General features: G+C 37.4%; 1 long non-coding RNA gene across 1 annotated transcript; it reads right to left on the bottom strand.

The window, feature by feature from the left end:
• Positions 1-20,838: 20,838 nt before the first annotated feature.
• Positions 20,839-52,063, bottom strand: LOC149235711 (uncharacterized). The gene is made up of 3 exons (XR_016246186.1): positions 51,652-52,063; positions 20,993-21,073; positions 20,839-20,897 (listed from the first exon to the last, which is right to left on the bottom strand). It is a non-coding gene; the product is annotated as an uncharacterized LOC149235711 (long non-coding RNA).
• Between the last annotated feature and the right edge of the window lie 20,026 nt (positions 52,064-72,089).

Here is a 72,089-nt window from a genome sequence, read left to right as displayed (position 1 = left end):
TACGTGGAGCAACCCGAAGGATTTGAGATTTATGATCAAAAATCTCATGTATGCAGGTTGAAGAAAGCTTTCTATGGGCTGAAGCAAGCGCCCCGAGCATGGTATGAGAGGATCGATAGCTACTCAATGAAGCTGGGATTCACTAGGAGTGAAGCCGATCCTAACCTTTACTTTAAGGTTGAAGATGACAAGCCTCTCATACTGGTATTGTATGTGGATGACCTCTTTCTAACAGGTGTAGACCCTCTCATTCACAAATGTAAGAGGGAGCTGGCCTCTGAATTTGAAATGAAAGACCTAGGACTGATGCACTACTTCCTAGGACTTGAAGTATGGTAGAAGTCAAGGGAAATTTTCCTATCTCAAGGGAAATATGTGGTAAAGATATTGGAAAGATTTGGTATGATGGACTGCAAGCCTGTGACTACCTCGAGGATCTTAACTTTTAGAAGTTATATGGTAGTGATGTCGGACCAGATTTGGGAAATGCCTCTGAGTTTCATAAACTCATTCGCATTGATGTCCTTGGTGAACCTCCGTCCGAACATATTTTTTGCAGTTAGCATTGTGAGCTCATATTTGGTTCAGCCTCACTGGATTGATGCCAGGAATCTTCTGAGATGTCTACAGGACACAATCTCTCATGGATTAAGATAAACTGCCGAAGATGTGAGACTACTTGGATATACTGATGTTGATTGGGCAGGCAGTGTGGTGGACCGTAAGAGCACTTCTAGTTGCTATTTCACCTTGGGATCTGCTTCGATAGCCTGGATGAGCAGGAAGCAGAGGTCGGTGGCTTTGAGCACCGCCGAAGCAGGATATATTGTTGCTAGCATAACCTCGTGTGAGGTAGTCTGGTTGCGAAAGCTCTTCAGTGAGCTGTTTGGATTTACATTGGATACCACTGTGATTCTCTATAACAACCAGATGTGGGATTCGATTATTAAGGAATCCCGTATTCGTCGATTGCTCCAGCAGATAGACATCATCTTGGATATGGTAAGCTGATGAGCAAGGAGGCTCCATCACATTAAGATGATGTACAGGTTGATACACCTTGTCAAAGCCCCGAGGAAAGATCTAATCTGTGATTTTCCAAAACGACTTGGAGTCGGTAAGAAACCCTTGTACAAGGGTCCTGCATGTTGCATACATTGAGCTCTGGGAGCTCTGAGGGCTTGCGGTAATTACTGGAGCAACATTTGACCACATGGTGACTCACCCTCCCCTGGTGGTGCACACTAGAACAAGATGATTCGCTCTCTTGTGGGACAAGATGATTCGCTCTCTTGTGGAACAGGATGATTCACTCTCCTGTGTAGCAGGATGATTAGTTCTCCTGTGAAGCCTGGATTGATGTGTTCTCCATGGCGATTGTAGCAGGATTGATGTGTTCTCCTGTGAGGCCTGGATTGATGTGTTCTCCATGGTGGCCTGGATTGATGTGTTCTCCATGGCAATTGTAGCAGGATTGATGTGTTCTCCTATGAGGCATGGATTGATGTGTTCTCCATGGCAATTGTCGCAGGATTGATGTGTTCTCCTGTGAGGATAGGATTGATTAGTTCTCCTGTCGAGGCATCCTACCCATGCAGTCTGGGACTCATGGGAAGTACCTCTTATCTGATCAATGAGCAGGGAAATGAAGTTAGGGACCATAGTAGTACCGATGGATGCATCGTTGTAACTACCGTACTCCCTACGCTAGGATGACCTCCATTGATCTGGGATCAATGATACTGGTCGGGGACCAGTGGTAGGATTTGTACCATACTATGACGCTGACTTCGGGTCGGTTGAGACTGGTCTGGGATCAGTGGTACATACTCTGAGATTGACTTTGAGTCAGTGGAGGATGATACTGGTCTGGGACTAGTGGTAGGAGTTGTACCATACTATGACGCTGACTTTGGGTCGGTCGAGACTGGTCTGGGATCAGTGGTACATACTCTGAGACTGACTTTGAGTCAGTATGATACATCCTCGATCATTTCTTCTTCTTCATAATTCGGACAAAAGCAGAGTAGAAAAGAACAATGCAAGAGCAGAGCAAAATAGAACTAAACAGTACAAATCAGTGCAGGGCAGAACAAGACAAAGCAGAACAGGCAAAATAGATCAGAGCAGGGCGAGGGTCAGGCTGGCAGTGCATTTGATGGATGAATAGTAACGACCGATAGACAGATTGCAGATGAAGTTCTCCATGGTTGAGAGGGAGTGTTAAAATTGGCAACCAGGGAAAAACTTCATGTGGGTCATCTTATTCATGGCTAATAATATTTTTATTAGATTCCTCTCGTCGAGAGGTGTAGGATTGATATAAATATCATCCAATTCCGATAAGTATTCATGGAGATATGAATTTATTTTGATTATGGAATTATTATCAAGCCGACCTACAACTCATGTAGGCTCAGAAGCCCAACAGTCGCATCTATTCACCCACCAACGTTGTGTATAAATATAAGAAGACTTTTCCTCATTTGGACTCACTCATCTCATCACATCTCTCTCTCTCTACTGCGCAGATATGAGTCTCTTCTCTACTGCGCTGAAATGGGTCTCTCTCTCTCACACGTGTGAAGTTGGAAGTTGTTGAATTTGAAGCTACAACTGCAGAAGTAAATATTGACTTGCGTGGCCTAGAATATCTCCTCTTTGGAACTGCGTTGTAGGTTCATCTAAACCTCCTTTGAAAGCCGCAACTTTTGGTGGTGGAATGAAGTCAATCCGACGAACGGTTTGCAAGATATCGACTGCCCTAGTTTGAAGCCGGAAACTGCTGAAACTGAAGCTGCAACTGCAGAAGTAAAGATTGACTTGAGTGGCCTAGAAGATCTCATCTTTGGAACTGTGTTGTAGGTTCATCTGAACCTCCTTTGAAAGCCGCAACTTTTGGTGGTGGAATGAAGTAAATCCGACTGTCGGTTTGTGAGATATGGTCTGCCCTAGTTTGATAATGAAGCCGCTAATGTTGATGCTACTGATCTAAGGTTTGCTACTGCTGATATGAATCAGATTTATTGTACTATTTCTCTCTGCTGAATTATTGAAGATAAAAGAAGATTTGATCAAAGGGTCTCCCCACACATTGTGGAGTTTGTCCCTGGCTAGCGCCACATCTTGTGTCTCTTGTCTTGGCTTGTTTTCGGTCGATCGTTTAATGTTCTATCTGCACTTTACTTTATGTACATGTGATTGCTAATCGGTGGAATATAATAAGAAAAAGAAGTAAATTGTTATAAGCATAGAACATACCATAACTTAACACCCATCCTACTTCCCAGCTGAAGACAACCTCCATGATAAATCTGACTATCATGGATGGAAAATGTCTCTTGATTTGACCTTGGAAGAAAAAGAAGTGATGGACTCTGTGCAGGGTAAAATCCCTGAACCTCCTTCAAATGCAACGGTTGTTGTGAAGACCAAGTACAATAGGGTTGAAGTCAAAGCAAAGAATATTATCAGGGATTCCATTGACAAGCATCTGGTGGCCTACATCTCCGAATTGAAGACCTCCATGGAGATCTACGACAGGTTGGTCGACATGTTCAAAGTTAGTAATGCTAATCAAATTCTATTTCTCAAGAATAAGTTGAAGGATATTAAGAAGGGAAAAGACGAGGATATTCAATGCTATTTCTTGAGGATCACTGAGATCGAGAATGATCTACTCTCAATTGGAGAGGTCATTCCTGACAGGGAACTTACTCTCACCACCCTTGGAGGACTCCCACCTGAGTGGTATGTATTAGAACCACTATCCTCAACAATGATCGAATTATAGGGTTTGAAGAATTGATGTTGAGATGCATTCAGGAAGAAACAAGAATTGTAATGCCCCACTTAAATCTTATCTTACAAATTGTGTTAATATTTACATTATCTGAAAATATTGAGAAATATTGGTCTAAAATAAATTTATGATTTCCATTATTCAAATTCCCCACTTACCTTTTCAATTTGAATATTATGTAGGATATGGTCTCCTTCCATTAATTCAAAATATATTTATTCATTTCACATTCCCCAATGTACCCTCACATTTACTAAGGAGAAGACATGGTCCTCTCCATGTAATTACACTTCACATTCCCCAATGTACCCTCACATTTACTTGGGAGAAGACATAGTCCTCTCCATCTTATCATCAATATATATTTATTCATTTCACATTCCCCAATGTACCCTCACATTTACTAAGGAGAAGACATGGTCCTCTCCATCTTATCATCAATATATATTTATTCATTTCACATTCCCCAATGTACCCTCACATTTACTAAGGAGAAGACATGGTCCTCTCCATGTAATTACACTTCACATTTCCAAATGTACTTTTCAGATTACTTGGGAGAAGACATGATCCTTTCCCATTAAATTCTCAATTTTATATTCATGTCACAATTCCAAATGTACTCCTAGCTTAGAAGAGAAGTCAACCAAGGATGGGTGAGAGTTAATGACATTAATGAGAGGTGGTTGAGGAAAGAGGGTATAAAAGGGAAGGGGGAAGGAAGAAAGGGGGAGTTGGAGTCTTGCTTAGGATTGTGGGGGTTGGTTGTGATTGTTTGGCCTTGTTATGATTTTGGGAGACCTTGGAAACCTGTGGAGGTTTCTTGGGTTTGAGAGGAGGAAAGTATCATTATCTAGTTTTGCACATTCTTCTTGAGGACACACTATATCTGGTTGGACTTGGGCACGGAGGGCTAGGGAACCTGTGGAGGTTTCCTGGGCTAGGAATTTATTTCCTAGTTGGCTGGGAGGTAAATCCGGTTGGGTCGGTCAGAAGGAGCGTTCAGCTGGAGCTATAAGACAAAGGTATCATCATCAACCACCAGAACAGGTATTTTTCCATGGACTACTCTTGTTAAGTTGATATCAATGGAATGCTCACCTTAAGTTATGTTGCTTATGATAAAATGATAAGATGTTAAATGTTTAAAGCTATGTAAGAAGGTTAGTAAGCTCATTTTATTACTTTTAAATCAGCAGGAAAATAGATCTTTTAGTGTATAATAGAATGAGGCTCTAATAATAGGAGTTAGGCCCTTACAAGAATGGTGGAGCAAGAAATGCCTTCTAATAGAAGCAATGCCATTACATTCTCTCATGCCAAAAGGAGAAATAATGCAGGGTCTAAAGGTCATTTCCATGGAAATCCTGGATGTAAGGGAGGAAGGAAGGGCATGTGCTTTGTGTGCAATAAGTTTGGCCACTATGCAAGGGAGTGTCCAAATAGAAGGGACACATCGCATGATGATGATCACAATCATTCCAAGGGCAACTTCAACAACAACGATCAAAGGAATGGCGGATCCAATGGAAAACAAAAAAAGAATGCGAGACATCAAGGAAATGGTCGACCCTCCAAGAAATCAAGGAACTCTGGGTATGAAGAATCAAATGTTGTTAGCAATAAGCAAAAAGAGTATTATCTTATATCGGCCCTCTCCACTACCTCTCCTCCGTACACTTTGGGAAATTGGTTGATTGATAGTGGTGCCTCAAGGGACTTCACCAGATACAGGGAAGCCCTCTCTAATATGATAGAAAAGGAGACAACCTTGGAGATCATCCTTGGAGACGATTCCACCTATCCCGTGAAGGGAGTAGGGAATGTTACCCTTCAATTGAATCAAGGTAACACTATTCATTTGCAAGAAGTACTATATGTCCCTGATCTCAAGAAAAACCTGGTGTCCATTTAAGCGATGGAGGACAAAGGATTCAAGGTGGCATTTATCGATGGAAAAGTACGTGTTTGGAAAAGAAATTTTAAAGATGTTTTTACTCTTAGGTTCAAGGTTGACACTTTGTATCAAGTTGGAGGAAGTCCATTGGGAGCCATATCTTGTGACACATCTCTACAATCCGAACTATGGCACCGGAGGTTTTCCCGTCTTCATTATAAGGCCCTACCCGATGTGAGATAGATGGTGACAGGTATGCCCGAGTTCAAAGTAGAGCATGGAAGTGTATGTCTGGGATGTGCCGAAAGAAAACTTACAAGGGAACCATTCCCCTCAAGTAATAGCAAAACCACCGATATATTGCAATTGATCCACTCCGACATATCTGGTATGATGCTCGTAAACTCTTTGGGAGGATACTTATATTATCTCACCTTTACGGATGATTATTCTCACAAGACCTCGATCTACTTCTTGAAGAAGAAGTATGAAGTGTTCACCTAGTTCCGACACTTCAAAGCCTTGATCGAAAACCAATTCAAGAAGAAAATCAAGATATTAAGGACTGATAATGGGACCGCATACGAATCCAATGAATTCAAAGATTATTTCAGAGAAGCTGGCATTAAGAGGGAGACTACAACCCCATACACTCCTGAGCATAATGGTGTGGCTGAAAGGAAGAAGCTCTATTGTAAAAGTAGTTTGTGCCATGCTTCATGATCAAGGCCTTCCAAAGTTCCTATGGGCTGAAGCTACAAATATTGTCATGTATGTTCAAAACTAATGCCCTCATCAAGCATTGGACTCCAAGACTCCTAAAGAAATGTTCAATGTTGAGATAGGCCATGATGTCACCTTCGACAAAGATATGGCCCTCAGTAAGATCAACAACCTTACTATCTTAAGGAAGGATAAAGAAGCTGACACTGAAAATCAGGGTGAAAAAGAGGATGAAACGATGCCTGATGTTGATGAACTTATGGATCATATTGATCCACTCCCTCATGAGCCTTCCTCCTCCAAGAGGAGACCCTCATGGCTTAGGGAGACTCTCGAAGATGCTGAGAGGCACATTGCACCAAGGGAGACTTTCCATGAAAGCAAGAAGTCGAACAGGTACCAAGGATATTTGACTGCCATGAGCATTATCATTCAAAATGAGCCTTCATCATTCGAAAAATTCGTGAAGCAACAACTATGGAAGGATGCTATGAATGAAGAATACGAGTCAATTACGAAGAATGATGTATGGGATGTGATCCCTAGACCCCAGGACAAATCAGTTGTCACTTCTAAGTGGCTCTACAAAATCAAGCATGGAGCTGATGGAAGTGCAGAAAAGTTCAAGGCTCACTTTGTTGCTCGAGGCTTCTCTCAAAAGGAAGGTGTAGATTACAATGAGATATTTGCAACTTTTGCCCAATACACCACCATTCGCTCGATCATAGCCCTTGCTACCTCGCAAGGATGGAACCTACATTAGATGGATGTCAGGACCACCTTCTTGCATGGTTCAATCAAAGAGGAAGTCCATGTGGAACAACCCGAGGGGTTTGAAGTTCATGATTGGGAATCTCGTGTATGCAAGTTGAAGAAGCCTCTCAATGGATTGAAGCAAGCACCTCGGGCTTGGTATGAGAGGATCGATAGCTATATGATGAAGCTGGGATTCACCAGAAGTGAAGTTGATCTGAACCTTTACTTTAAGGTCGAAAATGATAAACCTCTCATTCTGGTACTTTATGTGGACGGCCTCTTTCTAACAGGTGCAGAACCTCTCATTCACAAATATAAGAGGGAGTCAGCTTCTGAATTTAAAATGAAGGACCTAGGACCGGTGCATTATTTCCTAGGGTTGGAGGTTTGGAAAAAGCCAAGTGAAATTTTCCTCTCAAGAAAAAGATGTTGTGAAGATATTGGAAAGATTTGGGATGCCTGTGACTACCCCGATGGAACTTAACTTTAAGATGTTATGCAGTAGTGTTGTTGGCCTTGAATTTGGAAATGCTTATGAGTATCGTCAACTCATCGGAGCACTGATGTCCTTGGTGAACTCCCGTCCGGACATATGTTTTGCAGTTAACATGTTGAGCCAATATATGGTTGAGCCTCATCATATACATTGGATTGGTGCCAAGAATCTTCTGAGATATCTTCGGGGCACAATCACTCATGGACTGAGATACACTGCCGGAGATGTGAGGTTGCATGGTTATTCTGATGTTGATTGGGCTGGCAGTGTGGTGGATCACAAGAGCACTTCTGGATGTTGTTTTTCTTTGGGTTCTGCTTCGATATCCTGGATGAGCAGGAAGCAGAAATCGGTTGCCTTGAGCACCGCCGAGGTCGAATACATAACTGCTAGTATGGCCTCCTGTGAAGTTGTCTGGTTGAGGAAGCTCTTCAGTGAGTTGTTTGGACATGTGTTGGATACCACCGTGATCCTCTGCGACAACCAGAGTGGGATTCGATTATCAAAGAATCTTGTGTTTCATGATCGCTCCAAGCGTATAGATATCAAGTACCACTTCATCTGGGATATGGTACAACGAGGAACAATAAAGGTCCATCACATTAGGACTGATGAGCAGGTCGCCAATATTCTGACAAAGCCCCTGGGGAAGGTCAAGTTCTTGTCTTTCCAAGAACGACTTGGAGTAGTGGAGAGACCCTCTTATGAGGTTTCTGTATGAGATGGACATTGAGCTTTGGGAGCTCTGGGGTCTTGAGATACTTCTTGGAGCGATGAGCCACCATAGGGTGAGTGGTTCAACCTTCCCCTAGTGGCTTGTTGTGTACAGGGTGAGTGGTTCAGCCTTCCCCTGCGATAACCCTTGGCGACATGTAGGCAAGATGAGTCGTTCATCCTTCTCTTGCTGAGACATCCTACCCATGTAGTCTGGGACTCATGGGAAGTACATCTCATTTGGCCAATGAATAGGGAAATGAGGATAGGGACTATAGTACTACCGATGGACGCATCGTGTACTACCGTACTCCCTATGCTAAGATGACCAGTGTTGATCTGGGATCAATTGGAACTGACTTCCAGTCAGTAAGAGTGGTATGAGACACTCTCTTTTGATTGGAACTGACTTCGGGTCAGTATAAGTGATATGACACACTCTCCTTTGATTGGAATTGACTTTGGATCAATAGAGAATGATATGATACATTCTCGACCACTTCTTCTCCATAGTTCAACAGAGCAGAGCTGCGCAAAGCAGTGCATTGATGGCAGAGATAGTACAGATTAGCAGATGGAGTTCTCCCTAGTTGAGAGGGAGTGTTAAAATTGGCAACTAGGGCCAAACTCCACATGGTTCATCTTGTTTGTGACCACTGACATTTTTCTTAGATTCCTCTCTCCGAGAGGTTTAGGATTGATCTAAAGATCATCTGGTTCTAACATGGACAAATGCATTTATGAATTTATTTTGATTATGGTCAAATTGTCAAAGTCGGCTAGCAAACTTATCTAAGCTCAGAAGTCCAACAATCACATCTATTCATCCTCAACGTTGCATATAAATAGAACGTGACTTAGCCTCAATTGGACACACTCATCTTCACACTTCTCTCTCTCTCTCCTCATTGATTGGGTACGGATTTTTGGGTCTCTTTCTCCACATGTCTGAAATTTCAGGAGAGCGAAATTTCAGGAGGCCGAAATTTCAGAAGAGCAAATTTCAAGACAAGTTGACCAGCGTTGACTACAGCTAGGGTTGACCGCAGGTGGGCTGTTTGACCAGACTTTGACTAGGCTAAATTTCGCTGTTTTGAGGGTTGTTTTATATTGTTGTTTGGAGGCCGAAATTCACTGAAGTTGACCAATTTGTTGAGGGTAAAATCTTCCCTATCGACCAGCGTTGACTTTTCTGGTTAGGGCTTTTTTTGTTGCGGTTATAAATTATTAGATTTGTAAATTGTATTATCTCTCTCTGCTGAACTATTGAAGACTAAAAGAAGATTTGATCGAGGGTTTCCCCACATTTGGGTTTGTCCCTAGCCGGTGCCACATCTTGTGTCCTCTTGTCTTGGCTTGTCTTCTATTGTGTATGTTTATGTTCTATCTGCATTTTACTATCATGTTGATATGATTGCTAATCTAAATATTGATACTGGACTAACAAGAAATTGAAATAAAATTGCTCTAAAGCATAAAGCATACCATTGTTGCCTAAAATTAACAGGGATGGATATATTTTCCCTAGCTGAGAGGGAGAGATAGACACATCATTCTTGTCTTCACTGCGTGAAGAAAGAATGGAGGATTGAGTAAGCATCTAGCATCCAATACTCTTTGAGGATGAGGTAGGGAATCCAAGATAAGAGTAGTCAAACGAAATTCCTTGAGGATGTGATATTCCTAGATAGGAATTGCCATGGAAGGACATATCATGTGAACACCCAGGTGGGGTATGTGCCTTCAGAGACAATGATGATGGTGTTTATTAGTGATTGGTCTCGCCAGCATTATGCTCTGATCTTTGGGAGAGATAGAGTTGTTAGTCAAGGTCTTGTTATGTGACAACATTTGTTGGTATGATGCAAACAGATGACTTACCAATCCAACTCTTCTTATGAGAATTCTTCAGATTGAGAATGTTCAAGTACCTTGTATGTAGTATGAATACCTCCCTAGTTAAGAGAGAGTGTTGATAATGTAACTAGGTTCGGTCTTCATAATGACATATGTAATCATGATTTTATGTATCTAGTGTAAGGAGAAAAAAAAAATTTATTATTGTTGTTCATGAGGAATGGGTTTCATGCGCAAGGGAAATTTATTTTTAGGTCAAACATCAATTGAGTGCTTCTAGGGCTTGTCATTTAGTCTACAAGTCAATTGATTCATTGTCATGTATTGAAGACCCATTGGGGCATGTTCATATTGTAAAGAAAAAGTATTTGAGTCAAAGTTGAGTCAAAAGACCCTCCAAGCCTCGTCGTGGTGCAAAGATCAAGTCGATCTACACAAATGGACAAGTTGGCCTAAAAGGATCAATTCGACCTAGTAGAAGACCTATATATAAGGGAGACTTTGACCTCACTTAAGGCACTCACTTCACACACATAAGTTCGATCAAAAGGAAAGAAGAAGTGCAAGGAAAGGAAGGACAAGAAGAAGAAAAAGAAGAGATAGATCTTCATACTGTTTTTGGGCTATTACTCTCCACACATGCGAAGGAATTAGGGCACCTATTGCAGCAGTAAAGGTCGAGTTGCAAAAGTCAAGATAGGGCATCAAGAAGTACACCTTGCAAGTCAAGTTCTCTAGGATAGAGAATCAACTCAAGCGAAGAGGAAAGGAAGAAACTATCATAATCTCCACGCATGCCAAAGCTAGTGTTTCTGCAGAAAATTCTACTGGAGGTCGGAGTTACAAAAGATTCTGTTGGGAGGTCGAAGTTGCAGAAGATTTTGTTTGGGGTCGAAGTTGCAAAAGAATTTGTTGGAGGACAAAATTGCAGAAGTTGTTGAGGAATTGTTGGAAGAAAAGCTCATCAAGAAGAAAATATTTGACTTGGTCTTGGTGTTGGCATTATGGCACAGGTTTGGAGCTATGGCACAAGTGTTGTCCTTGATGGCAACTCTCTTTGGTGACAGATCTCAGTACAGGCTTTCAGAATGAAGGAAAAGACATATACGCAGGTTCATCTAGACTAAACCGCGTATACACGCGGGTTAGACGTTACAAAGGCGCGTGTGCGTATACACACACTTTCACGCAAGGAAAAGCGCGTATATGTTGGAGAACTTACTTTTGGTCCGTGGTAGTTAGTCCTTGGTATTTGAACCTATGGTTTTGGACCATGGTATCTCGTCAGAAGTGTTGATCCCAAGTATTGGGTCCATGGTATTGTTTTATTATGGTTTTGGACCGTGGTATTGTGAAAGGCCTAAGACTATAAAAGGGGAAGGAGATCATTTGGCAAAGGACCATATGAATTAATTGAATATCTAATAAGTGCTAGATCTGAAATTGGTGATTGAGGTTATGGTGCAGATCTGGATCTAAATGAAGGAGGAACCTTAGCGCAAAGAGAATGATAAGTTCTATTGATGGGTCATAATCTTTAGCCTTGAATGGTAGTATCTTTGTATGATTTTGATATGTTATATGTGGCGCATGCTTGATCTATAAATCTGATAATCTGGGTCTGAATATTTGAAAGAGTGAATTATCCTTTATAGATCTGTACGCAGGTTCAGTAAAGCGAAGGCGCGTATACACGCTGGTTCAGTGAATAAAAATAGCGTATACGCAGGTTTCTCTAAACACAGAAGCGTATGCACGCAGGTTTCAGGTTATTGAAGTAGCGTATATCTTTTGAGTTGTGATCTAGCTGCTTTTGTTTATTGCTGCAGTGTTCTGGGTTCAGAATTTGGTGTGTGGTTACTATTACTGTGTTTTGGGTACAGCTGTCAGAGAAGTATCTACTTGATTCAGTTCTAATTGGTGAAAAGGAGATTGTTTGATGCAGAAATTCTTGATGATTGATTGATGTTCATGGATCCAGTCTGAAAATTTATGAAACGTGGTCCCTGGAAGAAAGAGAAGGTTGTAGCCTTCTGTAGGCCAGCACCTACATACTAGTATCTTGGCTAGTGCAAGAGCTAAGGGGGTTGTAGCTCCCTTCCAGGAGAAGCTGGAGAACGAGAGAGGGTTGTAGCTCTCTGCAGGTTGCAGCCTGCGTACTGGTAAAGGACTGCACCAGTACATTGTAAAAAGAAGTTTCTAATTAAAAGAAGATAGAGACGAATTGCAGCGGGCGGTTTTCACCCACATTGGGTTTCCACCTTATATCTTGTGTTCTTGTGTGTGTGATTGTCTTCAGATCTGTTTTACTGTTTCTGGTTACTGTTTATTTGATCCTAATACACAGATTAATGATCAACATCAGTAAGATAAATTAAATTATAAGTTTACATTGCATACGCAGGTTTCCTTCTCTGTAGTTGCGTATATACGCGGTTTTATCTAACTGAAGTAGCGTATATGGTCTAGGTTTGAAAAAAAAAAGTGACTTGATAATACTGATTCACCCCCCCTCTCAGTATTATTTCCAACAATTGGTATCAGAGCAGGTCCTTCTGAAGAAGCTTGATCGCTTGAAGGAAGATCCATCATCATGAGAAACTACGAGAGAGAAGCATCAATCAAGCCACCAATTTTTGATGGGACCAACTTCGTCTATTGGAAGGTAAGAGTTACAGCCTATCTTCAATCTCTTGGTACTGAAGTCTGGGATATCATAGATACAGGGTACACTTTTCCTTCAGCAACTCCTACAGATCCGGCTGGTAAGAAGCAATATGAAACAAATGCAAAGGCTGTCAATACTCTCTTAGGATGTCTATCTCAATCAGAATTCGTCAAGGTTATGCAGTATAAATCCGCAAAAGAAATATGGGACAAGATTGTTCTGAGCTATGAAGGAGATGACCAGGTAAAGCGAGCAAAACTTCAAACCCTCAGAATTCAGTATGAAAATCTCAGAATGCACAATGATGAAAGTGTAGCTAACTATTTCCTTCGTGTAGATGATATTGTTAATTGTATGAAAAACTTGGGTGAAGAAATAAAAGAGGCTGTTGTGGTTGAAAAAGTTCTAAGATCTTTGTCCCCTAGGTTTGAATCTAAAGTTTCTGCAATAGAAGAAAAATAGAATCTACGAAACCTTACCATGTCACAGCTGCACGGAATTCTGACTGCTTATGAAATGAGGAAAGGAAGACCATCAGACAGAAGAGAATCTGCTTTCAAAGCTTCAGGCGAAGGAGATTACTATGAGTCAGGACATGTATCAGAAGAAGAGGAGGAATCAAATTTTGTCAAGAACCTTCAACGGGGTGCTGGAAGATTCAGAGGTAAGTTACCTTTCAAATGCTTTGCTTGTGGAAGAGTCGATCACTATGCTGCCAAATGTCCTCATAAGGATAAGATTGACAAGGGGAAGGAACCTGTTAGATGGAACAAGAAACAGAATGTAAATAAGAAAAGCTATTACACTCATGAAGATAGTGATAGACTTTCAAATAGTGACGAAGATGAACAAGGTAACAAATATAAACTTTTAATGGCTTTTGAAGATGATGATTTTGTGGATGCTATAGATGAAGAAAGTCTTTATGAAGAGATTTCTAGACTCAAAATTGATTTAGAAGAGAAGAATGTGATCATAGATACTCTACAATTCCAACTTGCTGAAAAGGAAAAACATCATGAAAAGTTAGAATGTGAAATTATGGGACTAAGAAAAGAGATTGAGAAAACAAAAGCTCTTAATCTTAGATTTGTTAAAGGATCTGACACGTTAGATGAGATTATCAAAGTGTAGCGCTCTCCACTAATCAAGAGAGGTCTGGGATATAATGAAGAAACAACTCAAGCGCAGAAACCATCTACCTCCAAGAGTTATCTTGATGCTGCAAGGAGAAGTGAACAAAGACCCAATGGAAATCACCAAGTAAATCAGGGACAATTTACCTCAAGAATGAACAAAGACTACCAGGTAAATCGAGGGCAATCTACTTTAAGGACAAACAGAAGCTACAACCAGCCACAGGTAAAACCTTCTCAATTTGCCTCAAGAATGGATGTCAATAGGAACTACAATCATTTGGCTGGTAGATTTGATAATCACATGAGTTTCTTCAATGGCCAATGTTTTTCATGTCATAACTTTGGTCACAAAGCAGCTCAATGTGTTGCCTATAAGACAATCATGACTAGAGAAGCTCATAAACAAAGGAGTATGACTGGGATCATGAAAAAGACCTACAACAACTTCTTTGCTCTTGAAAATGAAATAAAATGTTCTATTTGTAACAATTTCGGTCATGAAGATTATGAATGCAGGAGCAGGTTTCGGCGGACAACTCAGAAGGAGCAAGCCTCAAGTGCCAAATCATGGAGAATCAAAGAACCACAACCAGAAAGATGTGGTATAGCCTTATATGCAGAAGGACAAGAAAATCAATGGTACATCGACAGTGGATGTTCGAAACATATGACAGGTGATAAAGAAAAACTTCAGTCATATAGTGCCTTGGAGAATGAGAAGAAGATTTCGTTTGGAAATGACACCCCTGCTCTCATAAAAGGTAAAGGTTCTGTTCAGTGGAAAGAAAGGGTCAAAGCTGGAAATGTCATGTATGTTGATGGCTTAAAGCATAATCTATTAAGTGTCAGCCAGATGTGTGATCAAGGAACTGAGGTAATATTTCGATCAAATGGATGTAGTGTTCGTGACCTTGATACAGGAAAAACAGTGATCAAAGGCGTAAGGACTCCAAATAATTTATACATATTCAAAGAAGGACAGCATCAATGCTATCTGAGCAAGAATGATGAACACTTGCTATGGCACAGAAGATTGGGGCATCTTAGTTTCTCACAGATAAGGAAAGCATGCAAATACCAGGCAGTTCGTGGTCTTCCAAACATCAGAATCCCAAACAATACAATATGCAAATCATGTCAGTTTGGTAAGCAAACCAAAACTAACTTCCCTGAAAAGGAAGGATCAGCCAGCAAGCCGCTTGAACTTGTCCATACTGATGTATGTGGACCAACTAGGAAAAGGTCACCTCGAGGAGAATAATACTTTATATTATTCATTGATGACTATTCCAGGATGTGTTAGATAGGACTTATGAAGCACAAAGACGAAGCCTTTGAAAAATTCAAATCATTCAAAGCCTTGGTGGAGAACGAATTAGATCTCAGAATCAAATGCCTCAGGTCGGATCGAGGAGGAGAATTTACCTCGAATGAATTTTTCGATTTTTGTGAAGAACATGGAATAAGAAGGGAATTCTCTACAGCTAGGACTCCTCAGCAAAATGTAGTGGAAAGGATGAACAGAACGGTTCAACAAATGGCTCGTGCAATGCTTGATGAGTCTGGAACTCCCGCAACTTTCTGGGGTGAAGCCGCATTTGCTGCAGTTGTTATTCTCAACAAAACAAATGTCCGGGTGAACAGCACTCAAACTCCTCATGAGCTCTGGTATGGTGAAACTCCTTCGGTAAAACATTTCAAAATTTTTGGAAGCAAATGCTATATTAAAAATAATGATGAAAATCTTGGCAAGTTTGAACCTAGAGCAGATGAAGGCATTCTCCTTTGTTATTCTCCCCACAGCAAAGCATATAAGTGTTACAACAAAAGACTTGGAAGAATTGTTGACAACATTGATGTAGTGGTTGATGAAGAAGGAAACATTCCTAGGCAAGTGAATTCCGAAGATCTCAAAGATGATGAGGACTATCCTTCAACATCAAATCAGAACTATGATGAGGAAGAAGCTCAAGAGGCACCAGAAGAACAGATAAGGATAGAAGATAAGACTCCATCCAGGTACGTTCAGAAGAATCATCCAGAATCTCAAATTTTAGGGCAAAAAGAGGCAGGTATACAAACAAGAAGAACAATTGCAGAAGCCTCAAGCTATTTGGCTTTACTCTCCTCCACTGAACCACAAAATGTAAAAGAGGCATGCAAAGATGAATGTTGGGTCAAGGCAATGGATGAAGAACTTGAGCAGATCGAAAAGAATAACACTTGGGAGTTGGTTCCTAGACCAAAAGATAAGAATGTCATAGGGACAAAATGGATCTTTAAAAACAAGTTGAATGAAAATGGGGAAGTGATTAGAAACAAGGCCAGACTTGTCTGTAAAGGGTATGCTCAACAAGAAGGAGTAGACTTTAAAGAAACTTTTGCTCCCGTTGCTAGACTTGAGGCCATCAGAATGTTCCTTGCTCTCTCTAGCTTTCATAAGTTCAAAGTATTTCAAATGGACGTGAAATCAGCCTTTCTGAATGGAGACTTAGAAAAAGAAGTGTACATTGAACAACCAGATGGTTTCATTCTTGCGAATGATCCAAATCTTGTATGCAGACTAAAAAAGGCTCTCTATGGTCTTAAACAGGCTCCAAGGGCTTGGTACTACCGTTTGGACAAATATCTTCATCAACAAGGTTTTTCAAAAGGATCAGCAGATAGCAATCTTTATATAAAAATTGAAAATGACAAATTGCTAATACTTGTTGTGTATGTAGATGATATTATCTTTGGCAGCAATGAAGAAGCTATGAGTCAAAGCTTTGCCTCGGTGATGCAGAAAGAATTCGAAATGTCTTTGCTTGGAGAACTGACATATTTTCTTGGATTGCAAATCCAACAAAATGAAGGCGGTATCTTTTTGTCTCAAACCAAGTATCTCAAGTAGATCTTGAAGAAATATGTCATCGAAGATGCAAAACCAGTATGTACCCCTATGGTTACAGGATGCAGCCTCAGTGCAAATGATGAATCAGCAGCAGTGCATCAACCAACCTATAGATCCATGATTGGAAGTCTGCTTTATTTGACAGGTACCCGACCAGACATCATGCATGCAGTGGGAATAGTTGGAAGATTTCAAGCAAATCCAAAGGAAACTCATCTTCAGGCAGTGAAGAGAATTTTCAAGTATCTTCAAGGAACTCAAAACTATGGCTTATGGTATCCTAGAGATACAGATCTCACTCTTCATGCTTATACAGATGCAGATTGGGCTGGAAGCGTGGATGACAGAAAGAGCACAAGTGGTGGTGCATTCTTTATGGGTTCCAGATTAGTATCTTGGTTCAGCAAGAAACATAGTTCGATTGCTTTATCTACAGCTGAAGCGGAATATGTGGCTGCTGCATCTTGTTGCACTCAACTCCTTTGGATGATGCAAACCTTGCAGGATTTTCAAATCACTTGTACTCCACCTATCTCCATCTTATGTGATAATACAAGTGCAATCAGCATTTCAAAGAACCCAGTCATGCATTCAAAGACCAAGCACATACCTATCAAATATCATTTTCTCCGAGAACAAGTGTTGGAACAAAAGGTCAAGCTGGAGTATGTTCCCTCTAAGGAACAAGTTGCTGATATACTCATCAAACCACTGCCCATGGAAACTTCTGAATACCTCAGACAGAAGCTGGGAGTAGTTGATGCATCATCTTGCTGTTAAAACTTGTCTGTTTCAGAGAAAAATGGGTGTACGCGAGTTTCCTAAGGAGGGTCCACGTACATACGCCGGTTTGTGCAGAGACAGTCGCGTATATGGAGGCTTGATGGATATCAGTAGGGACAAGCTCTGGTTGAAGATAGTCTGATATGGGTCTGACAGAGACCATCTGGCACAGGTTCAGGGGGAGCGGATAAACTTCTAATGATGCATTGTTGGCATTATCTTAGAAGCTTTTGGTTCTAGTTCACAGCTATTGTTGGTTTCAGGTGGAACAAAGGCAGAGGGAAAACAGAAGGAAATCATGGTTGCTGATCTGAATGGTGATTGACAGATGCTGCTGCTATCAGTTATTGGTGACTCTCATAAGTCTTGCTCTAGATATTTCGTCTCTATGTCATGTATCTCTTTTATGGTGTCAAAGTCATGTAACGGCCTATTTTGGTTTCCCCACTATGCCTGGGATGAAGATGTAATGTACTTGGTTGTCATATGTAAATTTCTGATGTATCCCCACTTGATTGGGTGGATAATCCACACTTGGTTGGGTGATGGATATATGCATTAAGTCTTTTGATGATAGGAAGGTCTTTTATGATGTATAAGTCATGGTTCTTCTTGAAGAACATCTTTTTGCAAAGTTTGCCTACAGTCAGGGGGAGCATGGTCAGCACAGCAGGGCAGAGATTTCAGCATGTACTCAGAGGGAGCACAACCCTTTGCCCTTGATGACAAAGGGGGAGAATGACTTTGAGGATCTTGGGGTTGCCATCAAGTCCAAAGGGGGAGATTGTTGGCATTATGGCACAGGTTTGGAGCTATGGCACAAGTGTTGTCCTTGATGGCAACTTTCTTTGGTGACAGATCTCAGTACAGGCTTTCAGAATAAAGGAAAAGACATATACGCAGGTTCATCTAGACTAAACCGCGTATACACGCGGGTTAGACATTACAAAGGCGCGTGTGCGTATACACGCACTCTCACACAAGGAAAAGCGCGTATATGTTGGAGAACTTACTTTTGGTCCGTGGTAGTTAGTCTTTGGTATTTGAACTTATGGTTTTTGACCATGGTATTTCATCAGAAGTGTTGATCCCAAGTATTGGGTCCATGGTATTGTTTTGGACCGTAGTATTGTGAAAGGCCTAAAACTATAAAAGATGAAGGAGATCATTTGGCAAAAGACCATCTGAATTAATTGAATATCTAATAAGTGCTTGATCTGAAATTGGTGAGTGAGGTTATGGTGCAGATCTGGATCTGAATGAAGGAGGAACCTTAGCGCAAAGAGAAGGATAAGTTATATTGATGGCTCATAATCTTTTGCCTTGAATGGTAGTATCTTTGTATGATTTTGATCTGATATATGTGGCGCATGCTTGATCTATAAATCTAATAATCTGGGTCTGAATATTTGAAAGAGTGAATTATCCTTTATAGATCTGTATGCAGGTTCAGTAAAGCGAAGGCGCGTATACACGCTGGTTCAGTGAATAAAAACAGCGTATACGCAGGTTTCTCCAAACACAGAAGCGTATGCACGCAGGTTTCAGGTTATTGAAGTAGCGTATATTTTTTGAGTTGTGATCTAGCTGCTTCTGTTTATTGCTGCAGTGTTCTGGGTTCAGAATTTGGTGTGTGGTTACTGTTACTGTGTTTTGGGTACAGCTGTCAGAGAAGTATCTACTTGATTCAGTTCTAATTGGTGAAAAGGAGATTGTTTGATGCAGAAATTCTTGATGATTGATTGATGTTCATGGATCCAGTCTGAAAATTTATGAAACGTGGTCCCTAGAAGAAAGAGAAGGTTGTAGCCTTCTGTAGGCCAGCACCTACGTACTAGTATCTTGGCTAGTGCAAGAGCTAAGGGGGTTGTAGCTCCCTTCCAGGAAAAGCTGGAGAACGAGAGAGGGTTGTAGTTCTCTGCAGGTTGCAGCGTGTGTACTGGTAAAAGACTACACCAATACATTGTAAAAAGAAGTTTCTAATTAAAAGAAGATAGAGACGAATTGCAGCAGGTGGTTTTCACCCACATTGGGTTTCCACCTTATATCTTGTGTTCTTGTGTGTGATTGTCTTCAGATCTGTTTTACTGTTTCTGGTTACTGTTTATTTGATCCTAATACACAGATTAATGATCAACATCAGTAAGATAAATTAAATTATAAATTTGCATTGCATACGCGGGTTTCCTTCTTTGTAGTTGCGTATATACACGGTTTTATCTAACTGAAGTAGCGTATATGATCTGGGTTTGAAAAAGAAAATAAGTGACTTGATAACGCTGATTCACCCCCCCTCTCAGTATTATTTCCAACACTTGGAGAGTCTTGGTCAAGGGTCATAGGTCTTGGAATTCATCAATTGAAGTTTTATATAAAGAGAAGAATTTTTGCGGGTTTTCCTCTCAGGTGGAGAGGTTTTGGCCCTAGCTGATCACCTACATCTTGTACCCTCGTCTTATTGTTCTTTATGGTTTCATAGTTGTTTGATGAAAAGAATACTAAATATAATCAGGAGAAAGAAGAAGTTAATTAAGTAATATAAAAACACATCACAAGCAGTTATCAATAAGAGAAATCACCTATCTTGCTGCCCCTAGATTTCTCAACAGTCAAGATCTCACAAAATGTGAAAGCACAGGGCTTTCATCTGCAAAAATTGTCTAGGTTTCACCTCAAATTTATTCCTGCCACCACTCAGCAGAGCAAGAATGAGACTTTTTCACAATAGTGGACATGTTAAGTAAATCCATAGTTTTGCTCATCAAAAGAATAACAAATATGTTCTTCTGCAGATAATTTAGAAATAAAAATTTCAAACACCATTTTTTCACAACAGATAAGAACATCAAAGTTTATAAAAAGTCACACCTATAAAATAAAAGAAAAATTTAGCATCTTCCTCCAGACTGCTTTGGCGATTGTGTTTGATATTTTATTATAAAATGATGTGCACATATTGATCCTTCACGGTATTTGCAATTAAAATGAACAGATCCAACCTTAAAAAGATACTTGTAATATTTACATATTGAACATGAAACAGTTTTTTCTTTGAAACTAGAAAAATCACTTCGAGGAACACCATGGGAAATTTAGCTGATGTCCTTGTTCCCATAGTTGCCTATCTATAGGCACTTGCTCCACGCAACATCCCTTTCTCGTGATGACTCTGCATAACAGTTAAAATCTATCAGCATTCAAGTTTCTATAGCACAAAACATCAGTCAAAAAATGCGTCACTGAGAGGAGTTCTATAGACCGTACAACAATAATGTAGATGACTACTGCCAAATCAGAGTCCTAGTAATCCACACGAAGCGTAACAACTCTTGAAAAGATCCTGACCTGCATCAAGCTAGAAGCTTCAACAAACACAGCATATTTCTTAACAGATGCTCGCACCTCAGTTCATGCTAATCTTCCCAACACTATAGAGACCTATAATTTTGTATTTGTCCGAAGCAATAGAAAATCCTTTTCAATATATATATATATATACCACTATCCTTCGTTTGTCTGTTTCACATGGATAGTTCTGAAATTAAAAATTAAAAATTGAAATTTTACTGATGTACGCTAGGTGACGAAATGCAGGCACTATGACAAAGACATCATAAAAATATGTCAATTTAGTTAAAAACTTTAAAAAAACTTTCAATCAGGAAAACACTTTACCAGCAACAATGCATTTTCAAACCTTTCAATCCAGGTATTATAGCCACTAATTCACCACCTACAACCAGATGAAATACTTGGAAAGATTTCAGTCCATTTGAACGTTGGCTTTCAGACTATCCTATAGGAAAATCAACAACTGTTGTTTTAAGCAGATTCCTGCTTCTAAGAGTTTGCCAACCACTAGCACATTCAGTTGTTTGAACAAGCTGAGTTAATCTGTGTATTCAAGCCAGAGGTGGAACAGAAGAGAAGAGCTCTCTACACAGATGGGAGGTATTCCACCACGACTAAAGCCAGATTTCACCATATTCAGTTGTTAGAACAAGCTGAGTTAATCTGTGTATTCAAGCCAGAGGTGGAACAGAAGAGAAGAGCTCTCTACACAGATGGGAGGTATACCACCACGACTAAAGCCAGATTTCACCAAAGAAGTGGTTATGTGCATGATTAATTTCATTATCGAAAGGCAGCCTGGGCTGTGATCCAATTTCGTTCTCTGGGCTATCTTGAGATTCCAAGTCATGGTGCTAATAATATGGCAACTTGATGTTTTCAATTAAACTGAGATGATGATCCTGCCAACCACTATTCTTTGAGACACCAACATTATCCACAAGACAATCACCCAGCTCGATACTTTGATGGTGTGCCTTTGAAATGAAAGTAAAGCTAGACCAAAATGGATCATACAAGAAAAAAATAGTTGAATAGAAAAACGCACATACCGAACCCAATAATGCATATCAAGGTTTAAATTTTAACTTGAAAAATGCTGAAACTGGCATAAACTGAGAGAATGGTAGAGTAGACTAGAATTATAGAGTACTTGATGAAGAACAAAATCCCATCATAGGGATATGCACTTATAGCAATAGCTTGTAATACATTGCAAATATAACAATCACAACTAAGAGGGCCCACAAGGCATGACACTATCAGCAATGTTAATGCCAGAGTGAGGAAGGATGTTATCACATCAACCCAAGGATTTGCACAAAAATAGCACAAATCTCCCTACATGTGCCATGGATACTTTTGTCTTAGTTGCTTCAAAAGCATATTTTTAAAGCTAAGTACTGAGAAGTGAAAAAGAAAAGGGTTTTGTTGCCCCCTCAAGGGCAACTACTTCCAGAGTACCCTCTCAGGGGTGCAATAATACTGCTTGATCAGCTCTCCTGTTCATTTTTGTTGATTCAGACTTGTTCTTCTAGTTCTTCCATAAGATATATGATCATCCAGCCTGACATCATCCATGAGTTCTATCAAATGACTCAACAATGGTATATCCGCTCATATGCCTTACACCTCAGCTGTTATGTGCACTTGCAGATGAAATGTCATGCATAATCTTTTCAATTGATGTGCTATAATATCACGTGTGTCCCTTTCTTAGACATGGTGTGATGATTTCAAACCTTATTGTGAAAGTAATAAACATTGGGTATAATATAATAACACATCTCAACTATAAAAAAGTTATTATTTTGTCATGTGTACCATGGGGGGCCATAGTTGTCCTTAGATAAGTGTTATCTAGACTTACTCTAAATTGTACTATTGGTGAACTAGATGAGTAGCATACCACATATCCTAATCGTACTTAATACTTCCATCCTTTCCCTTTCACTACCATCCCATTCATAAAAATATATTATCCTCGTTTACCTTTGACTTATCAAATGCCATCTAGCAAGGGCTAAATGAAGAAATTGAAAAAAAATGTAAGCAAAAGTCAAATAAAGCCAAAAAAATGGCTAGAGATGAAGAGAATGTAAAGTAAAAATGAAAAAACAGTGATGCCACCTCATTAAAAATGTCCAATCCCAAAAACCTATGCTAAAAATGCATATCAAAAGAAAAGAAAAGGACTAAGAATAATTAAAGAAAAATACAAAATAGAGTAATAAATAAATGCCAAGGTGGTAACTCTAAGCAACACTCCCTCTTAAAGGTTTACATGAACAAATAATGAAGATTCATAGTTCCAACATGAACAAATAATGAAGATTCATTGTTCCAAAGGGCTAGTTGGACCAATTTAACGATCTTTTACATTATTAATTTATCACTCATAACTTTGAGGGTTAAAACATAACGTTCCCCTTCCTTTTTCCATAAATTATTTATCATTTTACCTATTTCTAACCAAGTGAGCTAAGAAATACTTTTTGGTCATAGGAATTGAAACACGTAATAGGGGTAAAGTTGTCCCACCATGGTAAACTTAGGAAATTTCTAAAACCAACCTATGATAAGATGATGTTAAAAGAGAATTACTTGATGTGCATTGCCTAATGAATTGTTTTGAAGCTTTTACATCATTATAGGTGGGCACCCCACATTGGCATCTATGCACTATGCCTCAAGATCCATGGCATTGCTTCAAGATCAATGTACTTATCTTAGGATCTATCCACCTTGATTAAGCTATATCCACCTACATTGGGATTCATGTCACTTTTCTTGGTATTTGCATCATTGCATTGAGATTCGCAACATCATATTGAATGATGACAAAGATGTCACATCATCACTAAGGTGTCCACATCAATAATCTATACACTTATCATCAACATATGGAGCATGCACGAGTCACATGGAGATGTATTACTTGGCACGTGAGAATCCTTCTATAAGGGAGCACTTCCTCCCTCCTACACTCACAAAGCCACCCTTATAAACGAGTATTGTCTCTTTCCCATTGTCTATTTATGTGTAAAGCTTCTAGAAGGGTCACACCTCATCTTTACTTGGTCTTAGACGTGTGAATGGATTTATTACATGATCAATGGAGTGAGTTAGTGAGGCACCCTTGTCCTTGGGCCTCTCTGACCTCACACATGTTCTAGAAAGAGTTAGTTGCACAATTTGAGGGGGCACTTGTTTTCTCTCTCTTATGGACCACATGTGTGGAGTTATTTGAATATTTGCTCATTTTACGGTGGATGCCCCATTGGTTAAGGGTTTGTTGTAACAACTTGAGGTATTTTCCCATGGTTTTGAGGTATTTCTTGTACTTTTGACTTAAGAACATGGTTTTAGGCTCACAATTTCATCTCAACACATGGTATGACCTCATTGCATTGTCATAGCTCAAGGTTTTCATTGTATGGTACTAGGGAGGCCTCTATCTATATAAGGAGGGTGCCTCTCTCACTTTTTGATGGTTGGAAATCAAGTGGAAGCCACATTAATCAATTTTGGTGTAGTCTTTTTCTATTTCTTGAGTGAGTTGTTCTAGCTTCTGGATAATAATAGAAAGATTTTGGCATGCAAGAGATATTGAGGAAGTAGTGATTGCAAAGCAAACAATGCAAGTAAGGTATGACAAGGTCTATCTTGGTTCTTTGGAATTTTTATAGCTAAATTTTAATATTGAAGTTGAATGACTTAGGGTTTTGACTCCTTACCGTGGATTCATGCTTTAATTTTTTAATTTTGCAATACTTACATTGAATCTAACATTAGTTTAGCCTCCCCATGATTCTTGTATAGTTCATGTTTCCTAGCTTGAGGCTCACCAAACATTCTCCAGAGATGTGTGAGCACTGAAGGTAAAGAGTGAAACAACTCAAGGAGTGCATAAGACTCCATGCCCAATATAATTTCCCCTTTTTCTTTTACTTTTTGTTTTACAAACGATCTAAAAATTTTCCATAATCAATTTATGAAGTTGAGATTGCTACATCCAAGTTTACTTTTATTTGCTAAATCTTTTGGTTTAAATCTTACTTTTGCTAACCCTTTATATCATGCTACAAAATTTTTAAGTTGGAATAAGTAAGCTAGCTGAAATTTTGGAGTAGTCATTTTCTATTTCTTGAGTTAGTAATTCTAGACTCTAGGATAATAATAGAAGGGTTTTGGCATGCAAGAGACATTGAGGAAGCAACTATTGTAAAGTAAACAATGCAAGTAAGGTATGACGATGTTTGTCTTGTTTCCTTGGAATTTTTTAGTGCTGTGTTTTAATATTGAAGTTGAATACCTTAGAGTTTTAACTTCTTGCCCTAGACTCATGCTTTAATTTTTTAAGTTTGTAATACTTACGTTGAATCTATCATTAGTTTAGCCTCCCTATGATTCTTGTAGAGTTCAAGTTTCCTAGCTTGATACACACTAAACATTCTCCAGAGATGTGTGAGGACTTCAACATTGAAGGTAAAGAGGGAAAGAACTCGAGTGGATAAGACTACTAATTTAATTTTCCATGCCCAATTTAATTTTCCCTTTTTCTTTTAATTATTGTTTTACAAACAATCTAAAATTTTCCCATAATTAATTTCATAAGTTGAGACTACTAGATCCATGTTTACTTTTGCTAAAACTTTTGGCTTAAATTTCACTTGTGCTAACCCTTTATCTCGTGTTACAAAATCTTTAAGTTGGCATAAGTAAGCTAGCTTAGCTAGCTGAAATCTTTGGTATAGATCTTGTTTCCAACTTGCTATATTTGTAGATCTAACCATCCTATTGCAATAAACTCTAATGTGCATAACAAAATCATCTTAATTGAGTGTATCTCCTTTCACTAAACCTGGAAAACCCATAATTATTTATTGGCACTAAGTGTTAAAGCTTTATTTCATTCATTTACTTGGCAATTGTCCTATATTTGGCATAGATTTGGAAAGTAGTGTAACATTTGGCACTTGATATGCTTACAAACATTTAAAATGTTCAATTAATGCACTATCTTGTGAAACACGTTGGTCAATAATTCAACACATTTCCTTGCTTTGTTCAATGATAATACAAATTTCAATGGATCGATGTCTTCATTGGCAGAATGCTTTAGGGGATTGTTACCCCCTTGTATATAGCAATCACCATAGGAGAAAAATTTTCTCCCACGATGCAGATTTCCACCTAGTGGCCTCACATGCTCCTCAAATAATGACCTCTCAGATGCCTCTCACTCATTATTGGTTAGCTCATTCACTTGATCAATATTCATCCAATAAAGGCGGGTTTGCAACCATGAGGTGTATCCATTGTTCCAGACAAAGTGCTTATTTTTAATGTATTACACATTTAAGTAAGGATCATGGGTTGAAGTCAGATAATGGTTCATGATGCTTGGAAGTTATGTTTGTTTCTTTATTTCACCTTGGTGGTCATCATTTCCTTCTAGTAAAGTGTAACCACCCTAGGGATTTTCTTTCACTATCCAGGAAGGGCACGAAAAGGAGGCTTTGATAGAGATAGCATGTCCATATCCTTCCATACTAAGCACTTGTCATTTCTCCCTTTCTCTTTTATCCTTTCTTCTAAGATGGTTGTTGTCAGTTGCTTGTATGGGTTCCCTACCTCATCTTATGAGAAGGGACTTGGAAATGCCCAAAGGTTGATGTTGTTGCAAGAAAGAAAGAATAAAAGAGCAAATACCAAGTGTCAAAATGCAAAATAAAGGCAAGCAATGAAATATAAAATCAAAAACCAATATAGCTTGAACTCTACCCCTTCATATGAGGCCATCACCCCTAGTCCTATGTATAGCACATCTATCAAAGTAAAAGGGACTTAAAGCAAACATCCCAACCCTTATAAGCAATGAATTGTCCATCTTAAAAGGGGATTGACATGGAATTAATGAAAGCTTGCTTAGCAAGCCAATTAAAGAAAAGTAAATGGCTAAGTAAGGGGTGGAAAAAGAAAGCCAAGGAAAGGGTAACTCCAGTACAAAGGCACTCATGGATAATGGTCTTGCATAACCCATGTACAAGACTACGACACCTATCATGAAGTCAACCCTTGACCATATCACTTATCACTTACACCTATTAATTGAAGGGTTTACCTAGGAACCATTCCTCCCCCTGAGATTTTTTCTTTCATTGTCATTTATAAGCACCTACTAGGGGTAATTGGAAGCACTAATAAGGGTAAATAATCTCCCTCCCATACCTAATTCTACCAACTTGTAAAAGATCTTAAGCTAGTGTGAAGTTCAAAAAAGATAATGTGATATACTTACATGGATTTGACATTATATATGGTCCATTATTTATGCTTCAATGACTCTTCTACGCATGTTAGTTTATTTCACTTGATTCCTTAAACTTATGCACCACGGTGATCTGGACATGGTCATGGTCCTTTGGAGGACATTGATTATGCTTCTTCTGCACTTTGTGGATCATGCTACACACCATTTGGAGGGCATTAAACTTAATGATCGATGTTGGACACTTGATGATGAGCATTGGCTTGTTGATGACTTGGCATACTTCCGAAGTTTGGGTGGATGCTTGACAATGATCATCATGTTTGGGCGATACCCTTGACTAGGAAACTAATACTCTAGTCAACTTGTTGAATAACTCATTCAATGCAGACAACTGGGGAGTCAATTGCTCAACTAGGAAAGGTGCCTACCTAGGAGTGTTAGGCACTTGGAGGAGGGAACTTAACTCTTGGAGTTTGGACTACATGATTGAGGTACATGTAGAGGTGACTTGCCCTTAATTTGGTAGACCTTGACTAAATGGGTATGTAGCCTTCTTCTTTCGAGCGTTGGAGACCTCATGACAACATGTTACTTGCTTGGAGGACACTTTGCACTAGACGAGAGGCGTTGGATATTCTATAGGGAGTGTTGAGCCCTAGAAGGCATTAGATTACTTGAATACTTGTATGAAGACCTAGAGTTGACTTGGGGATGCTTGGGTTGTGACTATGATCATGTAGGCCGAGTGGATCTATAGCAACACATCGCTTGAGTGTTGGAAATGTTGGCATTGATGTCATTGACCACATGAATGTTGAATTGGGGATAATTTATGCTTGAATGCAAAAGGTTGAAAGTGATGTGAAGTGCAAAGGTTATGCTAATCATCAATGTGAAGGCTAAACATTGTCAAGTGGGACATAAAATATTGGGACAAAAGTTAAAATACATATATTTCTTTGAACAAAAAATGTAGATAATACAAATCTAATTTGTCTCTTGTAATTATTACTGATTGAGCGTTAGTTCAGCTCTATTTTATATTACAATTAATTTTCAGAACTGAAAGTGAAGAGACAAGCTTGTGAGCAGTTTTTGGAAGTCCAAGAGACTATGCTTCATCTCATATTCCTGCAAAGAATACAAATAGTCAAGATGGCTTGCTTAAAAAATATACTAATACAATGTAGAATGGAAAAAGAATTTTTTTTTGAAAGGAAAGAAGTCTGCATTAGAGAGTTGATGAACAGTAGCAGAAAAGAAAAAGCAGTTCAGCAGTAAACTTGACAGCATAATTGCATATGAGGTAACTAGCATTTGTGACTTGATTGAGAAATTTTTGCTCCCTTCTATGTTGCAGCTTGAAAAAGAACAAGTTGTAGCCTATTGAGGTAGGAACCTCATGTGGGTTGTAGCCTGCAAAATACTTGTGGGAGTTGGAGCTTCCTTTGAGGTAGGAGCCTCTTGTGGGTTGGAGCCTACAAAAAATCTAATGTAATAAGCAGTAGCAGCATGCCTTCACATCACTTTCAACCTAAAATTCATGGTTCTCTCCCTTTGGGATTTCCACTTATATCTGGTGTCTTCATGTAATTATTCTTGAATGTTGTGAGAATGTTTTGAATTCTTGATAAATAAATCTGCGAAATTCTATCTTCGGCACTTGCAAAAGGAATTCAATAATGATTACGCACAAACATAAACCATTAGCTGCATAAGAGAAAAAATTAAGTTGAGCGAAAGTAATAATTTGTCTCTTGTAATTATTACTGATTGAGCGTTAGTTCAGCGCTATTTTATATTCAAATAATTTTCAGAATTGAAAGTGAAGAGACAAGCTTGTGAGTAGTTTTTGGAAGTCCAAGAGACTATGCTTCATCTCATATTCCTGCAAAGAATACAAATAGTCAAGATGGCTTGCTTAGAAAATATACAATGTAGAATGGAAAAAGAACTTTTTTTTTGAAAGGAAAGGAGTCTGCATTAAGGAGTAGATGAGCAGTAGCAGAAGAGAAAAAGAGTGAAAAGAAGAAGCAGTACAGCAGTAAACTTGACAGCATAATTGTATACGAGGTAACCAGCATTTGTGACTTGATTGAGAAATTTTTGTTCCCTTCTATGTTGCAGCTTGAAAAATAACAGGTTGTAGCCTGTTGAGGTAGGAGCCTCCTGTGGGTTGTAACCTGCAGAATACTTGTCAAAGTTGGAGCTTCCTTTGAGGTAGGAGCCTCTTGTGGGTTGGAGCCTACAAAAAATCTAATGTAATAAGCAGTAGCAGCTTGCCTTCACATCACTTTCAACCTAAAATTTGTGGTTCTCTCCCTTTGGGGTTTCCACTTATATTTGGTGTCTTCATGTATTTATTCTTGAATGTTGTGAGAATGTTTTGAATTCTTGATAAATAAATCTACAAAATTCTCTCTTCGACACCTGCAAAAGGAATTCAATAATGATTACGCACAAACATAAACCATTAGCGGCATAAGAGAAAAAATTAAGTTGAGCGAAAGTAAAGAATTTGAATTACTAATTCACCTCCCCACCCCCACTCAATGATTACCAATCATAAATATCAATTGGTATTAGAGCCAAGTTCCTTCAGTTGCAGTCTAACAACTAGAAGGAGGTCCTAAGTCAGTAAAATGGCTAGTCAAGAAGGATGCTCAACAAATAAGACCCCTCTATTTACTAGTACAACATATGCCTTCTGGAAAGTGAGAATGAAGACATATTTAATGTCTCTAGGAATAGAAGTTTGAGCGGCTGTGATGATGGGGTATGAAGAACCAAAAGAAACAACTAGTGACAAAGATGCCAAACTGAATTTTATAACTAATGCAAAAACTATGAATGCACTTCTGAGTGGTCTATGTGACTCTGAATTTATCAAAGTAATGCATTATGAGACAACTAAAGATATATGGGTTAAATTAGAAATATTAATGGAGGAGATAAAAAGGTGAAGATGGCCAAATTACAAGTGCATAGAACACAGTTTGAGACCTTAAAAATGAATGAAGATGAAAATATAGCTAAATTCTTTTTAAGAGATGATGAAGTTGTAAATATCATGTTGGGTCTAGGAGAAACAATCAAACAAAGTGTAAAAGTTCAAAAAATATTGAAGTCGTTACCTTCTAAATTCAATCCTAAGGTTTTAGCTATAGAAGAAACAACAAACTTTGACTTATGAACAAAGATCAACTACATGGCTCTTTGGCAGCATATGAGATGAGAATTCCAAAAGGGAAGGCAACCAATAGAGAGGCAACTTTCAAGGTAAACAAGGCCATAGAAGAAAATGAGTGATCATGCTCAAGTTTTGATGAAGAAGCAAAAATTTTCAGAAGGTTGAAAAAAGGCACGGGTAAGCATAAAGGAAAACTTTCATTTAAGTGTTTTAACTGTGGAAGAGTGGGACATTATGCATCAAAATTCCCTTATAAGAAAAAGGAAAATCAGCCTAAAGGGAAACAAAAGAACAAGTCTAACAAAATGCAAAGAGACAATTCAAAAGAAAAAATTTCTATGCTCAAGAAGATAGCAATGGATTTGAAAGTTTCAATGAATGCTCTAGTGAAGATGAAACCAGTGAATTCATGTTAATGGCCTTGGAAGAACTTGAAAAGGATTGCCAAGAATATGAAGAAGAAGAGGAAGGTGAGGTAGACCTTGAGGGGGAGTTAATCAATGCCCTAAATGAAATACAAAGGCTTAAACTAAAGAATAGAAAGCAGAAAAAGATCCTATTGAAATATGTAAAGGAAAAATCAAATTCAGAAGACATTATCAAGTTGAAAGTTGAACTTGAAGAAGCAAAGAAGGTGGAAGACATTTTAATGAAGCAAATAAAAGAGAAAAACCAGGAGTGTGAAAGACTGGAGGAAGAGTTGGTATGTCTAAAGAAAAAGCTAAAGAAGGCTCAAACTAAACTAAACATGAATATTCAACAGATAAAAGGGTTTGAAAAATTGGATGTGATATTAAATGATCAGAGGTCTCTGCTCATAAAGACTGGGTTAGGCTATGAAGGTGAATCTAGTAAATCTAAGGCAGAGGATAAAAGGACAATCACCTTTGTAAAAGTTGCTAGGGGAGAGGATGACAACTCACATCAATCTGAGAACAAAAATTTGAGCAACACTTCAACATCAAGTGAACAACTGCAAAGGAACATTGTCGGTAAAGTACAGAAGGCAAAAGAAATGGACAATCAAACAACAATCTATCAGAAACTACACTTCTTCAGGAGACAGGATTATCAAATGTCAAGATGGTTAGATTCTCAAACAGCATCCACTACCAAGTACAGATATTTGTTTTATGGATATTGTTACTGCTGTAAAAATTTTGGACATAAAGCCATAAATTGTAGAGCTTATGTCAGAAGAATTGATTTGGGAAATTTTAAGATGAGAAATAATGGATTCACAAACATTAAAAAAAACATGAATTTAGACAAAAATACATTTGCTCATCTCCTTGATATCACTAAATGTTTCTATTGTCACAACTTTGGGCACAAGTCATATGAATGTCAACTTAAAAACAATAGATTAACATCTCAGAACATTTATAGAACAAATGGATGCACGCAATGGAAAAAGAAGGTAAAAGAAAAGAAACCTGATAAGTGTGACCTAGTTTTGTATGCTCAAGATCAAAACAATAAATGGTATGTGGACAGTGGCTACTCTAGACATATGACAGGAGATAAAAGCAAGTTTGTTTCCTTGAATGAAAATAAAACTAGAAATGTCACATTCAGTAATGATGAAGCAGGAAGAATTAGAGGAAAGTGTACAATCAATCTAAACAATGGAAGAGGAAAGGCTCAAGATGTATTGTTTGTAGATGGTCTAAAACATAACTTGTTGAGTGTAAGTCAGATGTGTGACAAAGGGTGTGATGTTCTCTTTAGAGCTCAAGACTGTAAAATCAGGTCAACATCTACAGGGAAGGTTCTGGCTAAAGGAGTTCGAACTGAGAATAATGTATATATCTTGAAAGAAGAGAGTGAAGAATGCTACATCAGCAAACAAGATGAATCCTGGCTATGGCATAGGAGATTGGGGCATCTCAACTTTGATCACATCATCAAACTCAGCAAGAAGGGAGCAATCAGCGATCTACCAACAATAAAGAAGCCTCAAAACATTGTGCAAATCATGTCAAATGGGTAAACAAACACGAACATCATTCAAAATCAAAGATAAACTATCAAGTAGTAAGTCCTTGCAACTAGTTCATATGGATTTCTACGGGTCTTCCAGAACAGAAGCACCAGGAGGAGAACAACATTTCATGTTGGTAATCGATGACTATTCGAGATTGACTTGGGTGGCATTTCTCAGAAATAAGTCAGAAGCATTTGCGAAATTTAAAACATTCAAGGCATTGGTAGAAAATCAAACAGGGTGCAAGATAAAGTGCATAAGGTCAAACAGAGTAGTTGAATTTACATCAGACGAGTTTGCAAACCTATGTAATGAATTTGGGATAAAACAATAATATACTATTGCAAACACATCGCAATAGAATGGAGTCGCAGAGAGACAAAACAAGTTTGTTCAACAAATAGCCAGAGTCATGATGCAAGAAAGAAACATTGCTCAAACCTATTGGGCAGAAGCAGTGCATACAGCGGTACATATTCTCAATAAGGCACATCTCAGACCAAACTGTGATAAGACACCTTATGAACTGTGGCACGGGAAACCAGCATCAATCAAGCATTTTAAAGTATTCGAGAGTAAATGTTATATCAAAAATAATGATGAAAAGCTAGGAAAGTTTGATGCTCGATCTGATGAAGGAATATTTTTGGGATATTCGTCAAAAAGTAAGGGATACAGATGTTATAATAAAAGATTGCATAAGATTGTGGAATGCATAGATGTAAAGGTTGACGAAGAGCTACCCAATAAGAACAAGAGCACAAGTTTTATCAATCCTCTAGATCATCATCATCATATCAGTAAAGAGAATGAAGTACAAGATGAAGAATTAGAAGATACAGAGACTCATTCAAAAGGACCCTCAAGACACACTCAAAAGAATCACCCTGAAAATCAAATTATTGGAGATAAAAGTGAAGGAGTACAAACAAGGAGGCAACTAGCAAAAAAATCTGAGCAAGTTCATATAGCCATGTTGTCACAGATAGAGCCAAAGAACTTTGAAGAGGCAAGTAAAGACAAAAGTTGGATAGATGTTATGAACGAGGAGTTAGACCAAATTGAGAAGAATGAGACTTGGGAACTAACACCAAGACCTGTCGAAAAGAATGTCATTGGCACAAAAAGGGTACTCAAAAATAAGATAAATGTACAAGGTCAATATGTTAGAAACAAAGCCAGACTAGTGTGTAAGGGTTACTCACAAGTGGAAGGTCTTGATTATGAAGAGACTTTTGCACCAGTCGCGAGACTGGAGGCAATGAGGATGTTTTTGGCCTTTGCATGCTACAATGATTTCAAGGTGTACCAAATGGACGTGAAGTCTTCTTTCCTAAATGGTGATCTTGAGGAAGAAGTCTATATGGAACAACCAGAAGGTTTTTCATTATCAGATAAACCTAACTATGTCTATAGGTTAAAGAAAGCACTATATGGTCTTAAACAAGCACCACGGGCGTGGTACTCTAGACTGGACAAGTACCTTCAAAAATAGGGTTTCAAAGGAGGAGTTGATAGTAATCTATACATAAAGGCTTATGGAGATGAATTACTGATTATAGTTGTGTATGTGGATGATATTATGTTTGGCAGCAATAAATATCATCTAGTAGAATGGTTTGTTGAAGAGATGAAGACCAAGTTCGAAATGTCAATGATTGGAGAACTTACCTTCTACCTAGGGCTCCAAATCCTACAAAAGCCTAGAGGCATATTCATTTCTCAAGAGAAATACCTAAGAGATATGTTGAAAAGATTCCAAATGGAAGATTGTAAACCTGTCTCAACCCCCATGACTACTGGATGTAAGCTATGTGCAAGGGATGAATCGCCTGATGTGGATCAAAAGCTTTACAGATCTATGATAGGAAGTCTATTATACCTAACAGCTTCTCGACCAGATATAATGTTGGCAGTCAGATTAGTAGCAAGATATCAATCAGCACCCAAACAAAGTCATTTGTTAGCAACAAAAAGGATATTCAAGTACTTGAAAGGGACTACAGACTATGGTATCCGAAAGGTAAGGACTTTACATTGACAGCATACACAAATGCGGATTGGGCCAGCTGTGTGGATGACAAAAAAAGTACAAGCGGTGGTGCATTCTACTTAGGAGAGTCTTTGGTGGCATGGCTAAGCAAAAAAAAAACATCAGTTTCTCTATCTACAGCGGAAGTTGAATACATAGCAGTTGCAGCCTGTTGCACACAAGTGTTGTGGATGAAGCAGACACTTCAGGATATGAAGGTAAATTTCAGTGAGCCTATCTCTATCAAATGCAACAATACAAGTGCAATAAGAATTTCAAAAAATCTTGTGCTTCATTCAAAGACCAAACATATCCCTATAAAGTACCACTTTCTCAGAGAACAAGTGGTTGAGCAAACAGTGAAGATGGAGTACATACCCACAAAAGAACAGATAGCAGATATATTTACAAAGCCTCTTGCTAGGGAACCATTTGAATATCTAAGAAACAAGTTAGGGATAATTTCTGCAAACTCTTTTCACTAATGTGACTTCAAAAGGAGAACCTAAAATACTGTAGAGTATATGAAATTGAGCACGATCCAAGGGGGAGATTATAGGAGCAGGAAGGAGTAATGAAGAGGAACAAGAGGCTTATGATTATGTCAAGAATTTGAAGCAGTTAAGAAGCAGCAAGAACAAAAGCATCATCAAATTGTGAGATCAAGCCACTTTCTTCATGAGCTAGCAACATCAATCGGATTCACCATTCAAAAGTCCATTCTTCAATGAAATTTTTTTTGTACACATGTATATATCCTGTACATAAACATGTAAATAAATATTTTCAAACATACATAGTACTGCTAAGACAATTTCATATCTATTCAAAGCATGTTGGAAGATAAGCCTAACTTATTGTATAATTGCATCATCAATTTTTTCTCAAAATTCTTCATCTTCTGATAAATCTAAGTGTTTATATGGAATGCATCAATGTACATTATGATGATCCCATTTGATCTATGAAAAACCTGAGATCCATCCAAATATATGCATGGAAGCAAAAGCAAAGGTATTGACATCAAGCGGAGGAGAAAATTCTATTATATTCAAATATATATGCATGCAAGAAAAAGCAAAGGTATTGCCATCAAGCGGAGGAGCAGATTCTATATTTTTTTATGTCTGGTTTATAGAAGCATTCATCATGAAGCATCATGAGATCTACATCCGAACCATATTATTTGCAATCTCTATGTGAAGACATCTATCTCAACAACTAATCAATGTTGTACTAATGTAAAGGATAATTTCATGTACATATCCTTTATGAGTGCAAGAGACTGCTATTGAAATGAAAATGGTTCTGCAAGTAATTAAGTTACATTGCTACATTTCACTGCATCACTAGGATTTCTCTAAATCCTTCAGCACTGTTATTATGAACACAAAGATTTGGATGCAAGAAGAGTTAAAATATATTCATCATCAATAAAAGAAATCTCTTGAAAAGCATCAACAACATAGTTGAAGATGAAGATCAGATGAGGATCCAACATCTCATAAGGATTTGAATGAAGAATCAATACATCAGGAGCTTATAGCTATTCTAAAGCATAGCACTTAAATTCAAAGAGGCATCTTCTTAACATGAGGCTATGTTTAAACAAAAAATATATTACAAAGATTTGCTTATTTGCAAAAGAAAATATTGCATCATACAGAGAGGGAATTCTCCATATCTATAAATGTTGTGGAAAATAAGGCTTATCTCTCACATAGCAAGCAAATGGACAGACATTCAAATCCACTGTGTTGCAGACTCTATGCTCTGGAGTCACTGAAATATATTCTTCAAAGGCATCCAATACTAAGAGAATTTCAAGAGCACCAAATCCTTGAACAAGAAATCACGGATGCATGCCATTGAAAGAGGCATCACCAATTAACTTCATACATTGAAAAGTTTCAAAAAAAAAATATGAAGAAGAACCCTAAAAAGATCAGGAAGACTAAGAGAGTAAGCAAGCATCTCAAGGAAGGAAATGGGAGCCCAAAAAGGGGAATTTGATGCCCATATGTGGTGGTAAAAATGAACACTCTCAAGTAAAGTATCGCAAGGAAGAGTAACGACTATGTGGTCAGGAATATCATTATGGGTTTTTCAGAATTTTGATAAGAACGGAAATGGGAGCAGAGATGGAAGGAGACAGAAAGTCAGATAATGAATACCGACAACCATATATTCCAGTCAAATACATTTCATATATTCCTAATTTATTCAGTAGTGCGTTACACTAAATTGAAGTTTTTTTTTGCCCTAAATTAAGCCATGGTTGTTGGAAAGCGAAGAGCATTTTGATGCTGCATTAATGAACACATGGAATTAGTGACATTGGAACAATTGTAATCTTTTTTGGCTAGAGACGGAATTAGAGGGCAGCATTAATACCATTGCAGACAAGTTCTTGCATTGGAATGATTGGAATGATGTTATTATACAATATTTATTAAATAACATCTTTGGGAGTGTTACCATAGCATTGAATTAATGACACACAGCATTGAGATATTGATGGCAACATTGATACATTAAAGACAGCATTAATAGAATTGGAGACAACGTTGGGATTCTTTGATATTGTTGAATAAAGGCAGCATCTTATGTTATTTGTGGTGGCATTTTACTTTGATGCCAACATTTTCTTTCTCCCAACAAAAATGCATTTTCTATGGACAAACCATTTGTATTTACAAATGAAATGGTTTTAGGGTTTTATGCCCTAATCTGGGTAATATTATGTATATTACATGCTCAATGTTATCAATGGACAATGTACTCATAGCTCCAAATTTTTTTTAATGGTGCCATGATATTTTTCTCACAGCTACAGTTGTAACAACACATGAATTTATGCAGCGTTACCCCTGTATGAATATTGGTACTATCCTCCTGGAAGCAGCGTTCTCTATATTATTTCTCTGGAGCTCGTTCTCTATATTATTGCGGTCTAGTATTGTCATGCTCATTTGAAGATTAGGCAGAGTTTCCAAACTCAACAATTGATCATTATGATATTTACTCTTCACTGGACAAAGAGCTTTTTTGCCTATTTTCCGAGGTATCTCTGAAGTGTATTCTTCAACGTTTAGGTCACCTCTGTTGACAACAAATTTGGACTATTATTCTGGGCCTATTACACTATGCGGCCATGGTTACTTTGATTTTGAAGGAATAAAGCATCACTTATTTGTTAAAGGGTATAGACACTAATTTGTTTGTCCAAAACTCATTACTCCCAGTATGATCAGTTGATAATGTGTTTCAAGGAGGAACACTTGTGGCATTATTACAAGTAAACCCTCCAATCTATAATACGACATTTTATGTGAATCATCTATGCGCAAAACAATGCAATAGGAGCGTTGGTATCAGAGGCTATATTATTCTTTGCAGCGTTAACTTATTGCAACAAATGCGTTGATGCAATGCAATATTTCCAAGCAAAAGCTGCATTGAATAACAGTAGCATTGCCATGAGATGTAAAAGTTGCGTTGAATAACAGTAGCGTTGCCATGAGATGTAAAAGTTGCATTGAAAAAATTACAACTGTGTTAAATTTGGAATGGAACAACGTTAATGGTGTGGCCAGAATAAGTTCAGCGTATTAATATATTGATGCTCTAGCGTATTAATCTCCAACATCCAATGCTCAGCGTATTGTTCAACGTATTTGTTGTGCTAACGTCCAATGCTCAGCGTATTGTTCAACACATTTGCAGCTCCAACGTCCAATGTTCAGCGTATTATTCAACGTATTTGCAGCTCCAACGACCAATGCTCAGCGTATTGTTCAACGTATTTGGAATGATGTTGCTCAACGTATATTATTTGCTCCAATGTATTTGCAGCTCAACATATATTATTTGCTCCAATGTATTTGCCTCCAATATATTTGCTCCAAATGCCTCCAGTGTTAACATACTAATGCCTTCAACGTATTACATGCATGCTCCAACTTATTAAATGCTCCAATGTTTAATATGAAGTCTCTAGCATTAATATGAAGTCTCCAGCATTAATATAGCTCCAGCATTAATATGAAGTCTCTTTTCATGTCCATAACTTGCAGCATTTTGGTATTGCAAACAAAGTTGGATAGCAGCGTTGAGTTGATTTTGCTAAGAGTGTTTAGTTGGAATCACAAGCAGCCTTGGATATAGGAGAAGCCTTGGTATTACAATATATTACAAGAAATATTAATACCAACGTTCAATATTATGGAGCAACCTATTTATTTGGAGCAATATATTATCTCTCTTGCCACAAGTTTATTTGGAGCAGTTTATTATTTTTCTTAGTTATTATTTGCAGCAATATTATTCATACATTAGACAACAGTGGCATCCCTATTGGAGAGCAGCAAGAAATATGGCAACATTTTCAATATATTGCATTTGAAGGGTCTACAATTTGGAGCAGCGTCCACATTCACAGTACATTAATACTTGGCACTAATATTGGATATGCTTTTATGGATTGAGTGCTATTATGAACTATCATTGTCAGTCTTAAAACCCCTGCCATTGATGTCAAAGGGGGAGGTAACAGAAGTATATTTTTTTCTCAAACCAGAGGTATTTTGTGTTGCCATCAATGCCAAAGGGGGAGAATGTTGAAAATGTTGGCATTGATGTCATTAATCACATGAATGTTGAATGTTGAATTGGGGATAATTTATGCTTGAATGCAAAAGGCTGAAAGTGATGTGAAGTGCAAAGGCTATGCTAATCAATGTGAAGGCTAAACATTTTCAAGTGGGACATAAAATATTGAGACAAAAGTTGAAATACATATATTTCTTTGAACAGAAAATGTAGATAATACAAATATGATTTGTCTCTTGTAATTATTACTAATTGAGCTATTAGTTCAGCTCTATTTTATATTACAAATAATTTTCAGAACTGAAAGTGAAGAGACAAGCTTGTGAGCAGTTTTTGGAAGTCCAAGAGACTATGCTTCATCTCATATTCCTACAAAGAATACAAACAACCAAAATGGCTTGCTTATAAAATATACAATATAGAATGGAAAAAGAATCTTTTTTTGAAAGGAAAAGAGTCTGCATTAGAGAGTTGATGAGCAGTGGCATAAGTGAAAAGGAGTGAAAAGAAAAAGCAGTTCAGCAGTAAACTTGACAGCAGAATTGTATATGAGGTAACCAGCATTTGTAACTTGATTGAGAAATTTTTGTTCCCTTCTATGTTGCAGCTTGAAAAAAAAACAAGTTGTAGCCAGTTGAGGTAGGAGCCTCTTGTGGGTTGTAGCCTACAGAAAACTTGTGAGAGTTGGAGCTTCCTTTGAGGTAGGAGTCTCTTCTAGGTTGGAGCCTACAAAAAATCTTATGTAATAAGCAGTAGCAGCTTGCCTTCTCATCACTTTCAACCTAAAATTTGTGGTTTTCTCCCTTCGGGGTTTCCACTTATATCTGGTGTCTTCATGTGTTTATTCTTGAATGTTGTGAAAATGTTTTGAATTCTTGATAAATAAATTTACAAATTTCTCTCTTCGACACCTACAAAAGGAACTCAATAATGATTAAGCACAAACATAAACCATTAGCTGCATAAGATAAAAAAATTAAGTTGAGCAAAAGTAAAGAATTTGAATTACTAATTCACCCCCCCACCTCTCAGTAATTACCAATCATAAATATCATTGGGAAGAGTAATGGAATCAATTAGGCTTGTGGCAAAGGAGAGTGTGCACATCTTGTGTAGCAACATCATCCTGGAGCCCTAATTAAGTACAACATCACCTTGGAGCTTGACATAAGTACCCTTGGAGTGTAGCACTTCACATGTGTGGGCCTACTTGTTTGTAGTAGGTGGCTTGTAAGGGTTTAGGCCCATTTGTGTATTGTTGGCCTCCCTTTTATATATATAAAGGATAGAGCCTTTTCTTTCACTCACTCATTGTTTCCCATCTTGTGTTTAGAGATGGAGCACTAAGGGTTCATCAAAAAACCTTGAGGATGGATGCGGTGAGAAGAGTGTTTTCATTTCTCTCTCTCTCTTGGGTTTTCTTCTTTGTGCATTGTCTCTCCTCTTGGAGGTGTTGGGCTTTTTGAAGCACTTTTTGCATCTTGAATACTAAGGTTAAGGTTTCATCCCCTACAGACTTGGAGTTGTGATTAAACCCTAGCTGGTACTTGTTGAAGAGTAGAGAGGAAATATCTTGCTTGGAGCCAAGAAATATTGCTCGTGTGATACTAGTAGTGAAAGAACTTTGCTAGAGATACAGTTTTTCATAATTCTCCCTAGCTAGGGTTTTAGAGAGCTTGAGGATTGTACTAGCCATGAGGATATAGTATGCACATATACTTCATCTTTATAAACACACACACACACACATATAAAGTTTCCAACAATCCAAAATTGTGTCAATTTGATTTTCAATATCCATTATCTTCTAGGTTTGTTAATTTCCAACAATAGTTTTGTCATGTTGAGTTGACATAAATGAAGATTGAAATCATTAAGTCATTTGACATCAATATACTAGATTATAGGGCATATTCACTATTGAATTTCTACATTAATTGCAGTGATTCTGGATCTAATTTTATGCTTTGAAGGTGTTCCCTAAGGGCTGAAACTTGTTGGCATATGTTTGGTATCCTTACTCTTGAATCGCATAATGGATTGGGGTTGAAGTGAATTCAAATAATGTGTGTTATATGTTGTTGCAATTGATATTTTAGACCAACCCTAAGGCAAAATATTCATAGGGTTTGGATCCAAGGAACCTCGAGTGTGAGTTGAAATTTCAAAACTGCATTAAAGTCAAAATTTTGAAATTTCTACAAGGTCATGGGTTCAAGTCCGGTAGATTTGTCTAGGTTAGGACTATATGTTGTATGCCAATGCCATTTACCCTAGGTGCCATTTACAACATGTGAGGAAGTGCCTAGCTCTATTTGGTCAATCAAATAATGGAAAAAGTGAAGGACCTAGCAAGGGTAAGGGAAAGAGTGAGGAATCAACCTTGCGGCTAGGAAAGAAGGACTTGAGTAAAATCAAGTGCATCATTTTTCATAGCAATAGTCATTATGCATCATAATGGTTGAAAAAGTGGAAGTGTTGAGAGAAGCAGCAATAAAAGTGGGCAAGAGCCTATACAGAAACTCAGATGAATGAGTTTTTGCAACCAAGTTCAAGAAGGATTTCTCAATGATATCTTTCCTTTCTACCAGCACAGTTCCAAGGAATGTGTGGCATGTGGACAATGGGGCATCTTGAGATATGACATTAGCTCGACAAATATTTTCTAGTTTGAAGAAGTAAGTCTTGGGAGTACAAGACTTGGTGATGATGCCAAGTACCCCGTCGTAGGAGTTGGTACTATTCCCTTCAAACTCAAGTCTAATAACTCTTTGGATTTCGATGATGTCTTGTATGTTCCAAGTCTCAAAAAGAACTTGCTTTCAGTTTCGATCATGGAGGATAAGGGCTTTGAAGTTGTGTTCAAGAACTAGCAAGTCCTCATCAAACAAAAGGAATCTAGCCTAGATATAGCTCAAGTAATAGGGGTTATAGAAGGTAATTTGTATAGGTTGCAAGGTAAACCTATTTGAGCCCTAGTGCATAATAGTTATGGCTTGTGCCAATCGTGGCATAAGAGGATGGGGCACTAGCATGACAGACCATTGCATATTCTAAGGGAGATAGTCACAAGTTTTCTAGAGTTCAATATTGAGCATCATGGTGAATGTAAAGGATGCATGTTTGGAAAGCATGCCAAGGTTGCTTTTCCAAGCAGTAAGCATAAGCGAAAGGGGATTCTAGACCTAGTACATTCTGATGTTTGTGGACCAATGTTAATAGTATCAACTACAAGAAGCATGTAATGTATTTCTTTCATTGATGACTTCTCTCGCAAGACTTGGATCTACTTCTTGAAGCCCAAGAATGAAGCCTTTAACAAGTTTCAGAAGTTGAAAGCTCTCGTTGAAAACCAAACAAGGAAGAAGATCAATGTCTTGAGATTGGGCAACGGGGGACAATATAGCTCCAATGAGTTCTAAAGTTTCTACAAGGATGCAAGAATCAAGAGGGAGCTACCTATTCCATACAACCCACAAGAAAATGGGATTATAAAGCATAAGAATCGATGCATCATAGGTGTTGCTAAGGCCATGACACATGACCAAGACTTGCCAATGTTTCTTTGTGCAAAAGCAAGCAACACAGCAATCTACTTCTAGAATCGGTGTCCTCACAAGGTCTTATAGGACAAGGCACTAGAGGAGGCATTCACTAGTGTGAAGCCAAAGGTGAGTCATTTTTGTATCTTTGGTTGTCTAGTTTATATCCATATACCAGTAGAAAAGAAGACCAAGTAGGAGGGGTTTCTTTGTGAGTTACGATGAGACTTCAAAGGCTTACAAGGTCTATATCCCCAAACAAAAAGACAGTAGTGAACAAGGATGTAAAGCTTCAGGAAGACTTTGCATCCACGAAGTCTCATGAACCTATTCCAATGGCATATGATAAGGAGTCAAAAGCTCCAAAGGTTGAACCAAGGTCACCAGTGATTTCCAAAGGAGTACAACAACCTTCAGGTGAAAGGGGGGGAAGATAGTAGACCACTCCACTATTGTTAAGCAACCTTGATGGTTCATTCAAATGTTGAAGGATGCTCAAGAGCATGTTAAGGCTCCTACGAGCACATTTAAAGAGGGAAGACCTCTGAATAAGTTTCCAGAATACATGGCATTGATGAGCAACATTCTAAATTATGAGTACTCCATATTGCATAAGGCAGTAGACGAACAAGTATAGCGGGATGCCATGGCAAAGTACACCCTCCACGATGAAGAACGATGTTTGGGACATACTGCCAAGACCAAAGGGGAAATCAATTGTGAGCTCCAGGGGACTCTACAAGATCAAGCATGCAATAGATAGTAGCATTGAGAAGTTAAAAGCAAAGTTTGTGGTGAGAGGGTTTTCTCAAAGAGGAGTGAACTATGAGGAGACATTTGCTCTAGTCACCAAGTACACTTTCATTAGAGCAGTTATGTCCTTGGTTTCATTTATGGGGAGGAGAACACATCAAATGGATGTGAAGACAAATTTCCTTAATGGAATCGTTAAGGTGAATGGAAAGGAGTCCCATGTTTGTAGGCTTAAGAAAGCCTTGTACGGACTCAAGCAAGCATTAAGAGCATGGTATTCTAGGATCAATGGGTATCTACAAAGTATGGCCTTCACCAAAAGTAAAGTGGATCCTAACTTATACTATATATTCGTTGGGATGAATCTGCTCCTTTAGTGTTGTATGTAGATGTCTCATTTCTTACAAGTGTAGAGAAGTTGATTACAGGGTTCAAAGTCAGCACGGCAGTTAAGTTTGAAATGAAGGACATTGGCATGATGCATTACTTCTTGGGTTTGAAGGTTTGGCAAAGACCAAGGAAAAGGGTAAGTATGTCATTGAGATCCTAAACAGATTTCGTATGAAGGAATGCAAACCTATGGCCACACCCATAATCAATAATTTAAAGAAGGTGATAGCTTCAAATTCAGAGTTAGTGGATCCCACATTGTACAAGCCGCCGATAGGTTCCTTGCCATATTTGGTCAACCCTAGTTCAACTATATGTTTTGCAATTAACACCCTTTAGTCATTTCAAGTCGAGCCAAGGCAAGAGCATTGGTTAGCAACAAAACATGTACTCAAGTGTTTCAAGGGCATAGTGGAGTGGTCTGAGATATCTTGGAGATGGTGAAGTGAAGTTGTAGGGAAATATGGACTCGAACTAGGCAAGCAATGCAATAGACAAGAAGAGCACTTTAAGGTGTTGCTTTAGCTTGGGATCAACGATGATATCCTAATTCAACAAGAAGCAGACTTTCATGGCATTTAGCTCTGCAAAGGAAAAATACATGGTAGCTAGTAATGCTAGTTGTGAGGCTATTTGGATTTTCCAATTGCTTGCAAGATTGTTTGGTCATTTACTATGATAATCAGAGTTGTATCAAACTTTCTGAAAATCTAGTGTTTCAAAACAAGGCCAAGCATATAGAGATTAGATATCACTTCAAACAAGACAAGGTTCAAAAGGGAGCAGTGAAGGTCCAGTATATTTCCACAGATCAACAGATAGTTGATATTCTGACCAAGCCCTTGGCAAAGAGGAAGTTTGAGGCATTCAAAGATAGAGTTGCATTGGTGCAAAAAAATTCTTAGCAAGAGGGAGTGTTGAGAATTATAGCTCCAAAGAAAACTTCTGCACAGCTTCAATGTGAACGAGTGAGTTTTGAAAAGTATTTCTGTTTTGTAATTCACTTTTGTTAAAAAGAGAAAAGTCTTATATTTAGTTGTTGAATCTAAAAAGAGTTTTTCATGCATGCATGACTTATACTAGGAGCAATCTAAAAAATAGAATAGGGTTTCAATCTTAAATAAAAGTGTAAAGACAGGTCAAAATAGAGTCTAGAATGGTTGAACAGCTGAGCGGATTGAGTATCCAAAAGAGAGAGAGAGAATGCAGGGGTCACGAAAGAAGCAAATCTAAACTACAGAAAGAAGCCATACAGAGCAGGTTGTACAGATCCACACAGCCATATGAATACACAGCTACAGAAAGAAGCCATACAGAGCAGGTTTGTACAGATCCACACACCCATATGAATACACATAGCTACATACAGTCGTATGGGACATGCCCATAGAGTCATAGTACCAATGTTACTTGGGAGCGGGAACAAAAGCGGGGAGCGGGAGCAAAAATGGGTGCAGGAACGACATTTTCAAAAGCTCCCGGTTTGGGAGCAAATCTCAGAGCGTTTTATATATATATATATATTTATTTATTTATTTTTATACATACATGTCAACAAAAACATGTAGAATTATGAATTATAATAAAAAAAAAAAACAATTTAAAAAAAAAGGGAATTGAACCATATAACAACAATCATGTAGAAGTTATAATCTTCATCAACCACATCCACAAGTTAGTAACATAGTAACATACAACATATTGAGTCTCATGATTCATCAATCTTAAAGTTTCAAGCTTTCAAAATTCAATATATAACATTTATCATCATTGATCACCAAAGTTGTACTTGTAAGCCAAGTGTAACCATTACAACAAATAATATCTAACATGAAATGAACTGTTATAAAATGAAATGAAACAACTTTCAACTTTCATGAAGCCTCATATTCATAATTCATTACTAAAAAGTTATAATTCATACTTAAATTGTCATATATTGTTTAAAAAAATATCATAATAAATATGAAAGAGTCAATAGTTATAAAAACTACTAACTACTAGAAACTAGAAAAGACAAGTAAATCTATTATCCATTGCTTATGCTTGGGCCTCTTGCCACCACGAGAAATGTCTAATTTTTTAGTCTTGTTGGAAAATCAGGATCTTTGTCATTAATATTACCCTCTAAGCATTAATATCCAGAGGTATCTTTGTCATTACCTTTGTATCTGTATAGAGATCTTTGTCATTAATATCACCCTCTAAGCATTAACATAAGATAGAAAAAGCATAGCATGTCAAGTCAAGATTTTGTTTGAGTGATGCGTACATTTTTACGAGGGTCGTGATAGAGGAGTTCGACAACCAATGTCACTAACATCAAGGTACATATAGGGATTGGTGCTCTTGATTAAATATGAGTTCCATACCCTAATACATGACAAAATTCAATGGAAACATTGCAATCCGGAAATCCTGAAAAACTGATAAGTCTGCTAGATTTTGAATGAACTCTAAAATTCTACTTTCTCCATATGAAATCCAATGAGGTCGGAACCACTCTCAAACATCCTGAGTCATTTCATGGTAATGTTAAAAATTTAAGTAAAAAGATGAAAATGAAGATTAAGAATTTAACATTACCATGAATCGCATATCAATACTAAGGCCATAGGCTTGATCATTAAATTGTCCCACTCAAAACTTATTTGTTTCTTTGAAAAAAAAATTGCATTTGGAACATTACTGCAAAAAACAATTTGCAAAAAAGGCTAAACGCTTCCGAAGAGGCAGGGAGCGGTTTTTTTTAGGGAGAGCGCTCCCAACCCGCTCCCGCCTGGAGCGCAGATTGGGAGCGAGATCGAGAGGGGGAGGGGAGGGGCGCTCCCCCGCAACACTGAGTCATACAAACAAAGGCATACAATCCATACAGTGATACAGCAGACCGTATTATCTTAGGCAGGTTGTACAGCTTAGTTTAGGGTGATTCGGTTTACTGTGTAGCTGCTTGGTTTTAACAAACTTGTAAGTTTCCAAAGGAATGAAAAGATGAGTTTGGAGGATAAATTACCTGTGTATGTATGAAAGTATTTTTATGTTTCCGCTATTTAAATTCCAGCTATTGTATGATTGATGCTATGGTCTGAGTTTTAATTTCTCGTTAGTTAAATTCAGCAAGTTATTTGTTTAATTCAGATCTTAAAAACATTAGTCATCTAGTACTGAACTTTTACAATATGTTCTCATCTAATCTTATCTAATGGCAGTGATTGTGCTTCTAAGTAGTTTGCATGTATGAAATATTATCCTAGGTATTGCAGCTCATGTAAATTATGTGCATGTCTTATTTCATCAAGATTGTATGCATTAGATATACTCGACTAAGCTCCCTATGTTTGCATGAATGTGTTTGAGTGCAGGTACAGGTGTGACAACGATGACAATTTTTTAAACTATGGGGGTGGCTATATAAAAAAAAATTCCTCTGTATACGAGGTCAGTATGATGCAAGTACAGTAAGTATGGGCATGGCTGGGGAAGACAGAGGCACCCAAGCAACTATGTAATTTTCTAAATTTTATCTTAAGCATAAAGATTTTTAAGATGTTGATGTGGCACTGCTGACATGGTGACCAATATATAAAATGGGAATTGGTTTCTAACGTGTTTGTTCCTATGTTGTCTTGTGTAGGTACAGATACAAGTGGACGGCTATAATGATGTAAAAAGACAATTGTGTCCCCCTTCACTCTATCTTCTAGCATAAATTAGCACTTCAGAACTCCGCAAACTGATTGCAAAAAATGGAACGTTGAAGGAATTAAGGTTTCTCTCAACTCCAGTCCACTGGCTGACGACGTGTTTGCTGTTGATTCTGTTAAGTTAGAACAGGGATCTATAATCAATAAATACTGTGGTAAAATAAATTGGGAGCTTCGCAATGAAACTTTGCTACAGAGATACTTAATTCTAAATCCCAAGCATTAACTACATCTTGACTCGTTTTCAAATGAAAGGCTGAAAATATTAAAAAACAGACTGTAAACTAAGTTACATGACACAGGGACACACACAAATATGGGTGTCAAATACAAAACACATCCACCCCCCAAAAACATGACACGAGGTTTTGAGGGGGGAGCACATGTAAGTCCGAGTAAAGTAAATATCACGTACATCATCCCATCCTGCTCATAGAATTGATACTATTCCAATCAATATCAAAGCACATATAGACCGGGGATAACTTGAAGAAAACGCTCTTATGTCAAGAACATAAATGGGTGGCAAATTATCCTAATCTAAGCAGTTAAGAATTCACAAGTGGAAGGCAAATGTTCAAAATGATTATAACTTATGATAGAGTTTAGGATTTTTGGGACAAAGCTTAGAAGATTTATCATTTTATACATAAAATCGGGCAAATATCTCAGGGAGTGTCGCGATTTTCTGCATTGCTTCAGAAATTTGTCCATTTATAGCCAGTTTGATAGTGTTGGAACTTGGTAGTTACTAATACTTTCCCTGCTATAGATTCGTATTTTACAATATAACAGCAAGATCAAGTTTTAGCATCCAAAAGAAAGTCTTAAACAAGGCAGCCTAAGCAAGGGTAGACCAATAATATATGATATAAAGTTGCCCAAATAGGTGATAACTGATATCATACTTTCCACTTCGTTGAAGAGTATGAAAAAGCATGTTTTTAAGGACATAACAACGGAAACTGTGTCAAGTAAACATGGAAAGCAGGGCAAAAAGAGTTATACATTGTAGCATGTATCAAAGTGGAGTTGAATTCAACAGTATGTCTGGATACAGAACTGAGCAGGAAGACGAGAATGAGAATCAGCAAGACAAGAGTGCACAATCATAATGGACTGCCAAAAACTCACATGCACATGCAACAATCATGCTATACCACTAGAACAGAATTGATTTGTATTTTGCTTATGAATTGGGAAGGCCTAAGAATTCAAGAATCAAAGGTACTCAGATTTACTGGATGCACACACTTGAGCATGAATTGTAAAATGTATAGCCCAAGAGTTAGTTCAACCAGTTGTCAGCAATGCTGCTGGCCATTTGGCTAGTTCCATGTCAATAGGTGCCAATGTTATCAGAACCATATCAGTCATCAACCAGTCAAACCCCAAAACCAAGAACAGACTGGAACCAGAAAAATAACGGTCGACCAAAAAATACATGAATATGCAAATTTTGAAAAAAAAAACATATATGTTGATGTGCATCCATATTAATCCAAACCATTATACACATATATGCAATATATCTCATATATATAGCAAGGGTGCATATAACCAAAATAGCACCTAGTGCAATCCATCTCTGAAACAAAAACACATCAACAAAGAAGCTCTAGAAGGTCTCTCAAGTCCAAAACAAATCATGCTACAACAAATATATACATATCATCAAAATCATTGCCTATATTGGGATCTTCATCATCAATATCACCCTTTAAGCATTAAAACAGGATTGAAAAGCCTAAAATGTCAAATCAAGATTTTTTTTTGAGCGATGGGTACATTTTTACTAGGGTCGTGATAGAGAAGTTCAACAATCAATGCCACCAACGTCGAGGTACATACATGGTTTGGTGCTCCTGATTAAATGCTAATTCCATACCCTCATACATGACAGGATCTAATGGAAACATTCCAATACCCCCAATCCTAAAATCCAAAAAACTGTTGAGTCTACTAGATTTTGAGTGGGATCTAAAATTCAACTTTCTCCATATTAAATCCAATGAGTTTGGAATCACTTTCAAACATCGTGAAACAATTAATTTAAGTAAAAGGATGAAAATGAAATATAAACTGTCAATTTACCATTAATTACATAGCATTAGTAGGGCTCTAGGGTTGAATATTAGGCTGAGCCATTCATAACGATTGTTTTTCTAAAAGAAATTGCACTCCAAGGGTCATTAGTCACATTGTAGGAAACTGGTCGGTTCCATACAAAACCAGCCAATTCAGTACCGAGCTGGACTTCTCTGGTTCTGTGCCATTGGTCGGACTGATTAGAGCCTGAAAACGTACAGACAGGCCGGTTCTGATAACATTGATAGTTGTCCAATTCAAATCCCTTGGGTGAGGCACACTATTCTATGGTAACAGATTTGCTAAGGATACCATCCACAAATATGGGGAAGCATCCCTTGGGTTTCATTGCATGGTTTTCCTTGTGAAACAACTAAAAAAATTATAAAATGTATACCCGCTTCCTGAGCAGAGAAGAGTTGTCATGAAATGTATAAGTTATAACTCTAAAAATGAACAGTTTTTTTTAGCTTTGAAAATTATGGGAACACTCCAACAAAGCTGTCATGAAATACAATTATTAGATTATAACCTCATTTTGGTCCAAGCAATTCCATGTTATGGCCCAGAACTCCTGACAGGAAAATGAGGATGCATGAACTTTTTATTTTCTCCATTTTCCATGGGCATTTCTTAGAATTTATGGAAAAGGTTAATGAAAACCAACGTTACAAAACTTGGCTTGGCGAGGATGGAGAGTAAGAGTTTGACACCGACAGGCCAAAACTCAGGAAATGTTCAGATTACTCACAAGTCAGAGTTTGACCAATGAGTACACATGAATCAAACATGCTGCTAGAAAGTCCGACTCACGAGCAGTAAGTTTGACCTGAAAGCAATTCAGCTTGGCTCCTTTTTTGTGCTGCAAGAGTTTGACTCCCCAGTCCAAGTCAAACTATTCGAGTCTCGTAACATCCATGAAAACAATGCCCCACGTGAACTCAATCATGAGGCACATTAAAGAAGTGGCAAATCACGTAACTTAAACTATTGTCTCAAAAACATTTCATCTTATGCGCAACAAATTGGCAGGCGATGAATAAAAGTCCTAGAATTTATGCACTAATAGCCCCTTCTAATGGACTTCTCTGCTAAACAAGATCAAAAATTTACCATCCCCTGCAAAATTCATTTCAACGCAACATTTGCCAACGGGTGCTTGCTTGGATGGTAAAGCGAAGGTATTTCTAACCCGCTAGAAAGATTGAAATTTCCCAGGAACACGTTCCGCTCCTCATGGGCAGTAGTCTAGGCCATGCAAGTGGGTCACTCCAAGCCATTGAGTCAGGTGCAAGTCACAGGCAACTTTAGCAGTGTAAATACTCCCAACCATGTCTTCTTAACCAAACAGATATTTCTAGAGTCTTTTGAGCTGGCTACATTGCAATGTAAGATTCCCAAAGTGGGACAAGGCACCCTTGGAGCACAATGATAAGAAGAAGCATCTTGTCAAACAAAACACAAATACAATAAAGCCCGAGTAAGAGACCTAATGGGTGTCATTCTTATATATTACGGGATGGATCCTGGTGCCGGAAAACTGAGGCTGGACTTACAGCCCATCAAGCCCATTTTTTTGCAATCCCTAAATAAATAAACATCCACGGTAAGAAACCCTAAATATCCTATGATCAAAATCTCACACCAAAAGCCTAAAAGGTTTCATCAAATGCACAATACAGTCATTGGAAGCCTCCATAAAGGAAAGAATCCAATCCCCATGGAGTCAATAGAACCTAAATCCCTGGAACATGTACTTGAATGAGGAACCAACCTCTTTTATCAGAACCGCAAATAGTAATGGATCAGAATAAAACCCAAATCCCGTGGCCGATACAAATCATTGACCTCTACTCAAAATTCCAATTGGGTATCAATAAAGTCCAAGACTCCCGTTTTTCCAGCATAAAATATCCCCATCGGGTATCAATAAAGCACAGAATTGCATTGCTTTCAACTGACTAACCTAAAAATTCATAACCAGAGAAACAGCCATACCTACTACTCAGATAAGCTATGTTCTATCCAACGTGGAACGGTCCGATGTCACCCACATGGAATGCATGGGCTATCTCAATGGCCACTGCTATACACCGCAATATCCAATGCTTCAGAACATGCCATATCATCCCCGCCATCTGAAATGTCGCAGGCAACCCAACTGCCATTTTCTACAATTCTTTGCCAATATCATTCAGAATAGTCCACAATTGTGTGGCCGCATAGAAATACAAAAACTCCAGATCAAATCAATCGTATTTCTGTAGGTATTTATACAGTTGCTTCAATGCCTGAGAGTCTTGTGAAAACGGGCTAGCCAGGACGGTGAAACGATCTTCTACTCCACCCATGATTATTTAAGTGGTGTTTGAAAAAATATGCAACAGTTAACGTGCACAGCTCAATAAGAAGTGGCCACATTTGCAATCTCTCACTAATACGGCGTGTACAATTTGTTTTAGCCAATACAATCTGTTCATCAGTGGAATAAGATAAATACAAAGACGTTTTTGGCTCTTCCTGGTTAATTTTGGAGATCAATCCAATGAATTCTCTATCATGGCTAATTTTGGAGATTAATCCAGTAAATTACCTATCAGTTTTATTGAAATGGTATTTCCAAAGTTTTTATTATTTTTAAAAAATATATTATTTTTTCTAGCATCAATTCTTTTCTTTTTTTTTCCGAAGGTGGTAAAACCTATCAACTCAGGTGTCAAACCAACAGTGAGGACAGCCATCTCTGGCTGCTATCCGCGAATGCTGGGATGACTCATCACTGTTAAATAGGAAAACCACGCCACCTGACATAACCCTGCTGGTGGTCCGTAATCGGGAGCAGGCTCTCACTCCTGCCAGATGCCTCTGGGTCTTGGGCCGTTAACCTGTTTCCTTACGTCCGAGGAAGACGAGCTCTTAGCCAAGCAGAAACAGTTTTACGGCATACTCCAGGCCATTCTAGCATCAATTCTATTAATGTTATTTTATTGAAATTATATTTCGAAAGCTTTTATCATTTTGAAAAAATATATTATTTTTTCTAACATACAATTCTATTAATTTTATTTTATTTTTATTTAAAACATTTACCTCCATTTAAATCATTAAATTTACTTATCAATATAATTATAAAGTGTTCAATCAAAATGAACGGATGAGATTTTATTTGATAAGGAACAATGTCTTTATTGTCATCCATGTTTCTATCCTTCAAATGTGAATATTCTATCATGAACTTTTTTCTAGTTGTTTAACTTGGTTAATTAAATAAAGTGATTTTTGAAAGTAAAATAAAATTTATGATAAATGTAGAATTAAGTAAATATATGCTAAATTTAATATTTAATTTATTATATTATTTCGTTTTCTTAATTTTTATTTTAAAATATATTATTTAATATTTAAAACCAATTTAGATTTATTTCAATTATGGATCTATCAAGATTTTAGAGAAATTGAAAGGTGCAATTTCTTTTTGAGTATAAAACTTAGAAAAAGTTTGTACCTCGAGAGATTTGATCACTTAATAGATCCAGGGATAAGATGGATCGAGATTATATAATACTATATAATATTTATATTTGTATATATGTGTCTCTTTCTTATTCTCTCTCTATCTCACCCCCCAAATATATAGACTCTCTCTCCATATATATCTATCTCTGTCTTTCCTTCTCTCTCTCTCTCTTTGTCTTCTCTCCTTGTCACTCTCCTCTCCCTATCTCACCCCCCAAACATACACACTCTCTCTCCATATCTATCCCTATCTCTCTTCCCCTTCTCTCTCTATCTCCTCTCCCTCTTCCCTCCCGCTCTCCTCTCTCCCTCACTCTCTCTCCACCTTTCTCCCTTTGTGTCTTTCTTCTTCCCTCCCTTTCTCCCCCTCTCTCTCCCCCTCTCTCTCTCTATTGAGTCCTCTCTCTCTTCCTTCCTCTCTCAGTCATTTTCTCCCACCTCCCTATGTCTCTCCCCCCAATCAATCTCTCTCTCTCTTCCCTCTAACTATGTCACTATCTCCCTCCCCCCCTCTCTCTTCCCTCTAACTTTGTCACTATCTCCCTCCCTCTCTCTTTCCTCTCCTCGTATATATCTTCCCTCCTCTCTCCCTCAATCTCCCCCCATCTCTCCCTTGTCACTCCCTTTCTTTCTCCACCTCTATCTCTCTATGTCTTTTTTCTTTCCTCCCTCTCTTTCCCCCTCCAACTCGATATATCTCTCTCCCTCTCTCCTTCTCTCTCTCCCCTCCTCCTTGTCTTCCTTCTTCTCTCTCCCTCTCTCACTCCCCCGTCTCTCTCTCTCTCTCAAATTTGATTCCATGATATTGTGTTTAAAAAGTATCGAAATTAAAAAAAAAAACTCAATTGGTTGTAAAATATTAAAACTATATTTTGGATCAACCATGTCAAAGAAAATACAATAATGAAAATTTTAAAACAATCATGCATTGTCTTTCATCTATTATTGTTAATCAATTTGTTTGTTCTCATTGCTTGTATCCTTAGTTAAGATGAAGCTATGTTGGTTCTTAGTAATATTATATACATTTTACATATTTATATATAAAAGTATTTTCATTTTTAGTTTTATTGAATCCTTGATTTAATTTGAGGGGAGGATAGAGGGTTTAGATATATCTCAAAAGTAATGATAATCTTTTTCCTTTTAGATTTAATTTAAAATGTTATAAAATTAAAATAAAATAGAATATTTATAAAATATTTTGATTGTGAAATAAGTTATGTTTTTTGGGCATGTGGTATTGATAAGCCATGGTATTGGCCCATGGTATCGTAACAAAACCTATTTACATGTTAATAATATCCCCTGTAAAGTGGGGGTGAATATCCATGGTAAAGTGAGGGTGTGAGGGGTGAATCGTGTCATATTGTTATAAAATATTTTGATTGTAAAAAAAGTTATGTTTTTTGTTGATAAGCCATGGTATTGGCCCATGGTATGGTAACAAAGCCAATTCACAAATTAATAACGAAATCAAAATATAAAAAATTTGACTTTAACTTTAACTTTTTATTATTAATTGAGTCAACATTTAGTCCACATATAAATGTTAAATGTTAGACATTTACCCCTACACATATACCCCTACATTGGGACATTAGATTAAATTTGTTAAATTAAAATATATTATATTATTTTATATGGAAAAAATAATTTGATTTATTTAGGTAGCTTTCTTCTCATTATTTAACAAATTATATGGTTAAATAGATTTATATTGTTATTTGAATTTATTTGAGTGGTTAAGAAGAATGATTGTGTTCTTTCTTTTTTTAATCATAATTGAGAAGATTATATTAATTTATATTGCTTATCAAGTGTAACCAAAGATTGGAATCACATCAATATTATCATGGTGAGTTCATTTAGAAAGGCAAAAAATCCATATTTTATATAATAGAGCAGTCTAGATATGTCATCCTCCTTATACATTACAACATAGACTAAATAAAAAAATTCCAAAATTTTGCATATCTTGATTTCCATGCAAATTATCTTGGAAAATTATTGGCCTGATCTAAGTTAGATTTTGAATGAGGAGGAACATTTAAATAAGGCTGGAGGAAAGGTGTCGGTTGAATTTTCTAAGAAGTCTGAGAAAGGGGTTCATTGTCCTGTGAGCTTTGAGTCTTCAATCTGAGATCTAGGAGCTTTCATTTCATTACCCATCCTCTGAATTTGTTGCCTTTGGGAGATAAGAATTTCCATGGTGGAGGCTCAATTGGAAGCCAATTGGGCCTATTGAATCTAAAGTTGATGGATTTCTTATTACATATCCTCAATTGCCTTCATCTAGCTGAGTGGACTACCCTAAGCCTTCCCTTTGACAAGTTGAGCCATATTTGTTGAGAATGTCCCCATTGGTCTGGTTGCAAGGTTGAGGCCAATTTGAAAGAACCTTGGAGAGTGTGGGCAAGGGGATGGAAGCAAGAGCACGAAATGACAGAGGGAAAACACCTTGTCCCCATTGAATTGTTGTAGCTATGGTCGGTCTTCATCATTATATTCTGGTATTTGTAATGTAAAAAGAATTTGTAATAGATGTTCTTCATGTCATTTTGATTATTTAACCCTTGAAAGAATTTGTATAAGACATGTTCTTCGTATCAAATTTAAAAGAAAAAATTTCAAAATTTGAAATTTGAATTTTTAGCTCCAAGATGTCAAGTCACCCCTCCCTCAAGTCAAGCTGGCCTAATGAAGAGACACACCCATTCTGGACAAGCAGATCATTTTATAAAGGCATTTGACCTCCTCCACAATAGCACCATTCGACCATCACATGAGAAGACATTTTATCGTAATCTAAGCGAAGGACAAGAAGAATAAGAAGGATGAACATCTCTCTCTTTCTCTCTAGCTCGCATTTCTCTCTCTCTAAGAACTCACATGTGACTTTCTGGAGAGTTTTTGGGCAAGCCGAAATTATGGGCAGTATATTATGGGTAGGTTGAAATTCTGGGTAGATCTAAGAAGGACAAATTTTTGTGGAGGTAAAGTTTGACTTGGATTTTACTTGACTTGAGGGCTCGAGACTGGGTTTGACCATACCTTTTTGACCTTGTTGATGTCATAGTTGACTAGCCGCATTAGATGCATTTCTTGTTGAATTGAAGAATTTCTCTAAGGAAAATGTTGTTGGGGTTTCCCCCATGTAGGTTTTCCCAGGGTAAATCTTTTGTTCTCTTTTATGCATTGTGATCTCTATTGTCTTTATGGTTTATGGTTGAATTTCTGAAGTGTAATTGCTTAATGATAATCTGGAATTGTTAAGAGAAGATCTATATCATTCGAAGTAATTACCAATACTTCAGAAATAGTGTGCTTGTATCTATTGCATTTGAAAAATCAAAAGTTCACAAGAGAAAGGCCAATAGATGGAAGAACAATGAATGGACTCGCATATGAGGCTACCCAAAAGGTATTATTAACCTAGTTAATTATTTCATGTTAATCATGCATGGCACATTAATTATTTGCTAGAAGTAACGAATAATAACATAAACAACACTAATCACAAAATAAAATTACAGGAAATATACGAGAAACCAATCACACAACTTACACCAATTTTTTGGACAAAATGTCCCTAAAAAAACCCTAATGTGGGGAAACCAATTTTCAGATTTAAGGGCCTTTATTAATATCTTCAGCAAAAACTACCATTGAGAAATTACAACTACTTTCTTGACGTTGGCAAAGCTCCGACAATATTTTTGTCTCCACCTCTGAACAAATCGAACTAGAAAACTTCCTTGTCTCCCTTTGCAGATCAACTTGGCCCTTTCCTACAATTTGCACTCCCTTCCTACAATCGTGCTACCTAATTGGGAACTTGCACTACCCTTCCCAACAAGTTGCACTGCCTCTGGGAAATCAATCTAGCAAGTTATACTTCCTCCAACAACTAGCACGGGCCACTCTCATTACCTCCAGTAATTCGCACTAGCAACTGCCAACTCGAAATGGATCTCTAGCAACTCACATTAGTGAACTGGAAAACTCGCACTACCAAACTCGACCTCCTTCTACATAAATAATTTGTCCCTGATAAACTCCTTTGGAACTCAGAAACTAGAAATATGTCTGATGAAGAATTATCCCGGAAATATCTCTCCTTAAAATGTCTTCTGAAAACCACCCACTTTGATGATCTTTATGATCTAATCTGCCTCCAATGTTTCTGGTCGATCTCATTTATAATCTCTCATTCATGAATGAGTGGCCACGATTAGAAGTTAAATTGATCCAATCGATGGCCAAGATTAACTTATAAACTTTCTACAAGCTTCTAGAGAAAAATTGATCTTATCCCAACTAATATCAATTAATTATTCATTTTCGCTAAGTTGTACTTAAAAAAAAAAAATAATAATAATAATTGACATAATTAAGATACTTTTTCCTAGGTGAAACTTAGGAAAAATTGCATGGGCTTGGAGATAATTAATTTCTCTTTCTTCCTAGCCTCAATGACACCTCTCAAGACTAAAACAACTATTTGAGCTATAAAATCTAACAATGCATAGATAAGAGTTACGTCTATTTCCATTGCATGGGAGGAGAGACATCACAACCTGCCTTGCAGGATGATGGTGGCACAAACATGATTTAAAACCTTACATCAATCCCTTGGAGTGAATTTTCATTCAACTTAAGGTGAATAAGGATGCAAGCATGATAGAGGAGAAGTGTGGTGAGGTGTGGCAGGAGAGATAACATTAAACTCAAGAGCACATTGTTTATTCAAACTATCAACTGCATTGCCACATGTTTATCCCATGCATTTGATTAATCATGGTTAGTGAATGGGAGAAAGGGAACCCTAACCTTCATTAATAGGGTTCCAACTTGTTGATTAATGGATTGATTAGGCAAAGTGTATGCTTTTTTATTGTTTTAACGAAGCAATAGGAAAACTTGGACTTCTTGACTATGTTTACATGGAATCCAAATCCTTTTTAATATGGATTTCAACAAACCATTAGTTGGGGAGAGAATTCTAATTATTAGGGAACAATCCTCAATAATTATAAGATGTCGAAGATTTAGTAAAATTGTTTGCTTGATTCCTTGGTGTACTACATAGGCCTCTGTTTGGTTATTTGAGTTCTTCTAGTTCTTTGGGGCATAAAATCACTCCTCTTACACTTGTCACTCTTGAAGGAATGATTATTATCTTTCTCTTAATTAAGTTCCAATAAGTGACATATTAAGCTCAGAATGAATATATTATTGCAATCACTTCCAACATATAATCTAGAAAATAAAAAATTATATTAATTTACTTTCATTTAAAAACTGATATATTATTTTTTTAAGATTGACAAATTTTATAATAACTCAACTATTAATTAACAATGAATAATAATATCCTCTAGTTATTTAACAAAATTCTAATTAGAATCAATTTACATTTACATTGATTTACTTAATTTTCACCATCCAAACTTGTTTGAATTTAAAATCTTATATATATATCTATATATATATATATATATATATATATATATATATATATATATATATCCCTCTAATTATTTAACAAAATTTTAATTAGAATCAATTTACATTGACAATGATTCTAATTAAAATTTTGTTAAATAATTAGAGGGATATATATATATATATAGATATATATATGATTTTAAATTCAAACAAGTTTGGATGGTGCAAATTAAATAAATCAATGTTAATGTAAATTGATTTTAATTAGAATTTTGTTAAATAATTATAGGATATTATTATTCATTGTTAATTAACTATATATATTTATATATAATTTTAAATTCAAACAATCTTGGATGGTGCCAATTAAATAAATTAATGTAAATGTAAATTTATTCTAATTAAAATTTTGTTAAATAATTAGAGGGATGTTATTATTCGCTGTTAATAAACAGTTGAGTTAGTTTATATATATATATATATATATATATATATATATATATATATATATATATATATGTTTTTGTAAAGTGAGGTTTTTTATTAATTCATATTAAAGGTACATCATGAGAAGTTTAGGAAAAACTTTTTTTTGGTCTCATTCCTAATGGACTTGTTGGCTAGATGGTAATAACAAAGACACATTGATAACAACAACAGGAAACTCAGAGACCACATGTAGATCTCCCAAAAAAAAACCAAAAGATCCCAAGAACCAAAATACATCTGAATTCATCCCTGATCAACAAGATTACCCGACGTTAAAATGTCTGATCCATTTCCTAATGGCGGGGGAAGACGAAAAGCTTCATGAACATATGCTTCCATATATTCCAACTCATCCTCAAGTCAATCCAACCTCTCCTGGATTATTTTCGGACTGTGATGCAAGGATACCAATTGATCCATCATGTGACATTAATTGTGTTGAAGGTCATTCATAAAAGCAATAAATTCATTCTAGTCCTCATGCCAGTCACGTGTGCGTTGCTCCAGAAGCATGGTAACCTAGTGTTGAACCTCAGAATTACCCTCTCCTTGACAACTTTTCTCACTTCTTTCCCTTGTTTTTCCATTATATTACAGATCCCCATCAATGAAAAATGATAGGTTTTGTCTTAAGGAAGGCATTAAATGATTGGCATGTTATACTTTTATGTTTTTTCTATTTGAATAATTTTTTGCAAATTAGCTATAGAACGCAACCTATTCTGCAGCTAACTGTGTATTTCGTAGCTACTTCCATGGTCTGGCAGGTTCCAGGTGTCAAATGAAGAATCCGACCACATGGGCATCTCTAGAATCGTCTCCACATGGATTCTATCCTATTCACTTAGCCCAGATCGACAAGAAAGCAAGCTCAAGATCGTAGTCAAAGGTAGAGTCAAACATATGATACCCGGAAGAAATAGGACTCTTCATCTGCTCTTTCGTGGATAATGAATAAATCTAACAGTTCTGTTGCAAGCATTAATTCGGATCAACCACATGTGTTAATGATTATGTTGCAAACATCTCACTCGAATTTAAGTCACTTGTAGCTGATCAGACGTTTACACAGTTCTGTTGTAATACGTATGAGCCACCTGTAGCTAGTTTTCCTCAAAGACAGTTATGATTATTTCCTTTTAAATACTGGTTGTATAGAACCGAGGGGGGTTCGGAGAATTTTATGTATTAAGTTCAGACTTTCAGCTCTGTATTTTGAACTTCATTCTTTTCTATAATATAAGTCGTGTGTTGACCAATGATCATTTAAGAGAGCATTTTCAATTAGTTAGCAGCTCAACCCAGTCAGTTGCAGAGGGCCCCTGCACTGAAGGAGGTTTTCTTTCCATTCGTTTTCTGTTTAGTTTTAATTTCATTACTTTGCTTTTAGCAGTGTTTCTAACTTAGGTTGATTTATTTTAGTTTTGATCAATAACATAATGTTAAAACTCGAAAAATTGCATGGGCTTGGAGATAATTAATTCCTCTTTCTTCCTAGCCTCAATGACACCTCTCAAGACTAAAACAACTATCTGAGCTACAAAATCTAACAATGCATAGATAAGAGTTACGTCTATTTCCATTGCATGGGAGGAGAGACGTCGCAACCTGCCTTGTAGGATGATGATGGCACAAACATGATATAAAACCTTACATCAATCCCTTGGAGTGAATTTTCATTCAACTTAAGGTGAATAAGGATGCAAGCATGATAGAGGAGAAGGGTGGTGAGGTGTGGTAGGAGAGAACATTAAACTCAAGAGCACATTGTTTATTCAAACTATCAACTGCATTACCACATGTTTATCCCATGCATTTTGATTAATCATGGTTAGGGAATGGGAGAAAGGGAACCCTAACCTTCATTAATAGGGTTCCAACTTGTTGATTAATGGATTGATTAGGCAAAGTGTATGCTCTTTTATTGTTTTAACGAAGCACTAGGAAAACTTGGACTTCTTGACTATGTTTACATGGAATCCAAATCCTTTTTAATATGGATTTCAACAAATCATTAGTTGGGGAGAGAATTCTAATTATTAGGGAACAATCCTCAATAATTATAAGATGTCAAAGATTTAGTAAAATTGTTTGCTTGATTCCTTGGTGTACTACATAGGCCTCTGTTTGGTTATTTGAGTTCTTCTAGTTCTTTGGGGCATAAAATCACTCCTCTTGCACTTGTCACTCTTGAAGGAATGATTATTATCTTTCTCTTAATTAAGTTCTCATAAGTGACATATTAAGCTCAAAATGAATATATTATTGCAATCACTTCCAACATATAATCTAGAAAATAAAAAATTATATTAATTTACTTTCATTTAAAAACTAATATACTACTTTTTTAAGATTGACAAATTTTATAATAACTCAACTATTAATTAACAATGAATAATAATATCCTCTAATTATTTAACAAAATTCTAATTAGAATCAATTTACATTTACATTGATTTACTTAATTTTCACCATCCAAACTTGTTTGAATTTAAAATCTTATATATATATATGATTTTAAATTCAAACAAGTTTGGATGGTGCAAATAAAATATATCAATGTTAATGTAAATTGATTTTAATTAGAATTCTGTTAAATAATTAGAGGATATTATTATTCATTGTTAATTAACTATATATATTTATATATAATTTTAAATTCAAACAATCTTGGATGGTGCAAATTAAATAAATTAATGTAAATGTAAACTTATTCTAATTAGAATTTTGTTAAATAATTAGAGGGATGCTATTATTCATTGTTAATAAACAGTTGAGTTATATATATATATATATATATGTTTTGTAAAGTGAGGTTTTTTATTAATTCATATCAAAGGTACATCATGAGAAGTTTAGGAAAAACTTTTTTTTGGTCTCATTCCTAACAGACTTGTTGGCTAGAAGGTAATAACAAAGACACATTGATAACAACAACAGAAAACTCAGAGACCACATGTAGATCTCCCAAAAAAAAACCAAAAGATCCCAAGAACCAAAATACATCTGAAATTCATCCCTGATCAACAAGATTACCCAACGTTAAAATGTCTGATCCATTTCCTAATGGTGGGGGAAGACAAAAAGCTTCATGAACATATGCTTCCATATATTCCAGCTCATCCTCAAGTCGATCCAACCTCTCTTGGATCCTTTTCTGACTGTGATGCAAGGATACCAACTAATCCATCATGTGACATTAATTGTGTTGAAGGTCATTCATAAAAGCAATAATTTCATTCTAGTCCTCACGTCGGTCGCGTGCGCGTTGCTCTAGAAGCATGGTAACCTGGTGTTGAACGTCATAATTACCCTCTCCTTGACAACTTTTCTCACTTCTTTCCCTTGTTTTTCCATAAGATTACAAATCCCCATCAATGATAAATGATAGGTTTTGTCTTAAGGAAGGCATTAAATGATTGGCATGTTATATTTTTATGTTTTTGCTATTTGAATAAATTTTTGCAAATTAGCTACAGAACACAGTCTATTCTGCAGCTAACTGTGTATTCCATTGTTGAGAATGCAACAAGATGATGGAGCTTAGTGGAAAGGAGTCGCCTTCACTAAGTGGGCCCGCAGGCTATTTTTGGCGCAAAGTCTATTTTTAGACTATGTCTATTTTTAGACATATGGATCATGGTCTATGAGTTGCAGGATGCTGTTTATGGATGATTGGTCATGTTGGGCAAAATAGATGGACTTCTATTTTTGGTTCATAGCGGAGTGATCAAAGTCTATTTTAGACTGCCATGCTAAAAATAGAAACAATCAAATATTATTAGCCCTTAGTAATATTTGGACTCTAAACATTATCTTATTCTCTTGGAGCACTTCAGTTTGAGCTACGGATGTGGCACATGCAGCTGACAAAAGGAATCACGTGGTTTCTTATGTGTTAGTTGAGCTATTGCATGGAGGACTTCAGTTAGAACTCATGCATGTGAGTTCTGTGGAGTTGGATGTGGAGTTGATGGAGTTGTGTTCAGTTTGACTTAGTTGAACTAGTTGTATTTAGTCTAACTAAAGAATACACTAGTGATGAGTTGTGTGAATTAAATATTAATTAATTCACTAATTATTATCTCATAAAGAAACTAAAGAATACATCAGTTAACTCAGTGCATGGACAGTTCAACAGAGACAGGTGTTAGAGGTAAGTGAAAGGGTGAGTTGTGACTATCAGTTGTGCATGAGATTTGCACATGCATGGATTGAGTAATGCCAATGAGGATTGCGCAGTGTGGGCCAATACCAAGGCAATTGTAGCTTGTGCTCACGTGATTTTCACTTTGGATTGTGCAGTGGAGGCAGGCAAAGCAGTGGAGGAGATTTGAACCTGTGACTTGTTCAGATCTGAGCTAGTTTTGTGTGTAACAGGTGGAGATAGTACTGAGTACTTGTGAGGAGTATTGTACTATGTATTGTTACATGTTCTCAATCATTATAATATACAAATAGTGTGGGGTTTTCATCTGTATGCTTTCCCCGGGTTACACATTGTGTTAATGTGTGCATGCGATTGATGTTTCATTGTTTTTAATGCTGCTAAATTGATGATCAACGTAGAGGAGGTTATGTATTATGCATGTATTTCGCAATAGTATATAATCAGGATAATCTCTGTGAATAAGTGTTTATTATTCAAAATTTCTACATGGTATCAGAGCTGGTTGATTTGTAGAAAAAGTTCTACAGGATATCAAAGCGAGGATTGATCATCAGATCTATTATTCAGAAAGTGATTACATTTTATTTCTTCAGGCAGAGTCTGTAATCGGGCCAGGTAGCCTCTGGATTCATCCTTCCTTTGGAAGGTGAGATATCCGATAAAAGCCCATACAGTCAATCTCTGTACAAGAAATACTTTGTTCTGACGAATTTTAGATCAGAAGTGGTTGAGTTTTGAGCTGGTAGAATGGCACTCAAGGATAAACTTAGAAACATCTAAGTGTGAGAATGGAGACAGTATGCCCCAGTATCTCACGAAGTTCACCCAGTGCCGGGATGAGCTGGGAAGTGTGGGGGTGACTGTCGATGATGAGGACTTGGTGAGCTTGGCTCTCCTTGGTCTTCCGAAGAGTTGGCATTCCTATCAGGACTCTGTCAATGGTCGGGAGAAATTGCTAGGATGGGAGAGACTTTGGTCGGATCTTGTGCAAGAGGAGATCAGGCGGAATACCAGGGATGAATCTTCATCAAAGGCATCTGATGAAGAAGATTGTGCTTTGGCTGCCAAAGCAAAGAAGGGGAAGGAGAAGGGTTCTCTTTCTGAATCCAGTTCTTCCAATGATGGGAAGAAGGTTGCCAAATTGAAAGTGAGATGCTTTCATTTTCATGAGTTGGGCCATTATGCTACTAATTGCCGAAAGAAGAAATCCAAGAAGGGATCTGGGGAAGGATTTGAAGGTGAGGCACTTGCTTCACAATTTGAGTTGGATTTCACACTCTTCGCATGCATGGTTTCATCCATGGTGGGAAGTGGTTGTTTTCTTGACAGTGGAGCTTCTTTCCACATGATCGGTGACAAGAGCTTGTTCAGTACTTTGGAGGAGAAAGATCTCCAGATACTCATAGCGATGGGTAATGATGAGAAGTATAGTGTCTCAAGGGTAGGCACGGTTATTTTTCAGAGGGAGCATGGAGCTCGCCTTACCTTGACCAATGTCAAGTATGTACCAGGACTGAAGAGAAACTTGGTGTCGATCGCGATGCTGGAAGACAGAGGTTATGGTGTAGTCTTCAGTAAGGGAAAGGTTTTCCTTAGACACATCATCACTAGACAGGTGAAGCAGATTGGTTCACGGGTCAAGAACCTGTATGCTCTTGAGGTTCAAGATACATGCAAAGCCTTGAGCAGCGAGGCAACTGATGGATACTTGGTGGTTGAGAGGGAGCGTATATTACCTCTTGACATGCAGAGCCAGAAGAAGTCTTAGACGATTATGGAGGAGCCACGATTGGTGCAGCAACCTCAGGAGGTTGTGGAGCAACCACAACAAGGGAAGCTGAGAGGAGATCGAGTAGAGACATCTACTCATGCAGAGACCTCCAGTAGAGGGAAACTTCGAGCCAGGTGGGCTGAGGGATCGCATGCAACCATACCTCTAAGTAGGAGGTGGGGTGATGTGGATTGATCGTCCCAAGGAGGAGGGGCAGGATCCTTGAGGTACCCAACCTCTTGGATGAGACCTTGCTACGGGAGCCCCAATGTGGAGTAATAGGAACTGACTGATTGGGCAGAGACAGATGCGGGTGGAGCGACAGAGAGAGCGACAGTGTAGGGAATCCCAGGATAGTGCATAGCTAGCAGGCTGCAGCAATGCGAGAGGCACAAGTGTTTTGCACAATGCTAGGTGGCACAGAGAGGTGTGCAATGGTGCGAGATACATGGAGATGTTGCAGCAGCGCAGATGTCAGAGAGGGAGCACTTGTCAGCAGCAAGTAGAGCTTCAACATCAAAGTATGTTCCTAGTCCAACAGAGTTGTCAGTTGGGAGTGTTTTTTTTCCAAGTGTTGTTGGAGCAAGTGGACCGGGTAGATGTGTTGCATGCAGAATATTCCAGAGTTACACAATAGGGGTTGCTGATAATCCATATCTTTTTGAGAGGGAGTGTTGAGAATGCAACAAGATGATGGAGCTTAGTGGAAAGGAATCACCTTCACTAAGTGGGTCCGCAGGCTATTTTTGGCGCAAAGTCTCTTTTTAGACTATGTCTATTTGTAGACATATGGATCATGGTCTATGAGTTGCAGGATGTTGTTTATGGATGATTGGTCATGTTGGGAAAAATAGATGGACTTCTATTTTTGGTTCACAGCGGAGTGATCAGAGTCTATTTTTAGACTACCAGGCTAAAAATAGAAACAATCAAATATTATTAGCTCTTAGTAATATTTGGACTCTAAACATTATCTTATTCTCTTGGAGCACTTCCGTTTGAGCTACGGATGTGCACATGCAGCTGACAAAAGGAATCACGTGGTTTCTTATGTGTTAGTTGAGCTATTGCATGGAGGACTTCAGTTAGAACTCATGCATGTGAGTTCTGTGGAGTTGGATGTGGAGTTGATGGAGTTGTGTTTAGTTTGACTTAGTTGAACTAGTTGTATTTAGTATAAATAAAGAATACACTAGTGATGAGTTGTGTGAATTAAATATTAATTAATTCACTAATTATTAACTCATAAAGAAACTAAAGAATACATCAGTTAACTCAGTGCATGGACAGTTCAACAGAGACAGGTGTTAGAGGTAAGTGAAAGGGTGAGTTGTGACTATCAGTTGTGCATGAGATTTGCACATGCATGGATTGAGTAATGCCAATGAGGATTGCACAGTGTGGGCCAATACCAAGGCAATTGTAGCTTGTGCTCACGTGATTTTCACTTTGGATTGTGCAGTGGAGGCAGGCAAAGCAGCGGAGGAGATTTGAACCTGTGACTTGTTCGGATCTGAGCTAGTTTTGTGTGTAACAGGTGGAGATAGTACTGAGTACTTGTGAGGAGTATTGTACTATGTATTGTTACATGTTCTCAATCATTATAATATACAGATAGTGTGGGGTTTTCAGCTGTATGCTTTCCCCAGGTTACATACTGTGTTAATGTGTGCATGCGATTGATGTTTCATTGTTTTTAATGTTGCTAAATTGATGATCAACGTAGAGGAGGTTATGTATTATGCATGTATTCAACAATAGTGTATAATCGGGATAATCTCTGTGAATAAGTGTTTATTATTCAAAATTTCTACATCCATAGCTACTTCCATGGTCTGGCAGGTTCCAGGTGTCAAAAGAAGAATCCGACCACATGGGCATCTCTAGAATCGTCTCCACATGGATTCTATCCTATTCACTCAGACCAGATTGACAAAAAGCAAGCTCAAGATCATAGTCAAAGGTGGAGTCAAACATATGATACCCGGAAGAAATAGGACTCTTCATCTGCTCTTTCGTGGATAATCAATAAATCTAACAGTTCCATTGCAAGCATTAACTCGGATCAACCACCTGTGTTAACGATTCTATTGTGAACATCTCGCTCGAATTTAAGTCACTTGTAGCTGATCAGACATTTACACAGTTCTGTTGTAGTATGTATGAGCCACCTGTAGCTAGTTTTCCTCAAAGACAGTTATGATTATTTCCTTTTAAATACTGGTTGTACAAAACCGAGGGGGGCTCAGAGAATTTTATGTATTGAGTTCAGACTTTGAGCTCTGTATTTTGAACTTCATTCTTTTCTATAATATAAGTCATGTGTTGACCAATGATCATTTAAGAGAGCATTTTCAATTAGTTAGCAGCTCAACCCAGTCAGTTGCAGAGGGCCCCTGCACTGAAGGAGGTTTTCTTTCCATTCGTTTTTTGTTTAGTTTTAATAGTGTTTCTAACTTAGGTTGATTATTTTAGTTTTTATCAATAACATAATGTTAAAACTAGATTGTGTAGTCTTGCTCTTCTAACACATTTCATGAAAGGAAACGATTTTGTTTCTAAACAGAGTAAGGTTGAAGTAATAAGAATGAATTGTTGTCTAGCTTACTCACTGTTTTGTTACTTATTTTCTAGAAAAAATTTGTCAATCCACTGAGTTAATGAATGTTTTTGAACACCATTTCAAGTTGATACTCATCCTAAACTAAATGGTTAAACATTCACTTCACACAATGGTTGAAATCAATTAGTTACCTTCTGCATGTTTCATTTAGTTCTCTAGATCATAAAGTATAGAAAGTTGCTTGTATCCCATCTCAAGAAGGTTATCTTTCAAAATTGAAGGTTAGAGTAACTAGAAGTACTTAAGTTGATTTCATTCTCTATATTTATTTCAACATGCATTACAACTTCACCCTTAATTTTAAGAAATAGATTCATGAATTAGGATTAATGACAAGATAGGATAGATGCTCTATTTTTCCTTTCTTTAAATTAGATTTTGACTAGTTTCAGCTCTTGGTTCACCTTTAGGAAATTTTGATTCAGTTTCTCATAGTTTAGGTTGTACATCATTAGGAATCAAATAGAAGAAACCCCCAAAACAATATAAAAAATACAAAACAACGAAGTAAGAAGGGTTAATTAAGCATATATAGTGCACTATACTTCATCAGCTTACAAACCTCGGTTGATAATTTATGCAAGAAATTTAGGACACTAAATTGACTAAACACCTGGTGAATTTAAGTTTCTAGAGAATCAAATGGAGGTAGCATGTCAACTCTTCCAGGAGAAAGGGGTGGTTGTTGGTCTAATTATTCCCCAAAGTCACGAATTTCCACATGGTGGTCTGCTCCATGGCCTCATGGCCTTATACCCCTGTGAGTGTGTCCATGTTGGTGTTACATGGGCCTTATAATGGCGGTCGTAGACCACCAACCCCACGCCCTACTCTTTAAGTACCAACTCCCATGAAAATCCCAAATTATACTGACATAAACACCCCTACTCTTTGAATACCAACTTCCATGAAAATCCCAGATTATACCAACCTAAACACCCCTGGTGTGAGCAAGATAATAAGATTTACAGATATGTCAATTGGTGAAGAGCCAAGCCTCCTCCACCAACCTTCCTAGGCTAGAATGATTGTCGGTCGCACTAGGCTCGAAACACACCCTGGGCATAAAATGACTCCTAGAGCCAACAGAGGAAGGGGAAACCCCAACAATAGCAACACCACCTCCCAAATTAACCTCAAATAATATATTCCAACTGAGGAAAAAGACAGAAACCAAATGGGGCTACCCCCAACAACTACAAACTCAACCTTGATTGCCCCAAGCCAAACAACAATTCTGCCAGGAAGACTAATAGCTGAGAAAGGAGAAAGAATGTGTGAAGAACTTGAAGTCGGGGAAGAGAATTTTACAAGTGAGTATGAAATTGAGGTGGCCACAACCCAACTCACCATAAGAATCAATCCAAATTGTTGTCTTTCACGCACAATTGCAAAGAGTTTACCCAATGTCTATACAAACCTCCATGAGCCTGGGTCCCAAATCGTTATACATTGAATTGGTGTTGTGAAAGGGATTGAGCCTTTAGGACATGAAGCAACTTCCTCCCTTGCTATCGCAATTTGGGGAGTCAAGGTTGGCAAAGACCATGAGCCACCATACACTTTGAAATAAATGTTGCTAACAAGTTTCTTGCCTCCCATTACTATGCACATCCAACGATTACCTGAGGGAACCCAATTACAAATTATATCATAAAGGTCTTCGAGAACCATTGGCTCTCGTGTGCCACCAAAAGCGTATTTGACATGCTTCATCAACACAAATGACGCGTGGGGCAAGGGATTAAATACCCCACCTTGTTCTTTGCTCATCGTCGAGATCACCCCCATTAAGGACAACTTATCATTCTCAAGTATGTATTTCAACTAGTTAATGTCGCTTTAGTTCATAGGGGGATGCCACAAAGAAGAGAATTTAGGATGACACTCTTGATTACCCTAATTCCCTAACCAATTAGTCACTTGGTTCCCTGACCTTTTGGTTTGGGAGGTGATTGCATAAGGGACTGAAAGAAGCAAGTCTCGAATTCAAGAAACTTGGAGTTCAAAGTGCTAATTTTTTACCACTTTAGAGATAGGGGATTCGCTAATGAGTTTTTGAATGGAATAATCACCAATTGCAAGTCACCCATGATTTGAATATTGGGTACCCCAAACCTCTTAGCTAATATGGGACCCTTTTATAACACAGTGAACTCTGCCACATTATTTGTAAAGAACTTGCAATACCCTGCGAATAGGCCAATAGAGAAACCTTGTCCGTCCCTACGAATACCCCTAAAAGCAGTCGATGCAGGATTACCTTTAGAGGACCCGTAAAAGTTCAGTTTGACAACCACCACTGGAGGGAAGGAGAACCCTATTGGATAAGAGCCTTATGTTTTCATTAGTAAGGTCGAAAGGGTACCAAGCATCGCTTGAGAGAGCTCCAACTTGTTGAGGATCAAGGGTTCCTCCCCTTCCGCTTTCCAATCATTTGTTTCCCATTTTCCTACTAAAATTATTTCCCTCACATTAGCAATTAAGATTTTCCACACCACTTGGGTTGAGGTTTTATTTTTTATTTTTTAATATAAGTCTATTTCTCTCCTTCCATAAGTTTCAAAGAAGGAGCCCCAAGACCAAGTTCCAGGCACGATTGACCACAATATTCTTGAATAAATACCCCCTCCCAGATTCTATGGTCTCCCAAAGACTATTGGGTGACCAGTCTAGATAATCAAATGTATATCTCACCCTATTCCATAGTTCCTCCACAATTAAGCAAGTGTTTAGTAAGTGTTCCATGCTCTCCTCTTGTCTTTAACATAAAGGGGCACCAAGATGACCCAATAAATCCTTTCCTTTGTAGATGATCTTAGGTTAGAAATCTAATACATAATTATTGATTGTTTTATTTTTATTAAAATGAATTTACATTGATTAATTCAATTTACATCATCCATCTTTATTTTAATTTAAAATTTAAAATATAATTATTTTATTTACTTTTAAATATATAGGTTTTTACAATTAATCATAATAATGCATGTGCTTCTTTATAAAAGCTCATGGATTCAAATCTATATGGAGTATAGTATGTACATCTTTGTAGACTTCAACATCAGTTGTATGGAGGTGGGTCCCTTATCCTATAAACAAGGGAGTCTCATACACCAATTTGATGTTTAACTTGGTTGTGACCTTAAAATGTAGATATTATTATTATTATATTATAAATACATTTTATATAGTCTCAGGTTGGTAACTCAAATGGTTGGAAGCATTGTTTGTTCTCAAAGTCGCCTGAATCCAATTCCAAGGGACGTGTCTAGCCTATTGTGATAAGGCTCAAAGAGTAGGCGCCCTCACTCACATAACATCTCAACTCTTGCTAAGTTATAAGTTATTCGTATATCTAGCTTGTGAGTTATTGGATATACTCTTGGTATTATAGTGACAACGAAAAGATTTGACCTTGAGCCTCCTAGGCCTCACTGAAATTACTCCAACTTGTTACTAATTCACCATGGTTTAAATAAATGAATTTGATATAGATAAATTGTATATTAAATTTAGGATGTTAAAGTTTATATAATATATTTTTTTAGATAAGTAAAATTCATTATTAAGTAGTTAATTAGTAATGAAAGTAATCATCACTAACTATTATTTATAAACAGAGCTATTGTGAGTGAGACGTATTTCTTGTCCAATGCAGATGACCTCCTTGCTTGCACAAATGGTTTAAAAAAATTCACCTTGTTGCATTCTCTTCATCCTTGGGAATTGTGGTTGTTAAACCCTTTGTGGTTCTTCCTTCCCAGAATGGCCATGACTTGTCGATGTGCTCACTATCGCAGGGGTGGTAGAGGTCGTGATGATGTAGGGGGCTCACAAGCTCAGTTTCATGCAAAGATGTTAGGTCATCACTTCTATGCTCACACTCCCCCAAGGTATAGAACTCAAAAGGTTGAAGTAGAATTCAAGCAGGAAAGTCAAAGTACTTTGAATGCAGAGGTTCTAGATGGTCTAGCAGCTTGGATTCCTGATAGTGGGAACACCAAGAGAAGGAAAAATCATTAGTTGTACAAGTTGACATATATTGGCAGTTAAAAACATTGTTGGAAAAAGTTTTGTTGGATCGTATGGATACTAAAAACCAAATTTCGACCAAAATAGGTGATATGAAGTTGTTGCTAATGGACATTGAAGGTCGCCTAGCTCGACTAAAAATTGGTATATCCTCAAGGCCATCCTATGCTCCACATAGCAAGGATGTTGCTCAGCCCATTGAGGTGGACACCTAATTTTCCTCTTGATTTTCATGTTTTAGTCATTTTGGTTTTTGCTTATGATATTTAGGACTTTTCTTAATCATTTTGTTATGCTCCTAGTTATTTTCTCATTATAAAAATAATTCCCAAACTTTTTAATATGTTTCTTTACTCTTAACTATCACTTTGTTTATGATT

The sequence above is a fragment of the Pinus tabuliformis genome, chromosome 8, assembly GCF_031772625.1.
Source record: "Pinus tabuliformis cultivar Carrire ecotype Pingquan chromosome 8, CPIR1, whole genome shotgun sequence".
Lineage (NCBI taxonomy): Eukaryota > Viridiplantae > Streptophyta > Pinopsida > Pinales > Pinaceae > Pinus > Pinus tabuliformis.
Note: the sequence above shows the minus strand (reverse complement) of the source record. Positions and strands in the feature narration are given on the sequence as shown.